The 71,196-nt window shown below is 46.9% G+C and overlaps 1 protein-coding gene and 1 long non-coding RNA gene across 4 annotated transcripts; one reads left to right on the top strand and one right to left on the bottom strand.

The window, feature by feature from the left end:
• Window positions 1–48,234: 48,234 nt before the first annotated feature.
• Window positions 48,235–57,640, bottom strand: ODF1 (outer dense fiber of sperm tails 1). The gene is made up of 2 exons (XM_043601509.1): window positions 57,190–57,640; window positions 48,235–48,806 (listed from the first exon to the last, which is right to left on the bottom strand). The coding sequence occupies exons 1-2, from the start codon at window positions 57,504–57,506 to the stop codon at window positions 48,365–48,367; spliced, it is 759 nt and encodes a 252-aa protein (XP_043457444.1). The 5' UTR covers window positions 57,507–57,640; the 3' UTR covers window positions 48,235–48,364.
• Window positions 57,641–57,737: 97 nt separating this feature from the next.
• Window positions 57,738–68,996, top strand: LOC122495682. 3 transcript variants are annotated; one of them, XR_006300535.1, is made up of 5 exons: window positions 57,738–58,565; window positions 59,626–59,760; window positions 60,955–61,192; window positions 61,981–62,150; window positions 63,043–63,303. It is a non-coding gene; the product is annotated as an uncharacterized LOC122495682 (long non-coding RNA). The 3 variants fall into 3 exon arrangements; XR_006300536.1 differs by lacking the exons at window positions 60,955–61,192; window positions 63,043–63,303 and adding an exon at window positions 68,588–68,996; XR_006300534.1 differs by lacking the exon at window positions 60,955–61,192 and having other exon boundaries at window positions 63,043–63,299.
• The last annotated feature ends 2,200 nt before the right edge of the window (window positions 68,997–71,196 follow it).

Genomic DNA, 71,196 nt, shown 5'->3' with positions numbered 1-71,196 from the left:
AACGATGTGAATGTGTGTAATGTCACTGAATTGTACCCTCAAAAGTGCTTACAATGATACATTCTGTTATGTGTATTTTACCTCCCTTCTCTCAAGAAAAAGTAAATCTGGTAACGTGGACAGCTTGGGACGCACTGTTCTCCTATCACCAGCCCAAGCCAGCTCCTTGTCAGAACACTGTGTGAGGTTTATATGCACACACGTCAGCTGGATGTCAGGCCTGGGAGCCTCAGGGATTATTTTGGAGGAGAGGGGTGAGAACAGGTACTTCCTGTTAGCCTGGAGACTTGGACCACCGGCTACAACTTCCGTTCACAGAAAGCTTCAATTGTTGCAGAAAATTTTGCATATTTTTTTTCCCCCTAGCAGTGTTTTTTCTTTAGCTACTAGAACAACTGTTAATTATCAAAGAGACAGCTTTTTTACTGACAGGAAAAACAGAGTCTCATTCCTGTCTCAGAGGGTCCGGGGGGGTCCTGGTATCAGACAGGATGCAGTGCCTTCTTGGACTCCTGGGGCCTGTCAATCACCTTGTGGTTCAGCCCGCCCACTGCTTCCGGAAAGATCAGTGAACTGGAACAATCCTCCCAGTTCTTCCACCCACATCCGTGTTACAGGAAGGACCAAACTTTGAACCCAACTAGGTAGGTGGTGGGCAGGGAGGGCACCTACTTGAATAAGTTTTAAAGAAACACAGGCGCCATTTCTTGACTCTTTGCTGACCCCTGCGAGAGCGCTTTGGCCACCCCAGAGCTGTTATGTGAGCTTTGATAAACCTTTGAAGCAGCAAAGCTGGCCTGGCCCAGTTATTATTAGTAGGAGAACTTTTGACCCTGGTCTAGATAGCAAAGGGTGTCTGACAGCCCCCAACTGGCTAAGCCTGGAGATAATTAATGCTCCTGTCACCTTTTCATCCCCTGTTGCTCTGTCTGGAATGCTCCTTAGTGCCAGAAACCTAAGATGAGCTTGTGTCAGAGTTGCTCCTGGGTATTAGGGGCACACTCCGACTGGGCTGGGCTGATGAGTTCTGTTTGCCTCCAACCTGCACTGTTCTCAATCTTCCAAGTTCTGGAAACCTGAAGTACGTGGACATTAGGGATTTCCTGTGATTATTGGCAATAGCCAGTATGAAGTCACCCCGATCTTACTGTAAAGGAATATATTCTTTAAAAAAATTTTTTTTTAAATGTTTATTTGTTTTTGAGAGAGAAAGCACGAGTGAGGGAGGCACAGCGAGAGAGGGAGACACAGAATCTGAAGCAGGTCCCAGCCCCTGAGCTGTCAACACAGAGCCCGACGCAGGGCTTGAACTCACGAACCGTGAGCCAGAGTTGGATGCTTAACCGACTGAGCCACCCATGCACCCCTGTAGAGGAATATATTCTTTATCAAAACTAATATGCCAAGTACGACTTTATACATGGTGAGGGTTAGAAAGGAAAGTAATGAAAAGTCAATCTTCCTGGGTTCAAATCCCAGTGTTGTCACTCACTGTGTGACCTTGGGAAAGTTATTTGACCTCTTTAGCCTCATTCTCTGTATCTGTAAAATGGGAATACTAGGTAGGTACCTCACTGAGATATTGTGAGGGGTACGCGAGATGCTCCATATAAAGTGCTTAGCAGTGTCTGCAACAGAATATGCTAGTTATGGTAATTGTTACTTTGACATTCAAGCAGAAGAATGTATTTATGCATGACTTTCATTTGTAATATTTCCTAAGACATTTTCATGCCCAGTCTATATATCTTTTTAGTAATCGGTATGTAGTAAAAAGCGGAGAAAAACATGACCGTCTGAGAATGCAGAACTCTGCGAAGTGCTTTGCAGTATCACAGCTCTCCAAACACCTGGGTGCCCAGCCCACGCGCGTGCTGTTTTGACACCTGGAAGACTGAGCATTTCCAGGCAGATTACGCGTCCCTAAGTTTTAGGGAATCACAGAAGGAGAAGGAATGTCAGAAATGCACTTGATTTTTCACCGTCCAAACGGGCGGTAACTAAACGCACGTACTTGGCACTGAATTGCATGTCTGAGGAGGCAACCAGAGGCGGAGAACTTGAAGTTCTGCAACTTGCCCTCCAAAGAACACAGATCTGACACGGTGCTCCCACCACCACGCCACTTCTGGGAGACCAGGCTGGAGTGTTCTATATTCCTTAACCTGTCTTACATGGGTCATCTTTGAGGGCAAGACAGAATTTTGCTGGGGCTCCAACCCCAGGATGAGACCAAGTCACGTCGTTGTGAACAACAGCCTTCTGTGCCAGTGCCTAGGGCTGGCTTAACAGAACGCAGGGAGGTTTTCGTATTCCGGTTGTACTCAAGGGCCAACGTTTGGGATCTTGGTGTGAGATGGTCACATAATACAGAACTATACAGAGAAGACCATTTCCATTGATGGGACCGAATCATTTCAGCAATTGGCTTGTACTCTGAAATCATGAAGAGCAGTGCTAGTTAACGCTGTTGCTTGGTGACCTGCCCATGGGTCCACGTGGCTACTAGCGACTTTACAGGACTTCTTTTTCTTTCTTTCTTTCTTTCTTTCTTTCTTTCTTTCTTTCTTTCTTTCTTTCTTTCTTTCGGACTTTTTTCTCCTTCTTCCTCCTCTTCATCTGGTAAGGTTAATGCATATTTAGCCATAGGTTAACCTCCTTATCTAAGTGGAAACCAAAGCGTCACCTTGAAAATCTTCCCAAACACTCCTACCTCACATCATTTTCCACAAATGAGCTGTGTAGTTTGTACGACCAGACATAGTAGTTAAATAGAAGGGGATCTTGGACCTCATTTTGATATTTTTGTTGTTTGGAATGCTCTCTAAACATCAAACCAGATGGTCTGATCAATGTCCAATATTACACCTGATAGATTAAGTATTACAAATCCTAATTTAACGTAATTTTGCCAGTATAGTTTCCTATAGCATCCTCAGCTTTCCCTTTGTGGAACTCAATTATTACTATCCGTCTAGATGATGCTACTGACCCCCTCCCCCTTTAGAAGGCCCTTCCTGTACTCTAAATTGCCCTCCTCCCATCAAGAGTAATGATGAATTTGCACTGGACCATACACATCTATCTTATGCTCATGTACGATGACATTCATTTCACAGACTTGGAGTGCAGCAGGCATTTGTCACATTTGCTTGCTCTAAATTCATTAATTTTTTTTTTAATCTGATTTTCCCTGGGAAACCAATTCCCCACTCTGAGTGCATATGTTTGGAGTGGCTAAATCCACGAGCCCCCTCGCAATGTCCCCTCCCCTTTGCAACATGGGCCACCTGCAATCCAACCTCAACTGGCTGTGTAATCTACCCTCAGGCACAGAGATGGCACAGGAGTGAGCACTTGGTCCAGATGGCCCAATGACACTTAGTGTCGGGAGGTTTAATGGAACCCTTGTAAAAAGGATCTCTCTTTCCTGGAGCAGGTGGGGCGGGGTGGGGGGGATGTTTTTGACTGGAATGTGAACCTGGAATAACTCTTAGCCATTTCACCTCTGAATGGGAGGAGCTTATTTAAATGAAATCAGCACAGAGAAAGCAGTCAAAGGACACACGTAGAGAGAGACCAGGTCCTAATGACAGCACTGGAGCCCCTGCAGATTCCCCCAAATTTCTTCTGGACTTTGGTTTTATGTACTAACAATACTTTTTTTTTTTTTTTTTGGCTTAAGTCTATTTGAGTTGGGCTCATTGAATCAGTGAACGAGTGGGTGAATGAATGAATGAATGAATCTGGCCACACACCAACAAAACCAAGAACACCTGCTACCATCCAAGTCAGTTTCTGTGCCATAGCTTTATATCACAGTGAGTCATTCCCATGTGTGACAGGCATTGTTAGTTGCCTGCCGGTCTGCCACTTCTCCTGTCCCCTCCCCCACCCCACCCCCCTACCTGGTTTCTTGTTAACAGGGCAACCAGGATCCAGCCTGCAGGGATAACTCATAATTGATCCCTAGTATGTCTCAACAGAGGACACATTACAAGACTTTTAGGATAGCTGGTCCCCACTCATTAAATGACAGTAACCATTTTTGACCACTAAAAAGGCCCTTCTCACTGTCCACTGTCATCCCCCACATTTTCAAACTCTTGTTGCTTCTTTCTGACAAATACTCGTTTTCCAAAATTTTCTTATTTTTTAATAAGAAATAAGGGGAGTACAATTCTGCCAATGAAAAATAAAATTCCTTCCTGTCCCTGCTCTCTTTCTTTCCACTGTGAATAAAAGGGGGTGAGGATGTGATGCTTGTGAGGCAGCAGCCATATTTAGACCAGAAGTGTATTAGTTTTCTAGAAGTGCTGTAACAAATGACCACAAACTCAGTGACTTAAAACAACAGAAATTTATTTTCTCGTCAGTTTGGAGGCCAGAAGTCTGAAGTCAAGACACCGGCAAGGTTGGTCTCTTCCAGAACCTCTGAGTGAGAATTTGTCATTCTGTGCCTCTGTCTTCACAGCTCCTTCTTGGTATTTTTCCTCCCTTTCTCTTCTAAAGACACTTGTCATAGGATTTAGGGTCCATCCTAATTCAAGATAATCTTGTCTTGAGATTAATTATATCTACAAAGACTCTTGGTCCAAATGAGGTCAACGTCACAGGTTCTGGGTTGATCGCTCTTTTGTGAGGCATCTTGAGATTAATTATGTCTACAAAGACTCTTGGTCCAAATGAGGTCACAGTCACAGGTTCTAGGTGGACATATCTTTTGTGAGGCCACCTTGTTTTCTTTTTCTTTGCTTTTTTCTTTCTTTCTTTCTTTCTTTCTTTCTTTCTTTCTTTCTTTCTGAGAGACAGCATGACAGGGGAGGGGCAGAGAGAAAGGGAGAGAGAGAATCCCAAGCAGGCTCCACACTGTCAGCACAGAGCCCGATGTGGGGCTCAATCTCACAAACCACGATATCATGACTTGAGCTGAAATCAAAAGTTGGACACTTAACCGACTGAGCCACCCAGGCACCCCATGAGGCCACCATTCACTCATGATAATGAGGTAACAAATCTAGGATGGAAAGTCAACACGTGAGAATGCAAGAGAAGAATGTTGGAAATCCAGGGTTCTCAATGATATTATCCACTCACGGATGGTTTTTGAGCCACTCGTTCGAGTCTATGACCTGTCACCTTGTGTCAGCTAATCAAGAAGCCTCAGAACAACCCTTCCTCATACACACACATGTCAGTCAGGTCTCTGGCTCAGGATTTCACTGTAGTTCATTTGCTGCTTTCACCTGATGGTCAGTTTAGTGGAACCTGGCAAATTCAGCAAGAAGACAAGGAAATTCAATTTAATTTAAATCACCACATTTGGTGGATTAGGAACGATGTGAGAAACAGGAAAAATCAGGGCAATGTGTCATTCAGTGTTGATTTATTTTGACCAGGAATGTTTAATTTCAATTATTCATTGTAGACTTTTGTAGGAAAGCGGCTCATGTGTTCCAGGAAGCTGTGTTAAGGGAACACATGAAGCAAACGGCAGCTTGTGAGCTCACAGTCCTCTGCCCAAAACCCTTCCCTGAGGTAAGATCTGGAAGAAGGGAGGGAAGAATTCAGTCCTTCGTGCAGTCAGGCAGCTGGCATTTTTTGTTTTGATTTTTTTTTTTTTAATCACCCAAGTAGCGTGGATATTCTCTTTGTCTTTTTAATTTTTAAATTTAATTTCTTTTTATATGCCTTGGCATATGCAAAAGTTTCTCCAGATGCATAAATGCAATTGTATGCATTGTTTGCTTTTCCATTTATTACTGCCCCCCCCCCCCCCCGCTTCCCTCTCTGGTCTTCCCTTCACCACATGGTCCCTACCCCCTACCTACGCACTCCCGTAGTGCATGATTACAACCAACTACGTGTCCGTCCTTATCATTCCCCGTCTACACACACTGTAAGAAGCCATAGCCAGGCCTGTCCACGGAAAGCTCCCATGTGGACCTGAATGGTAAAGCCCTGGATCATGTAAATGCAGACACAGATGCTGGGCAGCCGTAGGACCTGAGACTCGGGCACCGCAAAGGGGAGTCGCTCGGTGTGGATGAGTCGTGGATGGTGGGCTTGGCCGGCCGGGTTCGCAGAGCACCTGAATTGCTGGGTGACATGTGACATCATCAGATGCTGGCCAGGCCTTTGGGGGGGTGGATGGTAAAGCCCAGGAGGCCTCTGTTTAGGGCAGCCTCCTCTGGCTAGGGCCTTCTGTAGGAGGGACAGAAGGCAATCCCTGGAACCTCCCTCTCTCTGATGTACTCTTTGTGCTGTTCTCGCAACTTTTTACACTCGGTGGAGCTTGTGAGTAGGACTGAGCAATACTAAAGAGCTTCATCTCTGCCGTCTTTGAATCCAGTTCAGGTCTTCTCAGATTCAGGTATAAGGCCTAAATAGGGAGGAGTGTTTATACAGTGAATTTGTATAGGGGCCCCTGGGCGGCTCCAACTTTGACTCAGGTCATGATCTCGCGGTTCATGTCGCGGTTCTCCCGCGAGCCCCACGTCAGGCTCTGTGCTGACAGCTCAGGGCCTGGAGCCGGCTCCAGACTCTGTCTCCCTCTCTCTCTCTCTGCCTTTCCCCTGCTCATGCTCTGGCCCTCAATCTCTCTCTCTTTCAAAAACAAGCGGACATTTGAAAATGTAAATAAATGAAATAAGTTTGTAAGTTGGGGCACCTGGTTAGCTTAGTCGGTTAAGCGTCTGACTCTTGATTTCGGCTCAGGTCACGCCCTCACGATTTGTGAGGTTGAGCCCTACATCAGGCTCTGTGCGGACAGCACAGAGTCTGCTTGTGTTTCTCTCTCTGCCTCTCTCCCACTAGCGCGCGCTCTCTCTCTCCCTCTCAAAATAAACACACTTATCCCACAAAGTATTTTAAAATGAGTTTGTAGATCAAAAATTGGATGTGAATATTTTGTGCATCCTTCTCTATCGTCCTTTTTCTTGCTCAGGGAATTCCCTTCAGTTCAAGTGGCCTGGTGCTCGCGCATTCTTTTCTAGTGGTGTCACCTTCCGGGCCCCGTTCCGATTAATGACCATCCGTGACCCTGCCAGTTTTCCTTTTTCCTTTCTCTCTTTTTACTGTCGCAAACATTCCTGCCATAAACATCCTCGTACACATGTCCTGAGGCACAGGTGCTTTTATTGCTATGGAATGGACTTGCAGGAATGAGACTCCTGCAACAAGGATGAACCTTGAACACATGACACCGTGTGAGAGGAGCCAGTTATAAATACGATTCCACTTACATGAAGTGTTCAGAATAGGCAAATTCAAAGAGACAGATATAGATTGTTGGTGGGTGCCTAGGGGTGGGCGGGAAAAGAGGAGTGATTGGTTGCTAACGGATGCCAGGCAGGGTCGGGGTTCTTTTGGGGGGCGATGAAAAGAATCTGAAATTGGTTGTGGCGGTGGTTTCACAACTCTGAATGTACTCAAAACCGTAGGATCGTATACTTTAAGTGGGTGACTTGTATGGCATATACACCATAGCTCAGGAGAGCTGTTATTAAGAAAATAATGAGAGGGGCGCCTGGGTGGCGCAGTCGGTTAAGCGTCCGACTTCAGCCAGGTCACCATCTCGCGGTCCGTGAGTTCGAGCCCCGCGTCGGGCTCTGGGCTGATGGCTCGGAGCCTGGAGCCTGTTTCCGATTCTGTGTCTCCCTCTCTCTTTGCCCCTCCCCCGTTCATGCTCTGTCTCTCTCTGTCCCAAAAATAAATAAAAAAACATTGAAAAAAAAATAATGAGATTACTGGGCCAACATGTATATGTATTTTTATTTGAATAGATGCCAGCAGACTAGGTCCCAAAGAAGCGATAGCTCTTCCCATTTCCCCCAGCGCTGAATGAGAACACCCTCTTCCCACATCCCACCAGCAGTAGGTCTTATCCTTTTTTTTCCTGATTTCGCCAGTCTGGTGCATTGAAAGTGATTTCTCATGTTTACTTTAATTTGTATTTCCTGGGAAGATTCTCATCATAAAAGTTAACAATAATGCTTGAGTACACAAGTTAAGAAGCACAAGATCCCTTTCACCTCCTAGGTCACCGCCGACGTAACCATTCTCAACAGTTAGTTGGGTTTCCAGGCCCCTTCGAATGCATTTATAAACTAACAGACATACACATATCATTTTATAAATTTTTTCAATGTTTATGTATTCTTGAGAGAGGGAGACAGAGCACGAGCAGGGGACCGGCAGAGAGAGAAGGAGACACAGAATCTGAAGCAGCTCCGAGCTGTCGGCACAGAGCCTGGCATGGGGCTCGAACTCACAAACTGTCAGATCATGACCTGAGCCAAAGTCGGAGACTTAACTGATTGAGCCACTCAGGTACCCCATTACATTATCATTTTATAATTAATAAATAGAATCACACTGGGGCTCCTGGGTGTCTTAGTAGGTTAAGTGTCTGACCCTTGGATTTGGCTTAGGTCACGATCTCACAGTTTGCGAGTTCGAGCCCTGGGGTCAGGCTTAGCACTGGTAGTGCAGAGCCTGCTGGGGATTCTGTCTCTCTTCTCTCTCTCTGCCCCTCCCCTGCTCATGTGCTCTGTTTCTCTTTCTCAAAATAAATAAATGAACTTAAAAAAAAATAGAATCACACTAGAATGTTCTATGACTTTTTTTTTTCATGTAACTGTATGTCTTAGGGATCTTTCCAAATTAGTATATACAGCTCTAGCTCATTCTTCTAAATGGCTAAACGATATGCCATGGTGTGGGTGGACCCTAATTTATTTGACATTGATGGATATTAGATTGTATCCAGTGTTTTGCTTTTTCAAACCGTGTCTCCGTGAACAGCCTCGTGGATATGTTTACTTTACTGAGGTGAGATTCACATGGCATAAAATTAACCATTTTAAAGTGACTATCCGGTGGCATTTAGGGCACCCCCAGCGTTGTACAACCACCCCCTCTAGCTAGGTCCAAAACTTTTCATCACCCCAAAAGGAAATCTCTTACCCATTAAGCAGTCACTCCCCACTCTCCCCTCTCCCGAGCCCCGGGCAACCACCAATCTGCATTCTGTCTCTATGGATTTATTTACTCCAAATATTTCATGTGAATAGAAATCATACACTGCGTGAGCTTCTGTGCCGGACTTTTTTTCACTTCGCATTATAATTTTGACATTTATCGTGATCGTAGTATGTATTAGCACTTCATCCCCTTTTATGGCTCAACAGACCACAATTTGCTTACCCGGTTCACTCACCGATGCCCTGCTGGTACGTCTTTGAGCTCATAAATAACTAATGCTCACTGAACACTTACTATGTGCCTGGGACTGTTCTATTGCTTTAAATGTGTAAACTCATTTAATCCCACAGCAGTCCTGTAAGGTAGGTCCCTTATTCTACCCCATATCCCCAGTCCCAGACATCACTGACCCACTGAATCCACCAACTCTCAATTTGCCTACCTCCTGACTTCTTATGCTACATAATATAGCACTCGCTGCTTACGCCGCTTTGTTTTTTTGGTTTTTTGTTTTTAATTTTTTTTCTTAATGTTTTTATTTATTTTTGAGACAGAGAGAGACAGAGCATGAGCAGGGAAGGGGCAGAGAGAGAGGGAGACCCAGAATCGGAAGCAGACTCGAGGCTCTGAGCCATCAGCACAGAGCCCGATGCGGGGCTCGACCTCACAGACCGTGAGATCATGACCTGAGCCGAAGTCGGACGCCCAACCGACTGAGCCACCCAGGCGCCCCTGCTTATGTCACTTTGAATGAATTAGTCTGTTTCTTGGAGCCAAGAGCGCTCTAATTTGTCTATACTTCCTACCCACCTCCCATCCACCTAGACCCTAAGTTCTATGAGGGCAAAGGCTGTGTCGTTTGAGTCCAGCAGCTCTGGGAACAGTGCCTGGCACATAGGAGTGCTCGACAAATATTTGTTGAATGATGGATTAATCAAGTGTTTTGAAATTGAAGCTAAGGACACGACTGTTTTTGGTATGAGTATTGTTGAGAAAGTCGTCGCCATCATCGTCGTGGGCAATGGAACCCAAAAGACAGGTGGGTGTCCATTTGGTGAGAAATGGCACTCATGCAGAAGGAAAAGTCTAAGCAAGCCCTGGAGCTGTGAGCACGCGGCCCATGGTTCTGGCACCAAGGAGTGGTCTTATGTAAACTGAAGAAATAGAAACGGCAGGAGATGAGGTTGGAAAGGTTGGCTCAGATGCCAGAGTCTAAGGAAGGCCATGCTGAAGAATTTGGGCATTCTCCTCAATGGCTGGGGGTCACTGAAGACTTCTAGGCAGGAAGATGGTGTCTAGATCAGCCGCTTAGAAAGATCCATGTGGATTGGATGCTGGCAAGCCTGGAGACAGGAAGACCAATTAGGAGATGTATTTATCAGGTCCTTTTTTGTTGCAGTTGGCAAAAATCCAATTCAAATGGCTAAAAGTGGAATGTCTGAGCTCCATGACCCCAGGAAGGGCAGATGTATCGTTGGGCTTTAGGAACACCTAGAACCCGGGTCCGGATCGCTGCCAGGCCTCCCCTTGGCTGTCCTGGTCTCAGTCCCAGCTGCACGTTCCATTGGCTGCCTGGGGACAAGTTCCAAATGGCAGAGGCTTGGAGCTTCCCTTTAGCTGAAGAGGAGACTGTTGCCCTGGGCAGGAAGAGAAGCCCATTTTCCACACTGCTGCTACCCACCAAAGGCCACCTCCTGAAGAAATACCATTTGGAACTTTCCGTCTGGCCTTGATTCTGGGTGGAAAGAAGGCCAAGGGAACAGAGATGATAGTGTCACTCTTGGTTGACGGGAGGGCAAAGTGGTTGTCCTCAGCTCACCCCGTGGTGGCTGCTGGCTGCAGGCCTCTGGCAGGCTGGCCGGGGCTGGGGGGGTGAGAAGGGGCGCTCAGCCAAGAGAACTCACGGGGACTAGTGTCTGCCCAGCGTCTGTTAGCACAAGCACATCTGGCTGTGACCTCAGCAATTCCACCCAAGGCCCAGGAAGCCCAGGGGCGGGTGGGACCCACTGCACTCGGCCAGCCCCACAGGGAGGGAGAAAGCCAGAGGCCTTCACCAAACCTGGGCCAAGAGAGGCAAGGCCCCCGGCAGTGTAGGTGAAAGTGAGGTGAAGTGGGGGGAGGGGGGTGGTCATTTTAAAGCATGTACCTAAGCTGCCAGGAAAAGCTTACCCCACCTGGAAGATCCAAGGAGGCTCTTAGTGGGTCGGACCTTTGAGTTATTTTTAACTCTGGATCAGGTTACAGAAAGCATTTAGCCCACAGGCTGAACAGCTCTGGAAGGCAGACCACTGTGCTGGCAGGAGCTGGCAGGAGAGGGCCCAGCAGCTGATTCTTAGGTCACGCTGACAGGGACAGCCGCCAGCACGGGGGCCAGCTCAAGTGCAAAACCACGGAGCCCTGAGCTTCAGCAGCGACCTAGCTCCCTCCGCGGGTCCCCTTTCCCTGCAGGAAGTTTTGCACTTTAGCAAGAAAGTGGTCATGGAGTTAGATTCGCGGCAAGAGGAAGGAGCAGACGCCTGCGACCCTGCATGTAGGGGAGACAGTGTGCCAAGGCACAAAGCTCAGGGCTGTCCCTCAAGGAGAAGGCATCTGGACGCATCTAGGCAGGCTGGGTCTAGGACCAAACAAGAGTTTAGAAGCAAAGGGCCACAAAAGCAGAGAAGCCTGGGTGTTTGGGGTGGGGGGTAGGGGTGGGGTGGGAGCTGGAACTCGAGGCAGGGACATGGGAGGAGGTTGACTGCTGGACCTTGGAGGCTGGGTAGGATTTGCTGGGCACACGGGGTATGGGGCAGGCGGGAAGAGCCACAGAGGAAATAGCCTGAGCCAGAAATAGGAGGGCTCTGGGCCCGCTGGTGAGAGGTTTTGTACCTATGGTTTATAGCTCTGGGAGTCCGGGGAGAATCTCCACAGGGTATACTGTTAACTGCCTCCCCAGGAGCTCTGACTTTCAGCCATAGGCAGGTGGAGTCAAAGAAGGGTTTGAACAGGGGGTATCGTGGTCTGAGTCACACTTTATAAACGCTTCTTGGATGGCTGTGAGTAAGGCCAGGCTGGAAGGGGAGAGCCTGAATGCGGAGAGGCTGGGCAGGAGGCTTGTACGGCAGCTCGGGTGGTGGGAAGAAGGAAGTGGACAGGAACGGACAGGAGCCCTTATCTGGGGATCACTCAGTCATGTGGGAGCACGAGGCACCAGGGCTCGGGGACGGGAGTTGATGATACCAGATTTGGGGCCTGAGTGACCAGGAGTGTGGTGGCTCCTCTAGAGGACAGGGAAGGCAGAGGGAGGTCGTGGGGAGAGCGTGCAGGTGGAGCTGGGTGTGGGGCAGCCCGGGATGCAGTCGGGCTGGGACCTTGCGGGTCACCGTGTGGAGGACAGAGCCACTGCAAGGAGACAGGGTGAGGTGCCCAGGGAGAGAAGACAGAGAAAGAAGCCAGGGATGCTGGCAGAGACTCCTCATTGTTGCCGGGATCCACTGTCCCCAGTTGGAGCCGGGCACATGGCCACCCAGCTTGAGATGATGTTTCTTTCCCAGGTTGACCGCCCCCCTCACCCCACCTTGCTGTGGCCACGTGACCAAGTGAGTGGAAGTGGCATGTGTGCGACGCCTAGGTCATGCCTTTTAAAAAGGAAACTGTTTCCTTTCTGGCATTCTCTTTTCCCACTGTCAACAGGCTGGCGGGGGGAGGGAGGCAGCTCTGATCACCAAAACAATGATACCCCTTGTAGGAATGGTGGGAGAGCAGACAGAAATAACCCGGCTCCCGGATGGTCTGTGGAACACAGACGGCTAGCAAGTGAAAGGGAAACACACTTGTCTCTTGTGGGAGCTGGTGTCGTGGGTTACTCTGTGGGGAAGCCGGAGGGCGAGAGTGTCTTTTTTGCCACAGCAGCTAAGCCTGTATCCTAAGATCCACTAAGTTTCATTCTGTGGAGAAGAAAATGTTGAGAGATGCCAACCCTTGTGATGTACAAGTGGGGGAGAGTGGAGATAAAAAAGAGAAGAGAGGGGCCCCTGGGTGGCTCAGCGGGTTAAGCATCTGACTTGGGCTCAGGTCATGTGCTTCGTGAGTTCGAGCCCCGCATCAGGCTCCGTGCTGACAGCTTGGAGCCTGGAGCCTGCTTTGGATTCCGTGTCTCCCTCTCTCTCTCTGCCCTTCCCCTGTTCGCACTCTGTCTCTCTCTCTCAAAAATGAATAAACATTGTTAAGAAATTGCTTTAAAAAAAAAAAGAGAGAGAGAAGACAAAGTAAACTGTTAACAGGTATCCAAAGGGAGAGAATAAAAAAGCAGAGGGCAAATAGGGTTAGATGCAGCAGAAAAGTCTACAAAAACAAAGGTCATCAAGAGACGCTCTGCAGCGCAGCAGATCGACAGGGGCTGAAGTGAGGCTAGGGGCTTACACCAGAATGGAGGGAAGAGTCACATTTAGGCCATCCCTGTGCAGCCAGCAGACTTTTTGTAAAGGTGTCACTGATTTGGACATTTTTAGTTCTGCATTGGCCTTTTAAACATTGCGTTGGCCTTAAAAACAATCGAGGCGATACACGTGTGCATACTGGTGCTTATCTGCATGAATCATGATTTTGGTGGTATAATATGATGCCAACACAAAACTTTTAAGCATTTAAGTGTTGATATTCATCAAAGCATGCTTATTTTTCTCGTCAGTTGACTTTGTAATAGTGAGAAGTTATATAGGCAGATTTATGCAGTTGATGAACTAAGCTGTACTAGCTAGGAATTTTTTAATCTAATGTTTTCTTTATATTGAGAGAGAAAGAGAGAGAGAGAGCCTGCTTTGGTGGCTCAAACTCACAAACCATGAGATCATGACCTGAATCAAAGTCAGATGCTCGACCGAAGGAGCCACCCAGGTGCCCCATAACTAGGATTTTTTTTTTTTTTTTTTTTTTTTTTTTTTTTACTGCAAGTCAAAGATAAGTCAAACCAATCTTTTTTAAACAGAAAAGTAATTCACTAGCTCACCAAACTGAAAAAGTCAGAAGTAGGCCTGCCTTCAGGCACAGTTCGATCAGGGGCTCCCAGTTTGTTGCTGAGACTTAGTTTCTCTCTTTCTTTCCCTCAGTCCTATAATGGCTTCCTTCATAAAGAATGTGCTCACCAGGGCGCTGGCTGCACTGCTCCTCACATCTACCAAGTCTCTTATGGAGAAGCCCCAGCAATTGCATCAGATAGGCTCTTATTTGCTCCCAGGTACAATGCTGAACCAATCATACTAGTGAGAGGAAAATACAGCTTATTAGCTGTGTGCCTTGGGCAAGTGATTTAAGTTCACTTAGTGTTCTCCTTTCCAAAATGAGAATGGTACTCATCCGATAGGGTTGTCATGTAGCCTAAATAAGTTAACATTTAGAAAGTAGTTAGGAGGGGGATGCCCCGGTGGCCCAGTCTGTTAAGCAACCAACTCTTGATTTTGGCTGAGGTCATGAGATCGAGCCCCACATCGGGCTCTGCCTTGACAGTGTGGAGCCTGCTCGGGATTCTCTCTTTCCCACTCTCTCTGCCCCTCCCCCCCCTCAAAACAAAAAAATAGACTTAAAAAATATATTTTAAAAAAGTACTTAGAAGAGTGCCTCGGTCAGCGTAAGCAGCAAGTATCTGTTGACCAGGCCCGAGTCACAGGTCCCCGTAACTTCCCCCCCTTAGACCATAGTGACTGTGTGGGAAGGATGGCAGGTATAGGACAGAGGGGAGATCGATCCCAGGGACACGAGTGACCCATGTTCCTAAAGGGCTGGAACAGCAGGAATGGAAGACCTCACTGTTGGGTGAGGTGGAAGGCTAGATTTAGGAGGGTAGGAGAGTGTAATCAGGGAGGGGAATTTGGGGGGTGGAGGCTTAAACAGTGCTACAGTTCATGAAAAGGATCCACGAGTGGTTCTGCCTTGGGTTACTGAAGTAAATAAAGCTGGAAGCCTAAGATAATTATAAGTTCAAATTATCCAAAGATTTATCTGTGACAATCCTTGGAGACCTTTTTTTTTTTTTTTTTTTTTTGGTAGGAGACCTGCCCTCATTCCTTTTTCTAGTCTTTTTTTTTTTCTTTGAATCAATTTCATAGGATTTTAGGTCCAAAGCGATCTAAGAGGTCCCCACCAGCCCAACTCCTTCTGGTCTTGAGGGTCAAGGGAGGGTAAAGAGATTTAACCTGAAATCCAAGGGTGGTGGGAGCCCCCACCCCATCTCTGACTGCCCTGCCCCATCCTGTTCCCCTCCTGGGCTTTGTCAAATAGACAGCAGGAGCCACAGCGGCGAAGTGAAGCGTGAGTTTCACCACGAGTGGAATTAGATCGAATGACTCAGGACACTTGGGTGGAAACGGGGCTTCCTCTCTCCCCTCAGGGTGGAGCTGCCTGGACTTTGGCCCGCACGAGTGGCCCCAGCACAGCCTGCGGGTGGGTGTGTTACCCTAGGCCTCCCGCAGACAAGCTGTATTATGAGGCCAGGCTGCAACCTGGAACTTGTAGGACTGGGGAGCAGTCAGGGCAGCCCTTCCTCTCCACGGGGAGGCTGAGCGAAGGGAGAAGGGAGTTTGCCAGCTCAAATATTCCACTCACTATTGCCTTAACGGTCCTCATCTCCTTAAGCCCCATGTCCATGGAGAGTCCTCTGAGAACCTAGATATTCTTCTGTCAAAGCACTGAATCTTTCTTGCATTTTAGTTTAGAAATCCAATCGGGGGGGTACTCCACCCTCCTTCCTACACTGATTCCTACTGGGTTTTTTTTTTTTTTTTTTTTTGTCTCAGTGTTAAAACATGCCTAATATGACAGTGTGAGAGGTGGGAAGTTAAAAGGGCATCACACAGACCCCAACTGAATCCCAGCCACCCCCTTGCCATGTGACTTTTGGGAGAGAGCGTAGACCTCTCTGGACATCAGCTTTCCTTTCTGTAAAACGGGGGTCATGATGACAGTTATCTCACGGGGCTGTGCACGGGGCGGGGGTGGAGGTTAGGAGGAAGGATGTTTGCAAAGTGCCCTGCACAGTTCCTGGGGTATAGTGATTAATATGTCAGGAAAGTGGGTGATTGTCTTGCTTCTGGGAAATCAGTGAGAGATTTGCGTGGAAGGTTCGTTGCAGCCTCATAGCCCGTCTTCACTGGGGGGCTCTCCCCTGAAACACAAGTCTTTGTTTTGAAGTCTCAGGGGTTTAGTCCCCTGGGGGCTCAAACATTGCTGTGTAGCCTTGAAATCACTTCCACGGCAATCTCGTTTGCCCATCCTTAATCCTGTTTTTAAGCAGTTTCCTCAAGCGATTAAAAAAGAACAAATGATGCAGGGCAAGTTGGAAAATACGTGCCACACTGAAAGCTGTCTTGAGGTGTATAGGGTGCCTTTTTTGTAATTATTTTTACTGTTCATTTCATAATAAGCAAAAATTTGAGAGTTGGACCATATTAATATACTAAAATACATTAAAAAAATTTTTTTAACGTTTATTTATTTTTGAGACAGAGAGAGAGAGAGCATGAACAGGGAAGGGCAGAGAGAGAGGGAGACACAGCATCTGAAACAGGCTCCAGGCTCTGAGCTGTCAGCACAAAGCCCGGCGCGGGGCTTGAACTCACGGACCGTGAGATCATGACCTGAGCCGAAGTCGGACGCCCAACCGATCAAGCCACCCAGGCGCCCCCTAAAATACATTTTTATGTGTGTGAATGAAAGTATAATGCCCATAAGCTAGTATCGATATAATGTCCTCAACACAAATACATGTAGAACCGAAAAATAAAAACATTTAGGGGTCTATTTTTCTTGCTTGCTTTTATTTTTAATCTCTCAAACCTGAATTTTATTTTAGCTTTTACCTTGTTTAAACTATTTTTTTATGAATCTGCAGATATTTAAACTTTATGTGATGAAGCTTAAGATGTATGTTTTTTTCTGTAAACAGATTATTAGGGAAACAGGTTTCTTGTACTTCAGTTTTCCTATGGCTACAAACTTAAATCCAGGAGCTGGCTTCCCTGTTCTAAGAACCAGATAGTCTTTCTAGTTACTTTATCTTTGAACTTAAACTATTTCATTTTTTTTTTTTTTTTTTTTTTTTTTTAGTAATCTCTACACCCCACATGGGACTCGAACTCATGACCCTGAGATTAAAAGTCACATGCTCTTCTGAGCCAGCCAGGTGCTCCTCAGACTATTTAACTTTTATACAGATGGCATAAATAGTTCAAAAAGCAGTATCTCTTCTTTAGCATTACATAACTGCAATTAACATGTAATTTATAGCTCTAGGTAAAAAAAGAAATCAATCCCTCCCTCAAATATTAAGAGTCAAGTGTCTAATGTTACAGGCTAAACTTAACACCATTTGACCCTATTATATATATTTTTTGCTGTTTATTGAATTATCTTTCCTTTTTCTACCGAAATGGAATCGGTGCTTTTTTTTTCTTTTTTTCATGTGTCTCCAGAAGACTGAACCACATCTGGATCTGTCTCTTCCTCTTCAGCCTCATTTATAATTTTTTTTAACATTTATTTATTATTGAGAAACAGAGACAGAGCATGAGCAGGGGAGGGGCAGAGAGAGGGGGAGACACACAAACCGGAGCAGGCTCCAGGCTCTGAGATGTCAGCACAGAGCCTGACGTGGGGCTCGAACTCACAAACCGTGAGATCATGACCTGAGCCAAAGTAGGATGCCCAACTGACTGAGCCACCCAGGTGCCCCTGGGATCAGTGCTTTTAAGGCAACTTGAAAAACAGCATGATCTTTTGAGCCGATCCTAAGTTTTAAAATAATTCACCTTTTTTTAAAAAATTTTTTTTTTCAACATTTATTTATTTTTGGGACAGAGAGAGACAGAGCATGAACGGGGGAGGGGCAGAGAGAGAGGGAGACACAGAATCGGAGACAGGCTCCAGGCTCTGAGCCATCAGCCCAGAGCCTGACGCGGGGCTCGAACTCACGGGCCGCGAGATCGTGACCTGGCTGAAGTCGGACGCTTAACCGACTGCGCCACCCAGGCGCCCCAATAATTCACCTTTTTAAAACCTTTCCTTCAAAGTTGAGGACATAACATAGGACTCATAAAGCAATACTTAGAAATACAGATCGAGATTTCATACAGAGATGTTTCATCACAGTGAGATGGTGAAATAAATACAGTTTTCATGTATTGCAGGGAAAAATTGTGAGCCACCCAGATGTTAGGAAAAGGTGATCTATTCCGATAGGCTAAAGTATAGCTATTACAAATAATAGATTATGTATCATCTTTCCTTTTTATTTCATTATTGGCTCCTTTTTATTTATAAATTAACTCAGTACAAAGTGTACTTATTGAGAAGCTTCCAGCACAAACACTACAAAGGAAACCTGATTAAAAAAAATTTTTTTTAAGTTTATTTATTTTGAAAGAGAGAAAATGAAGTAGGGGCAGAGAGAGAGAGAGGAGAGAGAGAATCCAAAGCAGACTCCACACTGTCAGCACAGAGCCTGACACAGGGCTCGAACTCATGAACTGTGAGATCATGTCCTGAGCCAAAATCAAGAGTCGGACACTCAACCGACTGAGCCATCCAGGTGCCCTGGAAAACCTAATTTTTAAGGACTTTACTCACAACCCAACAGTAAGAAAAAGCATAAAATTCAACATATAACCTGATCTCAGTCACAGAGATTTATCGGTGGCAATATCCCATACTAATGTCGGCTGTCTCTGGCTTATGGAATTCTAGGGTATTTTTAATTTTCTCTCTTTCTTTCTTTTACTTTTTAGCATATTCCAGAATCTCTACAATAAACATGTAAACTTTTATAATCAAAATTAATAAAAGGTAAAATTTTTAAAAGAAAAATATCCAGTAGAAATGAAAAGGACGGAAAATACAGAGGCCAAAGAATTTTTTAGACTTTGGGGTGAAAGACCATACCGACTAATGAATGTGTCTCAGGGTATTTCATACCAGCAAACCTCAGCCTGGGGACAGTTTCTGATGTCACTAACAAGCTTTGTTCCACCAGGAAAGGTGCTCATGTGTCAGCCGGGCTGCTGACATGTGGCTCTGCTCTGGGCAAGCCATTTCATCTTCAGGGCCTTCCTTTCCTCTTCTGAAGGTTTAGGTCTCTGCAGTGTCCAAGTCCTAAGATTCCCTTTCCAAAACCATCTATTGAAAAATATTCCATTTTGGCTAAGAGGGTTGATTTCTACTGAACACACTTGCCTTTTTGCCAGGCACTGGGATGAATTGGCCATAGTCAGGCAAGGAACTACACCAATCCCTACTTGAAAGGCGTTTGCCATCCGATGAGAGGGCAAGATATGAACAGACAGTGGGGATGTGTTAAAAGAATGCATGGATTGCTGAGAGCACAGAGATGGGAGTTTAGACCAGTCGACTCTGGGCTTAGAGACATTCTGCCAGAAGAGATGACATTCGAGCTGAGTTGTAGAGAAAAAATAAGGTAGCCAGAACCGGGAAGGTATAAAGGTCTTTCTCCTCACAGCACACCGGGCAATGCTTAGGCAGTGAGAATGATCGATTTAAAATTTGAGGAATTCAAGACCCAACGACTTTCTAGTGGCTACTCAAGAAGGTCAGTGAGTAGTTAGCACCAAGTAGATCACGTCATCCATTGTGATGCCCCTCAACATCTGGGATGATAAAGACACTATTGTTTTTTTCTGGTAATTAATATACAGTGTTGTATTAGTTTCAGGGGTAGCAAATAATAATTCAACAATTCTCTACATTACTCAGTGCTCACCATAATTAAGTGTATTCTTTTTTCATTTAAAAAAAATTTTCTTTTTTAATGTTTCATTTATTCTTGAGAGAGAGAGAGCATGAACAGGGGAGGGGCAGAGCGAGAGAGGGAGACACAGAATCCGAAGCAGGCTCCAGGCTCTGAGCTGTCAGCATAGAGCCCGATGCGGGGCTCCAACTCACGAACCGTGAGATCATGACCTAAGCCGAAGTCAGATGCTTAACCGACTGAGCCACCTAGGCGCCCCCCCAAAATTTCCTTTTTTAATGTTTTATTTATTCTTGAGAGAGAGCGAGAGAGAGCATGAACAGGGGAGGGGCAGAGCGAGAGAGGGAGACACAGAATCCGAAGCAGGCTCCAGGCTCTGAGCTGTCAGCACAGAGCCCGATGCGGGGCTCGAACCCACAAGCCGTGAGATCATGACCTGAGCCGAAGTTGGACGCTTTACCTAACTGAGCCACCCAGGCGCCCCTTAGGTGTATTCTTAATCTCCTTTATTTCAACCATCCCACCACCTGCCTTTGCTCTGGCAACCACCGGTTTGTTCTCTGCATTTAAGAGTCTGTATTTTTATCTCTTCTTTGTTCATTTGGTTTGTTTCTTAAATTTTACACATAAGTGAAGTCGCATGGTATTTATCTTTCTCTGACTGACTTATTTCACTTAGCGTAATACCCTCTAGGCATCCATGTTGTTGCAAATGGCAAGATCTCATTTTTCTATGGTTGAGTAATATTACAGTGTGTATATATATATATATACACACACATATATATATGTGTGTATATATATATATACACACACATATATATATGTGTATATATATATACACACACACATATATATGTGTGTGTATATATGTATATACACATATATATGTGTATATATATACACACACACATATATATGTGTGTATACATATATACATATATATGTGTATATATATATATACACACACACATATATATATGTGTGTGTGTATATATATACACACACATATATATATGTGTGTGTGTATATATATATACACACATGTGTGTGTGTATATATATATATACACACACACATATATATATGTGTATGTATATATATATATATATATGTATTTACGTGTGCTTCCATATCTTGGCTATGGTAAATAATGCTGCAGTAAACATAGGGGTACCTCTATCTTTTTGAGTTAGTGTGTTCATTTTCTTGGGTAGATACCCAGCAGAGGAATTACTGGATCATATGGTAATTCTATTTTTAATTTTTTTGAGGACACTCCATACTGTCTTCCACAGTGGCTGCACCAATTTGTGTTCCCACCAACCGCGTATGAGCCTACATCCTCCCCAATACTTGTTATCTCTTATCGTTTTGATTCTAACCATTCTGACAGGTGTGAGGTGGTAGCTCATTGGGGTTTTGATTTGCATTTTCCTGATGATGAGTGATGTGGAGCATCTTTTCATGTGTCTGTTGGCCGCCTGGATGTCTTCTTTGGAAAAACAGTCTACTCAGTTCCTCTGTCCATTTTTAAATCTGATTATTTGGCGTTCTCTTTGGTGTTGAGTTGTAGGAGTGCTTTATATATTTGGGATATTAGCCCCCGATTGGATATTGTCATTCACAACTATCTTCTCCCATTCAGTAGGTTGCCTTGTTGTTTTGTTGACGGTTTCCTTTGCCGTGCAAAAGCTTTTTATTTTACTGAGCTTCAATTGTTTATTTTTGCTTTTGTTTCCCTTGCCTGAGGAGACGGATGTAGAAAAGTGTTTCTATGGCTGATGTCAAAGACATTACTTCAGGAGACGCCTGTTATTAACAGAAAAAATAAAATCTGATTTCAAGGGTAGTCCGTAACTTTTCCCACAGAGGCATTTGAGCATTTTTTTAAATGTTTATTCATTTTTAAGACAGAGAGAGAGACACGGAATGTGAGTGGGAGAGGGGCAGAGAGAGAGGGAGACATAGTATCTGAAAACAGGCTAAAGGCTCCCACCTGTCAGCCCCAAGCCCGAGGCAGGGGGGAGCTCACAAAAGTGAGATCTTGACCTGAGCCAAAGTCAGACATTTAACTGACTGAACCACCCAGACACATCCCACAGAGGCATTTAAAAAAATTTTTTTTTCTTAATGTTTTTATTTATTTTTGAGACAGAAAGAGACAGAGCATGAGCAGGGAAGGGGCAGAGAGAGAGGGAGACACAGAATCTGAAGCAGGCTCCAGGCTCTGAGCCATCAGCACAGAGCCCGATGCGGGGCTCGAACTCACAGACTGTGAGATCATGACCTGAGCTGAACGCTCAACCGAGTGAGCCACCCAGGCACCCCCACAGAGGCATTTTAAAATTGCTACCAAGAGACCACCTCCCTTGGAGTCTTTGCCTCTCTGACATCACCGCCCCCCCCTTACCCTTGTCACCGCCCCTGCCGCTGCCACCACTGCCACCATCTGCAAGACAGCATAACCTGCCTTTTGCGAAATTAGACCTCTCAGAGCACAACTTGCCTGAATTGGGCCAGCGAGCTGCTGTGAGCGTGGTGCATGTCCTTGGACACATGCCTAAGGCCCTTGCCCTTTACCCCACTGATAAGATATAGAAAGAGCAGTAATAAAAGCTGGATATTATAACCAGGCCAAGGCACTCCCCACTGGGCCTGTGTCCTGCTTGGAGGGACCAGAGAAGAATTAGTTATGCAGCACCCGCAGCGGGCCCCGGGCAGGTTGAAGGGTTTACCTTGGAGCGCTCCTGTGTGTGTTTCCTATGAATTTCCCTGCTCTCACTGCTCTAGCCCATTCCAAAATAGATACAAAGATTGTGCACAGCCTGAGACCTGAGTGAGTGTTGCAAGCTTGCGAGGGAGCTTCTCAGCTCTCAAAGCACGGTTCAGACTAGGGCTGTGGGAAAAGAGAGGAAACAGGGAGGGAAGGGAAGGGATGGAGTGGGTGATGCTCTTGAGACAGCGCAGGTAAGAAGGACCACTGCCTCCAGGCAAGTGGAAAGAAGGAGATGGTCTCAGATGAACTAACTGCCCTCGATTGTGGTTCCCTCAAGGATCCGTTGTGACTGGACAATTCTAATACTCAGGTTAATGCTAGCTGCTGCTACCCATCAACTGAAGAATTTTCAGTGAACACGACGGTTTATTTCTGGCTCTTGTGACTGTTCCTTGCCGGTCATTTCGAACAGGGGCAGCGTTGCCGGGACAGACACCCGTGTCTGCTGGCTGCAGGGAGCTTTGGCCACAGAGTGTAGGAGGCCTTTGGAAGGAAGGAACGAGGAGGACGAGACTGAAAAGCTGTCATCTAATCCTTCCAGAAAGCCCTGTGTGGTATATACCATGCCTCCCCTCGGACTCTTAATGCTCCTGGGTGGAGTGAACACAGACATTGGTTGGTGTTCAGATCCCGGGTCTGTCATTTGCTGGCTGTGCCACTGTGGGCAATTTACTCAATCTCTCTGAACCTTGGCTCCCTCATTTGAGAAACAAGATGCTGACACCTCATGTGGTGGTTGTGGGGATGAAATGACATTTCGAACACTTACGTCAATCTGTGTTCTTCCTCTCACCGGGCCCCTTGACTGGTTCTTGAGTGGCCCTTGCTGCTTAAAGGAATCCAGAGAAATGGGGTTAGTGTGACTGCCGTCTGGAAACAAATAAAGCAGAATTTCCTGCCTCTCTCCTCACCCCCAAATAAAGCCAGGATTTCTTTCATTATCTGGGAGTGAGATGCCTTTCTGAGCAGGATTCAAAATACAGAAACTGTGAAGGAAAGAAATGGTCAGTATGACTACATTAAGATAAGAAAAAATATCTCCCAGGGGAATAAAATAGACATAGTGAAAGAGAGGTGGCAAACTGTGGAAACATTTGTGACCATATCCTGAAGAACTAATTTCCTTAATAAATAAATAGTTCCTATAAATCCATAAGAAAAAAACTAACAACCAAATGGAAATGATAAAAGGCTACAAACGGTTCCCAGAGAAGAAATGCAAATGGCTTTTAAAAGTTGAAAAGGTGCCCAACCTCAATTTTAATAATAAAAACGTAAAGTAAAACTACAATGAGATGCCAACTTAAAACCTTTCAGGGGGGCCTGGGTAGCTCCGCTAAGCATCTGGCTCCTGATTTCAGCTCAGCTCATGATCTGACGATTTGTGAGTTTGAGCCCCACGTCAGGCTCTGCACTGACAGCATGGAGCCTGCTTGGGATTCTCTCCCCCCCCCCCCCCGCCCCTCCTGCATGCGCTTTCTCTCTCTCATAAAATAAATAAATAAGCTTAAAACGCACACACGCACGCACGCGCACACACAGAGCCTTTCAGGTTGGCAAAGATCAAAAAAATTTGGTAACCCTAATCAAAAAAAATTCGGTAACCCTATTAGTGAAGGCATAAGGAAAGAGACCTTTACATATATTGCTGATCGAAGTGGAACCTGATTCCCTCTTTTACGGAGACTAAGTTGGTGATTTGGTCAACATTTAAATTTCGTATTTGCTTTGATTTAGCAATGCTACTTTATGAATTTCATCTTGTAGATACACAGACACAAACTCCTTAAAGATCGGAAGCAACCTAAATATCCATAAATAGAAAAGTTGTTAATTAGAGTGTGATAATGGCATATAAGTGAGTACAGAGTTAACCCTGTATGTGATAATATGCAGATTTTTCCCAAAGTGGAAAAAGATGCAAACAGTGTGTATTTGCAGCGTGCCCTCTTTCATGTTTAAAAAATTTTTTTTTCCAACGTTTATTTTTATTTTTGGGACAGAAAGAGACAGAGCATGAACGGGGGAGGGGCAGAGAGAGAGGGAGACACAGAATCGGAAACAGGCTCCAGGCTCTGAGCCATCAGCCCAGAGCCCATCGCTGGGCTCGAACTCACAGACTGCGAGATCGTGACCTGGCTGATGTCGGACGCTTAACCGACTGCGCCACCCAGGCGCCCCTCATTCATGTTTTTAAAGAGTAAGTAGTATTATCCTCATTCTACAGGTGAAGAAAGTGAGGCTCAGAGGAGTTAGGTAGCTTGCCCACAGTTATCACATAGTCTGTAATCAGACAACAGAGTCTGGGCCAGGCCCGGGGCTATCTGATCTCTCTGGTAGTGAAGTCCAGGTTTTTCACACCATGCTTTAGGGCCCCTAACCTAGTAACCAAGGGACTTTCCTACCCTGTTTTCTACTTCTTCCCTTCATATAGTTCCACAAACAAAGCTGCACTTTTGTGCATTCCTCCACGCACGTCTCTACTTTCCCACGCATCTCTGTGTCCGTGTTCATGCTGCTTAGAGTCCTGGATGAGCCAGATCAAATGCTCCCTCCTCCGGGAAGCCTTCATTGATTCTCCCAGACAAAATTCATCTTTGCCACTTCTAAAGCCTTGAGCACTTCCTCCCTTTGGGCAATCTTGGAGGGTAGGTTCTGGGGAGAATACAAGAAAGGAAGGGAGGAAAGAACAAATAGTTATCGTGGGCCTGCTCTGTGCCAGGCATGACGCCAGTGTTTTCACACGGGTCTTCGCATCTAGTATGTTGCGTATTTATGATTGGCCCATAACGTCACTGAGGGTAGGATCTGGGTCTGATTGACCAAGGGCCTAGCACTCTCCATTCCTTCAATGCAAATAATTTTTGAGATTCCGCTACATGTCAGGTGCTGTGTTTGGTGCCGGGGAAACCAAAATGAATAGGATGAACAGGGCAGAGTGGCAGCGGTCCAGCTGCCTGACTCGTGGGGGAGGCACTAAGTCATATTTGGACATCATCATAAAAGTGGGGGGAAGAGGCTTGTTGGCTGGATGGATGCATGCGTCTGATTGCGTCTGTCTGATGCCTGCCTTCACGTCCGAGCTTGCACGGTCCATCGTGAATCCAGTCCTGTGACTGCCCTTTTCATGCACACGACTGGGGTTACAAAGTTCTCCCTCTCCCACTGTCTAGAACTACACTGTCCCATACTGTGGCCTCTTCCTTCCTCTCACAGCACACAACCACAAGGCCTGAGTGGCTTCCACTCCGGCTCCCCTTGCAGGGCTGGGCCCTCCTGCCATCCCCAGGGCAGGGACCTTCCGGGTGCTGCCCTGAGTCAGGAGAGCTCCTGCGGCTGCCGGTGGCCAGGCCTGTTTTCCTGCCTGGGAGCGGGGAGTGGGGCAGAAGAGCCTGGCCTCCCTGGGGCAGGAATCTTCCGCTGTCCCTCCCCTGCACAGCCTGGAGACCTTCTCAGGCTCTCCTCCCAGTGGACGCGTGCCCCGCACCCCTGCTGACCCAGCTCCTCTGCGGTTTCAACCTGACAAGGAGGCCAGAGCCAGCCACTAGAGGGGAGTGAACACCCTCTTTTTAATCCTGAATAAAGTGGGTGAGAAGGACAGCTCCCAGGGTGCTCCCCAGCCCCGCAGAAGCGAAAATAAAACAGACAACATTTAAGAAAGAAATGAAGGCAAACAACATTTTCACATTTTCCATGAATTTCCAAGTAGATACGAATCGAAAGAAATCCCTCAGGAAGTCAAATAAGAAACCTCCCAAAGCAAGATGTTTCGTGTCCACTCATTACTGTGGGATCTGCATTCACAAATTCCTCTAAGAACGCATCTGCAAAGCCCTGACCATCTAACAGCATTGCAGGAGAACACGGTTTTTTTTTTTTTTTTTTTTTCCCTCCAGGAGGTATTTTACAAGAGAAAGACCAATATGTACATTTCTCTCACTCGGTTGTAATTCTGTCTCTTTTATTCTATTTGTCACACTAAATTTAGAAATGAGATGAAAATTCAATACCTGCCTCAGCTTAGTTCTTGACAATTAGCTGTGTTCTCTCTTTTCTACCTTCCACAGGGAAAGCAGAGTCACTTTGCTGTCAGGCCACAGTTTAGTTTCCACAGACTGATGCCACCTAGTGGCGACACCAAAGCCTGGACAAGGCTATCACCTTTCCACCTTTCACCTTTCACCTTTCACCTTTCACCTTTCACCCAGCAAGGTGGGGTTTAATTCTCAATAAAACTCAAAAATTCCCCAAACAGCGTTTCTGTCTTTCAGGTTATAATATGCATTACCATGTATTATTCTTATTTTTATCTCCAATGTGTTTGCATATCTTTAGAAAGAAGTAAGTTCCCTTCCTTACGAGGCTGTTCCATTTTTTTCTCAACAGAGAAAACAAAACAGAAAAATTCTTCTTGTGTAAATCCGAAGAGCTAGATTGCACCGTATCACTTTCAAAACAGCCCTGAAAGGTACATGTTACTCTCCCTATTTTGTGGCTGAAGAGACGGGAAGTGTCCTTGGAAGTGTCTCAGTCAATGTCACATAACCACACCCCCCCCCCCCCCCCATGAAGTCCCGATTTGGAACCGATTGCCTTGTTCTCCCCTCTGATGAATTCCTGGAGGACAGGAAATGTGTTGGGTCGTCGTCTCTGAAACCCTCTGGCGCCTGGCCCCGGGGCTCGCACATCCTAGCCCCTCAGGGCACATGCAGTAAGAACAGGGTATGGAATATATGGAATAAGGGAGTAATAAAAATAATCAACAGGCCCAAGATGGAGTCCCTTGTGCTAACGCCATGTCGCCACACTGGGACTTTATACCCAACCTAATTGCGGTTTCAACCCTTCCCAGGAATGTCATCTTAACTGGTCAGTCTGGAATTTCCTGGTTGGCATGGGTAAGGGAATTCACCTAAGAAGACAGGCCTTTTCGTCCCCCAAAGGGAGGTGATATTGCCCGAAATAATTCTTTCTTTCTTTTTTTTTTTTAAATGACTTCCTTGTCTTGCCTTTAAAAACATTTTCCTTTTTGTAGCCCTTTGGAGCTTCTTTCTATTTGCTAGGTGGGATGCTGCCCGATTCATGAATGATTCAGTAAAGCCAATCATTATCTTTAACATTTACTCAGTTGAGTTTTCATTGTTTAATAGGAGAGAGATCCAGAAATCACCAGACCCCTGGGACCTGAGGGATAGATTGTACTTTAGGGAGCTTGCAGGGGTTGGGGGGGTGGAATGCATAGTCTGCTGGCCTCTCATTCTTGCCCTTTCCTGGCTGATTCATTTTTCAATCCTCAGCTCCAGCCCAGGCCACAGAGAATGGAGGCCACGAGGTGATGACTGCATGGGGGCAGGGAGGCAGAGAGAAATCCAGGGACGTGCCTGGACGTGTCTGGGCACATCTCCGCCAACGCCAGCCCTGCTGTACCTGGAGCCATGGGGGTTTCTTTCTTCTTCTTTTTTTAATGTTTAATTATTGAGAGAGAGAGAGAGTGAGAGAGTGGCAGAGAGAGAGGGAGAGAGAGAGAATCCCAAGCAGGCTCTGTGCTGTCAGCAACAGAGCCTGATGTGGGGCTCTGTCTCACGAACTGTGAGACAATGACCTGAGCCGCAATCATGAGTCAGACACTCAACTGACTGAGTCACCCAGGCATCCGCCATGGGGCTTTCTTCTTATCTTCAGCCAAGACTAAGGTGAGGCTGAAGATAAAAAAGTAGGTGAGGACCTACTTTGTGCCTCTGATTCTTATTTAGTGCTCTCAAAGCATAGCAGGGCCATATCCTTGCTACCATAAGAAAAAGAAGCCTCAGAGGAACTAGTTACTTGTCCAAGGAATAAAAAAAAAAAAAAAACCTTCTTTACCCTCCTATGTATACGTATTTCCCAATTGAAATGTGCTTTTAAAAAGTGAATGTATGGCAAGGACGTGGAGAAAATGTGGATGCTCTGAGGAGAAATTTTACTGTGAACTGTGGCTGAAGGGGGCAGGAGTGGACCAAGGGTTTATGTTGCTTTGTTAAAGAAGATGTGTATGTTGGTGTGTGGCTGGGGAGGATCTAACAGGCAGAAAGGAACTGATGATATCAGAGAAGGAGGGAAGGTTTGGGGCTGCAACCTTGGCAGTCAGAGAGAGGGGACAGGACCAAGGTCCCTGGGAAGGTCTGATGGCAGGGGCTACTGCATCCACTTTGCTCCCAGCTTATGGCACCAGCTAGACTCAGCGCAGGGGGGAAACCCTTTATTCTTTCCCCATCTCTAGGTATGTCATACCCACAGCGGGTACCTTCTCCAGCCTTCTGCTGGTAAGCAGCACAGGCATCACCCGTCAGACATGGAGAACTTAGGCTCACCTCACCTGTTGAATCAGAATCTACATGTTAACAAGAGGTCCAGGTGATGTGATCAGGAGTCCAGTTTAAGGAGCTCTGGCTTACATCTCCCTCAGCCCCCCAACCTCCAGCAGCATCCCTCTTTGCTGGGTCACCTTCCCCTCCAGACAGATCCTTCACCAGTGTCCCTTTTCAGGCATCCAAGTGTAGCCCCCTTCCACCCATCTGCACCTGGCCCCTGGAAACATGTGTAGGAGAGGGGGGGAAAAACCTTTTTCCTCTGCCCCTCTTAGGTTCTTTGGCTAGGGCCCCACCAATTAGACTGACAAAAGACAGAACAATAAGAGAAAACAAACAGAAGTGTATTAACGTGTACATTTGCATGGGGAGCATTCAGCCATGAGTAACTCAAAGGGGTGGTTAGAACTTGGGCTTATATAGCGTGACAAAAGAACAAGAAAGTTGTAGAGAAGTGACAAGACAAAGGGAAAAAAAACCTTTGAGCTCCTCAGGCTGGCAGGTTGTGGGAAAGCAAATATATGGGGAAATGAATGGATAAGGGCTACTTTTAGCAAGGTTTTGGCGCTTGTAAGAGTCTAGAACTGACTCCAGTGATAAACTTCTGTCCTTCCTGGTAGAGAGGGTGGGGGGTCTACCTTTACAAACGTCCTGCTTTTAGGCAAATAGGGGGAAGGCAGAGACCTTTTCTTGTATCTGCTTCTTCTCGGTGGCCTTTAGCTCAAAATAATCCTTATATCAAAGTGGAAGGTTAGGGGTGTCCTTTTCTGCTTCTCTTCACCGGCTCGCCTCTTTCCCTCTCAGATCTGAAGCCGGATAGAGGCACCCTCAGGCAGAAGGGTGTTCCCAAGGTGGGGTCAGGTACCAGCCACTCTTCCCCCTAAATCCAGGGGACACATGTCACACTCTTCAGTTCTCTCAAAGCTTCAGTAGAGAAGGAAAAAGTTTTCCTTGACTCTCTTAGGGTACCAGCTAGGTCTAGTAATTAAACTGACAAAGATATTAACAGGAGAAAAGCATACAGATTTATTTGCTGTAAGTTTTACATGACATGGGAGCCTTCATAAGGAAATGAAGATCTGTGTATTTTTGTGCTGTGTCTGACGAGGAGTGGTATAGATGAAATTGTGTAGGAATTCGATAGACTGAGGGGTATGGAGTAAGCAGAGTGAGCTGGGAGAAGACCTGCTTGTTGGGGTTCTTCTTGGCATTGAAGGGGAGCAGATTTTGCCACCCCAAGGAATGCTTCTTTAGCATATTGATTATTTTAAGCTGGTTCTTTTTCTTTTTTTTTTTTTAATTTTTTTTTCAACCTTTTTTATTTATTTTTGGGACAGAGAGAGACACAGAGCATGAACGGGGGAGGGGCAGAGAGAGAGGGAGACACAGAATCGGAAACAGGCTCCAGGCTCCGAGCCATCAGCCCAGAGCCCGACGCGGGGCTCGAACTCACGGACCGCGAGATCGTGACCTGGCTGAAGTCGGACGCTTAACCGACTGCGCCACCCAGGCGCCCCAAGCTGGTTCTTTTTAAGAAGCTGCAGACACAGAAGAAGCTTTGAAAATGGAGAAGTTCCCCTTCTGCAAAAGACATTTACATTTACAAAGGAAAGCTCCATTAGCAAGGGTGTCTCCCCATCTGTAACTTGAAGAGGAGGATGAACAAATCTTTAGAAACTCTTATGATGAAGAAGGCAGTAATTTAAATCTGCATAATAACCTAATCCTTATTTATTGTGCTTCCTTGTTTCTTGTGATTCCTGGTAATCTCCCATAACTGACTCCCCACCCCAACACCTGCTTTGTCCTTAGCTTGAGATGGTACTTAAAAGTGATGGCTTCAGCCATTTTGGAGAGTTATACCTCCTTTTCCTGGATCTGTCCCGTGTATACCGGAGGTATATCAGTTATTAAACTTTTGTTTGTTTTCTTCATGGTACTCTGTCTTATGTCAATTTCATTGTTAGACCGGCCAAAGAATTTAGAAGGGAAGAAAGGAAAACTTTTCTGCTCCTACAGTGTCCTGTTGTCTTCCGATATAAGGATGTTCCTTTCCTCCAGGTATAGGGAGGCCACCTCTCACAGGAGGGTTTTATGACCCATTCCGAGAAGGGCAGGGAAAGGTCAAAGTGAACATCCTGCTTCTGTTGTTTTCTCAGACTCCTCCAGTTTAAAATAGTCAATATGCTGTTTAAAAATTTTTTTTAAACATTTATTTATTTATTTATTTATTTATTTATTTATTTAAGAGAGACAGAGAGATAGAGCACAAGCGGGGGAGGGGCAGAGAGAAGAAGAAGACACTGAATCGGAAGCAGGCTCCAGGCTCCAAGCTGTCAGCACAGAGCCCGACGTGGGGCTCGAACTCATGAACCTTGAGATCATGACCTGAGCCGAAGTTCTACCCTGAACCCCCTGAGCCACCCAGGCGCCCCATATTCAATATGCTGTTGTAAAAAGTTAACCTTAAGAATAAAAATGCCGGGGCGCCTGGGTGGCCCAGTCGGTTGAGCGTCCGACTTCAGCTCAGGTCACGATCTCGCGGTCCGTGAGTTCGAGCCCCGCGTCGGGCTTGGGCTGATGGCTCGGAGCCTGGAGCCTGCTTCCGATTCTGTGTCTCCCTCTCTCTCTGCCTTTCCCCCGTCATGCTCTGTCTCTCTCTGTCTCAAAAATAAATAAACGTAAAAAAAAGAAATTTTAAAAAAAGAATAAAAATGCCAGTTATGTTACCAGCAAAAATGAGTTTAGTTGGGAATAGCAGAGAGCTGCAATCCAGGACAAGCAAGCTAAGGCAAAACCACGGGCAAGTGCAGGGAACAAAGGAGATGAAGGCTCTGTGATGGAGGAAAGGAGAAATTGGCAAGGCTGGTGTAAACAAAGTCCACTGGAGTAAAATGGGAGTTTGATGTACGGTGGCTTTTTGTTGTGACAGTGTCTCATTGGCTGGGCTATTGCTGGGGAGGAGGAAAGCCTACCTTCCTCCTGCGGGAGAGTAAAGTGGTGTCCAGATGGTCATGGCCTTCTGTAGGGTCTGTGATGAACAGTGAGGAGTGATGGGGTGTGAGAGCTCCCCCTGCTGGCTGCCCTACTCCATTGTAAATGAGGTTTCCTTTTATTAATTTTCACACACACACACACACACACACACACACAAATTCAACGGGGTAAATCGAAAGATCTAATTGGCTGTATTCTACAGTTTATGAATTGGGGAGCATCCCCATCTAGCAAACAGAAAGGAGCTCTGAAGAGCTGTACCAGATGGAAGGTTTTTTTTAAGGCAGAGGTGAGGTGGGGCAAAGACCTCGGTGTAAACAACAACAAAAGGATTCTTTTGGGCCAGGTCACCTCCCTTCAGCAGACCAAAGGGTCTTATTAGGTAGATGACCTCACTGGTGCTGACCAGGAAATTCCAGACTGACTGGTTAAGATTACATTCCAGGGAAAGGTTGAAACTGTAACTAGGTTAGGAATTAAGCTGTGCTTTGGTGGCATGGGCCTAGCACAAGCGACTCCATTTTGGACCTGTGGTTTTCTTTTGAACAATGCCAAGGTGCTGTATTTTGGGGTAGCATGTCCTGACATCTGTCACTTCCCACACCAGTTGAGGCGAGGTGGATATGTTCCTTTGCTTCCAGCGATGGGGGTTGGGGAGGATGGTAACAGCTCGGCACACTGACATACATCTCTCTTTACGGAAAGCCTCACTAGTGCCTGCTTCCATGCCCAGTGAAACCCCCCAGTCTTCTTGGAGATGCTTGGAGGGGGGGTCATGGACAGAGAGACAGTTTCACAGTCTCTTAGAAAGTCCCACCTAGGCATTTGTATTTGTTATCTATTGCTGTGTTCCAAATTGCCCCAAATTTTAGCATCGAAAACAACAAATACTTATCATCTCACAGTTTCTGTGTGTTAAGGATTGAGCTGCGTGGCTCCAGAATTCATAGGTTGAAACTCTAACCCCTAGTGCTTTAGAACGTGATTAGATCTGGAGGTCGTGCCTTTAAAGAGGTAGTTAAGATTAAATGAGGTCATAAGGTGGGCCACGATCCAATATGACTAGTGTCCTTGTAAGAAGTGGGATAGGTACCAGGGATTGTTGCCTACAGAGGAAAGGCCCCGTGAGGACACAGAGAGAAGGTGGCCATCTGCAAGCCAAGGAGGGAGGCCTCAGGAGAAACCGAACCTGCCAACGCTTTGACTTTGACTTCCAGCCTCCAGAGCTGTGAGAAAACAAATGTCTGTTGTTTGAGCCACCCGGTCTGTGGGACTTTGTCATGGCAGCCTCAGCAAACTGATACACTGTGAGTCAGCAAAGCACAGCTCAGCTGGGGGCCTTAGGCTTAGGCTCTCTCCCAAGGCTGCAATCAAGATGTCCGTTTCAGGTTGCGGTCATTTCAAGGCTTGACTGGGAGCATCCACTTTCAAGCTCATTTTCATGGCTGCTGGCAGGCCTCCGGTCCTCACTGACTTGGCCAGAGATGTGAGTTCTTTGCCAGGTGGGCCTCCTCATAGGGCAGTTCAGAACACGGCAGCTGGATTAACTCAGAATGAGCAAGGGAGCCCAACAGAAGCCATAGTCTTTTAATAACTAATCACATAAGGACATGTGCCACTTTTACAGTATTCTGTTTATTAGGAGTGAATCGCCAGGCCTAGGTCACCCTCGAGAGGAGGCAACGAGGCAAATGCACGAATACTAGGAGACGAGGACCATGGGGAGCTATCTTAGGGGCTGCTTTCCATTATCAACTGGCACTCCACTTCGGGATTGAGGGGTACTTAGCACCTGTGGCACTGTTTTCTGTCTTTGTCTTCAGTCAAGATGTAGACAACAAAGAAAGGACCATGTGACAGCCCGTTACACCAGTGTCAAGAGAGAAGCGTGGGTACATACATTTCCTGGTGGATTTGGTAGTAGGAAGATAAGGAAATGTCTGAATGGTTCTATTTTTCAGAGAAGTATGAAGTATGGTCATTAGCTGGAACTGAGGCTATGGAAGGCAGACAAACTTGGCTATTGGTACAGCAAAGACTCATGCTCCCTCACCTTCCCCTTCCATATTATAGAGTAGACAAGCTAGGAACTACACGTCCCAGACTCCCCCACATCCAGATGGGGCCATGTGACTAGTTGCCAATTGACTATAAGTTTGTGGCATTTTCTGGCTAAGGAAGTTACGCATTTCCCCGTTTTCCCTCTCATATGCACAAGCTGTTGGGTGGGTATGGAGATCTTTAAGGCTGTAGGAGAAAGGAGCCACAAGATGAAAGGCACCTGGGTTTCTGAAAGCCATCTTTCAACCAAAGAAAACCTGGCTCAGACTTGTCCGCAGGACACCGGACAAGGGTGACCCACTCAGATATCTCCATAGCCAGAAATGGGCCGAGGAAGAGCAGAGCTGCGGGCCAAAGGACTTCTTGACCCTGTATGCCCCAGGACCCGAGTACAACCGTAAGAGAAGAGTGCCCCCCAAAATGACTGAAAACGACTTCCAGCACCCACATGAAAAATTATGACATTGCAGTGACTTGTGCTCCGTCAATACGGGTATGCCAGAAACATCACACGTTTTTACTTTGTTAAATTAAATTTAGTTTCTAAGCCTCCACCCTGCCAAAGTGGTGGAAGGTCAGGTGCAGGCGTTATTGGTGCTCCAACCCTCTCCCCAATGTCGCAGAGCGTGCGGGAGGCCAGCGTGGTGTCCCCAAACAAGGCAAGGCCTATGGTCTTTGATTCAGCGCTGATATTCGTAAAGGGAGTACCCAAAGTCCTCAGTAGCCCTGCTGTGTTCTCTGGGCACAGTTCTAAGAATAGGACCAGGTCCGTTAACTACCTAGGAAGGCACCAACCTCAGGAATCTTGCCGCATCTTCAAGTTTCCTGTCATTATTACACGTCTTTGTCCTCTGCTTTCCACGGTCCTTGATCTTGTCATCACAAAAAAACAAGCTGAGTGAAAGTTTCAGGCAAGTCCTAGAAAAAATTTAAATAGAAGTGCCACCGCTCCCTGAATGATGGCATGACCGTAGTCCAAGCATAGACATTAGGCCAGTTCACAAACATTTGTGGACAAAACTGAGTTTGCCAGTGGTGGCTACGAGAATGCATCACTCATATGCAACTGCGGGTAGTGCAACTGACCAAAGGCCTCAGCCGCCGCTGCAAAATCTTTCGCGTTTCACGCCAAGGCCACGCCTCCCCACCATGCTTCCCATTGCTAGGGGGCGTGCCCATTGCTAGAGGGCGTGGCCTCCTCTGCCTTGTGACTGCTTGGGAACTCCCTGACAGCCATATCATATCAATCCTTCTTTAGATTGCAAGGCAATGTAAGTCAATTCTCCCCCAGAGTGCCTTCCCCCTTTCCGTTGCTCAGTGCCAGACCCACATTATGGTTCGAAGCCCGGCTCCCCCACTCTCTTCTGGCTCCCTCCAAGTTTGCTCTCTCTGATGCCTCCCCTAATAAATTTCTCCTATCTTTTATCATCTCACATCTGCTCCTGGGAGGACTCAGACGAACCTGTTCTCCCCATTCCTTTTTATAAGTATGTCATGTATTTAGATAGCAAATATTAGTTAAATGTACTTCCTCATTTGAGCTGTGAAATGCAACATATAAGGACAAATGTTTTAAGTATAACTGTTAAGACTTCTTCCGACCTTCAAGAGTTAAGTCGTTTCAACTGCACTTGAACATTGATTTTTGCTGAATTTGGCAACTGCTACTATTCATTCTGAGCTTTTTAAAATCTCAAGTGGCTGTTGAGTTCCCTCATGACCTTTAACTCTCCCTAGAAACTCTGAACTACTTAAAAACAAAAGTCGATGGCATTGAAAATACATAAAAGCAATGCAACATCATTCAGAGTAGTGTCGAAGAGACAGGAAGGGGGTTTCTTATAATGCCACCCATCCAAACACAATAGCTGCCATTTTAGGGGTCCGTGTCTCCCCTACTACCCTCCCTTCTCTCCAGAGCCTCCTCCTGTCTAGACGGTTGTTCACCGAACTGCCTGTGTTCAGCATGAACCTCGGGTTCTTAGACCTGGAGGCACATCAGAATCATCTCTGGAGCTTTTAAAAATGGCCAGGGCCCAGGCCTGAGCTGGATCTCATTAACCTGAATCTATTCTTCTTCCATTTGGGGGTCCGGGTGCAGAATTGAATTGGTCAGACTTTACCATATATACCACTTTACCAGCACTGAGTTATTCAAAGAGTCCTGCTTTTTATTTTCTTGGACCTCTTGGTCCCTGATCCCTACTCTCACCCGAGGTACCCCATGGACTTTATATACGTTCTTAAGTACGCATCTATGTTTGCAAATGGATCATGTTCTGAGTCTTTGTGTTTTTAACGTACATTCATAAATTGTATGCTTTCTTACCTTTTGCTCTCAGTACTATGTTTTGAGGTTCTGTGCTGATGGACGTATGAATGTCTATTCATGGCTTCTCATTTCTTCACGGTATCCCTCGCACTTGACTGTCCGTCGCCTAGGGATGGACGCCTGTGTTGCCTTCAGCTGGCCTCTGGCCCTGGCAGTTCTGCAGTGAGCGTCCTCATGCACGTCCCCTCGTGAGCCTGGGTGAGAACTCCCCTTGGGAGGAGTGTTCTAAGCATCTGTGACTAATTCTGATCTCATGCACAGCCAGGGGTGAGGACCACTGCCATTCCTCAACAAACTCTGTGATCTTTGAAGGCCTTCTTCACACATCTCTTCTATGGGACTGACCCCTCCCTAGCTGAAATCTGAGATACTTTGGCTACTTCGTTTTTACCCCATAAAAATCTTCCTTTGGGAACTCAGAATACTAAAGTAAAAATGACGGGTCATATCTTAAATGTGACCCTGTGTTTATTTCCTATTGTTGCTCTAACAAAGTACCACAAATTTGTGGTGGTTTAAAACAGCACAAATTTATCTGCTTACAATTCTGGAGGTCAGAAGTCCTAAAATTAAGACGTCCGCAGGACTGTGTTCTCTCTGCAGACTTTGGGGGAGAATTCATTTCCTTGCCTCTTCCACTTCTCAGAGGCCACCTGCATTCCTTGGCTCGTGGCCCCTTGGCTTGCATCACTACAACCCTTGCTCTGTCCTACTCTGGATGGGACCCTCCTGCCTCCTTTTTCGAGGGACCCTTGTGATTACATTGTGTTCACCTGGATAACCCAGGATACTCTCCCCATTTCAAAATCTTTACTCACACTTGCAAATATGACTTAAAACTCTTTGTCATGTAAAGTGACATATCCACAGGTTCCAGGGATTAATACCGGGTGTCTTGGGTGGGTGGGGAAACCACTCTGCCTACTACGTGACCATAAACTTTCCCATTTAAACATCATTAAATTTCTTAAAATGTAACACACGCTTGTTCTGTGTTACAAACGATACAGAGCTGCGTAAGGAAACAGATGATGGCTTGGCCCTCCCTTTCCTGATAATTCCTGTGGGGAAACAGCCTTGCGTCCACGCCTAACCTCACACATGCAGATCTGCATGTTGTGCTGCGTGGTACAGAACCAGGACCATAAACATTAACCTGCAACGTTTTCCTCTTCATGTGTCACGGAATCCCTCCAGGCCAACCCAGAGGGACCTCACCCATCATTTCTTTTAACTAGCCACATAAATATTCCACAGGATGGGTAGACCAATTGATTCAGCTATTCTCTCGTTGAGAGATATTCAGATGGTGTTCTGATAGCCCCACCTTCAAACCCAGCTTCAAAATGTGCCCTTTTGTTTGTTTGCACCACTGCTCTTATTTCCAGAAGATTCCCCAAAGTAGAATGGGGCCTCCATAGATAAGCAGATTCTTAGGGGACAATGTCAGGTTATTTTCCCAAAGTTTTAGTCATTTACACTCTTACCATCAAGAAATGAGTGTGTCCACTTTCCTGCAAAACTGCCTCTCAGCCACAGTTAAATAGTATTGTTCTCTATAGCGTATGCTAATTGGATGTGCGAACAAAGAGTGTGCCATTGTTATTTTGATTCATATTTCCACGAAGACCACAGGCGTCGTGGGGTTTTTTCCGTGTTTATTGACTACTTGCATTTTCTCTTCCACAAATTGCCTGCTTATATTCTTGCTTATCGTTTAAAAAAATTTTTTTTTATTTTATTATTTTTGAACGCATTTTGTATTTAAGAAGAGTTTTAGATTTACAGAAAAAAATTGTGAAGCTCGGGTAGAGTCCAAGCGCATTTCCCCTACTAATAACATCTTAGGTTACTATGGTACATTTGTTACAATGAATGAACGAATATCGATACGTCTTTATTAAAGTGAATACTTTATCCAGATTTCCTTAGTTTTTACCTAATGTACTTTTTCTGTTCCAGAATACCACTTTACGGCTGGTTGCTGTATCTCCTCAGGCTCCCCTCGGCTTTGACAGCTTCTCAGACTTGCCTTGTTTTTGTTGACCTTGACAATTTTGGGGAGTACTGGTCAGGCATTGTTTTTTCAGAATGTCCCTGTACTGAGATTTGCCTGAGCCTTTTCTCGTGACGAGACGGGTGTTAGAGCATATACCATCAACGTGACTCATCACTGTTGGTGTTGACTTTGATCACCTGGCTGAGGTTGTATTTGTCAGATTCCTCCGCTCCAGTTACTCTTCCCGCCTGCCTTTTCCGTGCTGTATACTCTTTGGAAGGAGGTCATGTAGACACCTCACACCTAAGGAGTAGGGAGTTATGCTCTGCCTCTTTGAGGACAGAGTCTTTGTGAATAATTTGGAATTCTTCTGCGGGAGAGATTTGTTTCCTCTCCCTTATTTAATTATTTAAGCATTCATTTCTATCCTTGTAGATGCACGGATATTTACTTTACACTTTGGGCTTAATGCAATACTACTTTAGATATTCTGGTTGTTCCAGCTTTGACCACTGGGACCTCTTTCAGTTGGCTCCCATGTCCCTTCGACATACCCCCACCAATGTGATTTTGGTTGCTTTGTTTTTATGAGTACTTCCTTGCTTTGTGCTACTACAGGATCCTCCAGGTTCCTCTTGTATATTCCTTCCCTTATCCTAGAATCAGCTATTTCTCCAAGCAGTCTTGGTTTCTTTATTGGAGAATGGTTTTACAAACCAAGGCCTGGGCATAAGATATGCCCATTACTAGTTGAGTGTTGCTGCTTCTACGTCCTCTCCGCTGGCAAAGCAAAGGAAATATATGTGCGCCATAGAAACTAATGTTTATACACATATCTATAAGTATTTCCATATGAACATGGGTTCATTCCTATGTCTGCAACTCTAGTCCATGGCCACTCCAACAGTGAGAAGCCTGGCTCCTGCCATCCCCCAATATTTACTTAACTGTTCATTTCCAGCAGACAGGTCTCACTGTATCAGAATTGTTAACCTCCATCCCCTGATGGGAAACTTCATCAACAAGAGTAAAGTTTTATGTACAGTTCTTTTTGCCTTCAGCCTTATAATTCCACTCATTTCCAAAGCTACTCAGGTCACCACCTTCTTCTCCCACCTACTTCAGTAAGATGTTTTAATACATTTATAATGCAGATTATTTTGCCACGGTCTATGCTCTATCCTGGTATCCCTTGACCTCCTAAATGGTTTTTTAAAATTTGTATATACTGGTTCACTCTTTGTGCTTTAAAATTCTGTGGGTTTTAACAAATTGTGTAGTGTCCTGTGCCTATAGTCTCAGTGTCGTACAGAAGAGCCAGGCTTCTCACTGTTGGAGTGGCCATGGACTAGAGTTGCAGACATAGGAATGAACTCGTGTTCATATGGAAATGCTTATCGATATGTATATAAACATTAGTTTCTATGGCACACATATATTTCCTTGCTTTGTCAGCTGAGAGGACATAGAAGCAGCAACACTCAACTAGCAATGGGCTTATCTTATGCTCAGGCCTTGGTTTGTTGAAGTCCCTTGCTTCATTTATCCAAGCCTCCACCCCCTCCTGCCAAACCCCCAGCGATCACCGTTTCTACTGTCTCTTCTAGTTTGGCTTTCCCAGATCTCCTATCACTGGAATCATACAGTAGATAGGCATTCATTGAGAAATACGTAGTTAAGTTTTACCTGTGTCTTTTTGTGACTTGATACTTTAAAAAATATTACCACCCTATTCTGTGGATGTACCACAGTTTATTTATCCACTCAGCGTCCTATTGAAGGACATCTTTGCTGTTTCCAGTCTGGGGAGATTATGAATAAAGCTGCCATGAGCCTTCTTCTTGCCCATTTTTAAGTTGCTTGTCTTCTGTTTTCCACATTGTCTATTAAGGATATATACTTTGTCAAGTTACAACTATTTTTCTCTGGTCTGTTATTTTTCTTTTGACTTGATTTTTGCCTCAATATTGTAAAATGTAATTGACTACATCTGTATTTTCTGTTATGGCTACTGGATATCCCATCTTTTGTTTGTTTGTTTCTTCGTTTTTGAGGTATTGTCAGGTTATAAATATATTTTTAAAACTTACAGTTGACATACAATATTATGTCCGTTTATGCATTATGAAAAGCTCACCATGGGTGTAGTCACCATCTGTCACCTTACAAAGTTATTACAATACTGTTGACTATATTCTCTATGCTGGACTGTCCACCCCATGACTTACTTATTTTATAACTGGAAGTCTGCAGCTCTCAATCTCTTCCACCTGTTTGGCCCATTTCCCCCTACCTCTCTCACCTCTGGCAACTACCAATTTGTTCTCTGTATTTATTCATCCGTTTCTATTTTGTTTGGGTTGTTCATTTGTTTTGTTTTGTTTTTTAGAGTCTACATATAAGTGAAATCATTTGCTATTTGTCTTCCTCTGCCTTATTTCACTTAGCATAACACCCTCTAGTTCTATCCATGTGGTCGCAAATGGCAAGATCTCATTCTTTTTGATTGCTGAGTAATACTCCGTTGTGTATATATATATATATATATACCACATCTTCTTTATCCAATCATCTGTCGATGGGCACTTGGATTGCTTCTATATCTTGGCTATTGTAAATAATGCTGCAATACACATAGGGGTGCAGGTATCTTTTCAAATTAGTGTTTTCGTTTTCTTTGGGTAAATACCTAGAAGCGAAGTTGCTGGATCGCACTGTATTTCAACTTTTAATCTTTTGAGGAAATTCTGTACTGTTTTTCACCGTCGCCGTACCAATTGCATTCTCACCAACAGTGTGCAAGGCTTCCCCTTTCTCCATATCCTTGCCAACACATATTTCTTGGTTTTTTCTGACACTAGCCATCCTGACAGGTGTGAAGTGGTATCTCATTGTGGTTTTCATTTGTATTTCCCTGATTAGCAATGCTGAGCATCTTTTCGTGTGTCTGTTGGCCATTGGCAGGTCTTCTCTGGGAAAAGGTCTGTTCAGTTCCTCTGCCCGGTTTTTAATCAAATTGTCTGGGTGGTTGTTTTTTTGTTTTGTTTTGTTTTTTTTTTTTGGAAGGGGATGTTGAGTTGTATAAGTTCTTTATCTGTTTTGGATATTAATTCCTTATCGGATATATCATTTGCAAATATCTTCTCTCATTCGGTAGGTTGACTTGTTGTTTTGTTGATGGTTTCCTTCACTGTGCACTGGGAACCCCATCTTGCTCTGATGGTTTTCCTTCTCCCAAGGTTAAAAAACATCCTCCTGAATTTCTCTTCTGTTACATATTATGGAAGAGTGTATAGGTTTAAGCAAAAGGGGTAGAAATGCTGAAGGATAACAGCGGATCTGGGGACAGCGACTGTGGGGCTGAGAAGCGTTTTGCCCCTGAATTTTGAGTGGTCTATCATGTGGGCTTTCTAGGACCTGCTCTCAGCGAGAGTTTTCATGGGGTCTCTTCAGACACTGTAGTTCTAGGAGCAAGGAGCTATGTGGCCGCCTTTGGAGAATCAAAACCAGACCTCAGGGTTGTTTCTCTGAGCTCGTCCATCCCATTCCTGTATCCCTTCATTTGTATGCTTTATATTTGTCTCCCACCTAGACTATGAGCGCCATGAAGTGGAGATCCAGGTCTGGCCTGTTGATCCCTGATCCTTTAATGCCTGGCATGAGGCCCTGTGTAGCAGGAAGGCAGGTAAGGAGGAAAGGTAAAAGGAAAGAGCCTTGGCTATTTTCCATTAACCCTGAAGTTTCATATTAAGGTCTTCTCTGTTTTGTTGTCACCCCTCAGGGGCTAACCTCATCAAAGCACATCACCAGGGCTCCCTCACCTTCCACTGTGGTTGGTCAATGGGATGCGCTCTCAGGGAGGAAAGAGTGGGCGAGAGTATCTATTCCTCTCACTCCCCACCTGCTGGGCAGTCCTTCTGGCAGCAGGTGCACCCTTCTGTAGCCACACCCTTCAAGCAGCTCCTCGCCCAGGGTCCCAGATGTCATCTGGACACCGGTGATCCCATTTCTTCCCCTGCCTCTGCAGGTCAGGTTGAGAGCAGCTTCTCTCTGTTGGTAGTTACCGTGGGCATCAACATCCCTTATTACTTAAGGCTTTAAAAAATTCCAGCTGAGTGTAGGCTCAGTTTCCTGCCGGGACTCTGACAGATCCCTCAAGGGCAGAAAATAGGGAAAGAAGCAAAAGAGCTTGGAAAGATACGGGGGCCCCTCAGAAGAGCAATTCATTTGTCTACTGAGGGAGTGAGGACTTAGAAAGGGCATGCGTGAGGCCTGCCCCCCGACGGGCCACCTGAGTCACCCCAGCTGCCCTGTGGCTAGTGGAGCTGCCCTCTGTGTGTCCCTCAGTGCTTGATTCTGTCTGAATAGGAATCCTTGATAAGGTGTAATTATAACTTTTCACTTTATGTGTCTCCCACGCTGGACTGAAAACTCATCAAAGGCAAAGATTTGGGTGTGGGCCATTTCTGCATCCTGCTTGCTTCTCTCAGGCTGCTGGGCACAGAGCGCGTCTTTGTGAGGGTTCACGTGAAGAAGGAACGAAGGCTCCTCCCACAGCTGAACCCCATGGGCCCACTCTTCCAGAACCCACCCCTTCGTAGGAGGTGGATCCGCCTCAGAAGGCCCTGGCCAGGTCCTGAAGGCTAAAAATATTGGATCCTGATAATACCGGAAGGTGACTAAGCTGCTGACTCAAGAAAACCAACTTCCTCTTCCAAAATAGTTGCCTACTCTATCATCGAGTTGTTTTGCCCAGATACATGCTGGTCTCAGGCATTCCTGCCTCCTTTGAAAGCTTCTTCAAGGGCTGCCAGTTTGGCTCAAACACCTTTTTTGCTACTGTGCCTTTTCACTCTGTTGCTGTTATCTGAATAACCTGTCCCAGCCCCTTAACACCTCAGTCAGCAGACCCCGACTCCCACACGGGCAATACGCCTGGACCGCAATATTCCATCCCCAAACCAGGACTCGGTCACCGGGCCCTGGAAAATCTGGGATACAGACTATATTTATATAATTTATAGAAACTATATTTATAGAAATAACAGTAAGCCTTGATCCATTTTCAATTTAAATGGTTTTAATAACCACAAACATAGGGGAAAGAAACTAGTGAACAAAACTTATTTGTGTTTGACTCTAGTAGTTATTTTCACAGGCATGGTGACTGTATTCCTATAATCTTTTAATGCAGTATTAATTTCAAATGTTCCATGAGTAAAAATATTTTTAAATGTTGAATATTATGTTTTAATATTGTTGTATTGCTTTCAATAAAAGCAATTGTTTACACATATGATGACATTTCGTATACCGCTGTTTAAGATTTTTCACCTGAAATCACTGACCAGGTGACCACGTCAGCTAAGCTCAACCCTGCAGTCATCCCATCCCAGGTGCCAGAGAGTGAGCGAAGAAGCCTCCAGAAGATTCCTGCCATGCTCTGTCTGAATTTCTTACCTATGAATTTATGAGTGTCAAAAATAAATTGACAAACCAGGGTAAAACTCTTTTCAGATCATTTTCTTTAGTGTGTGAAAATACAGTTATACAGTTCAAATTTCAGTTGAAGGGAAGGGGTATCTTCCCCCAGAACCTTCCAGGCTAGTAATTCCAGATACTCTAATGCTTGGTGGTCCCAGTTCTACTAAGGGAAGACGTTATTCCAGCTGTGCAGGGTTATGTGCATGCCTGTAGGGGAGCTCTCTACTATGCCAAGAGAAAGACGACCCCACTGGAAAAGGTTCTAACTGGTAGACCAGTTGCCTCAGAACAGTGAATTCTGGATTTCCAACATCTCTTCTTGCATCCTGGCTCTAGGAGTCCTCCGTTACTGACACGTTCTCTGAAGCACACCCATGGCCCTCGAATCATGGGCCTCCTCACCTGTCAAAGCCAGGTTTATTGACCTTTGGGTGACTAAAAGTGGTACCAGAACTTGGGAGTGGTTAGGGAGAAGAGTACGTAAAATTGTCAAATTTTAGCCATTCATCAAGATCCAGTGGCCTAAGCAGTGATGTAGTTAGTTTTTGTTTTATAATTTTAGAAACAGCCCCCAATACTTCCTGTACAGCTCCAGACTGGAAAGAAGTGCTTCTGGGTCAGCGTGGAAAGCAGGTGCTCCCTGAGGGCAACTTCTGAGTTCATCTTCTACCCGTGATCACAAATCATGCAACTCCTCCGAGAGTCTGTTGAGAATGCTACGGTACATGCCCACAACCCTACAAACTTCGCTTGATTTCACCTAGGTCACCCAGCAAGACCCTCCCTCCCTTACTTTTCTTACAAACCCACAGTTTCTTCTGGCTCGGGTATCAGTTTTCCCTTAACTTTCAGCATAATGTCCTCAGCCGGAAGGCTTTATCGGGGTGTCCCAACCTCTTCCAGCGTGTGACACTCCTAGGTTTGTATGGGAGAGAGGGAGACACAGAAAGAGAAACAGACACAGAGAGAGACAGAGACAGAAGGAATTTTTGTGCAGGGAAGTTGGGATTCCAGATGGTCCAATGGTTGGTGGTCCCCATCCTACTAAGGGCGGAAGTGACTCCCAACAGAGCGGGGTTGTGCGCATGCCTCTGGGGCCTGTGCGTGTGTGCCTGTTTCCATTAGTTCTGGGGACATGAACAATTTGTAAATAAGATGACTTTACAATGACTGAAGAACAGTCAACTGAAGATCTTTAATGTCACTTTATACAATCCTTTCCTACACAAGTTTTAAAAGAGAACGTTCAGGGGGCGCCTGGGTGGCGCAGTCGGTGAAGCGTCCGACTTCAGGCAGGTCACGATCTCACGGTCCGTGAGTTCGAGCCCCGCGTCGGGCTCTGGGCTGATGGCTCGGAGCCTGGAGCCTGTTTCCGATTCTGTGTCTCCCTCTCTCTCTGCCCCTCGCCCGTTCATGCTCTGTCTCTCTCTGTCCCAAAAATAAAATAAACGTTGAAAAAAAAAATTTAAAAGAGAACGTTCAGTACATGGGAGCCAGGGGGTATGGATTCCCCTCAATCCTGTCCCTGAGAAGCTTTTTCGGAAGAATACTATTAAACAGCTCCCTAGCTCTAGAATGTGTTCGGCGTCCACTAAGAAATGCAACAATCTTCATCTCCAACCTGAGTTCTACAATGTTTACCAAGCACGTGTATTAGAAGGTGGTGTATTCATTTGTACGTCCGTTCGCCAGAACATGCTGGACAGCGAAGTAGCCCAGAGGCTCCCTCATCTTTCAGTTACCCCCTGGGCCAGTGTCTCACCTCTGCTCACTCCAGAGTCTCCCCCTTTCCCATCTCCCACCCTGGTGGATGAAGGACGGTGTTTCAGTTAGACTCTGAGCTGCAAGTGTACCAAAGGCCGCAGCAGAGCTATCTAAGCCCCAGCGGCCCGTCTGACCAGTGAAAGACAGTTCTGAGAACAGCCAATGTTCCTTCTTTCTCCTCGCTCGTCTCTGCTTTTTTCCTCATTCTCCGGAGCCTGGTTAGTTCACGGAACGAACCCTGCTTTATGCCTTTCCTCAAGGATGCAGGCAAGACCCACACCCAAGCTCTGCCTCCTCTGCCTGGCTTCACCCTCCCCCACCCCTTCCCCTTGAACGGAAGGCACTTGACACCTACACGGCACAATTTAGTTCTTGATTCCACGCTGCCAGGTGTCATGACAATTAGATCACGGGTGTTGGTCTTGTCTTTGCTAGGAGAAGCTCCCGGACAGGTACTGCTCATTGATGATATCTCCTGACACTGTGCTTTGCTCATAGCAGGTACTCACCAAACACTTGCCTTTATATAGAGACTTTCATCGTGAGGGCGGGCGAGCGGAGTCGGGCTACCAACCCACTACAGGCCAGGCTGTGGGCTGAGGGGTGGCCTCCTGCTTCCCTGAAGCATCCCGAGAGGCACCGATGTCCACCGTGCATTCCACGGAAATGCCCAAGACCCGGAAGGCCCCTCTGGCTTCTCCTAGCCCTTGTAAACTCAGTTTTTTGGCACTTCTTCCCCAACCCCTCCACGCTATCCCTCCTTGAACTCAATTCGAGGCATTTGTGAAAGGGGTATTTTCTTCTCCCCATCCCTGCCGCAGAGCACAGTACGGGCATTTAAAATCATAAAGTCTGGCTGGCAGGTGGGATGAATGAATGAACTGCTGGACTAACAGAGGGTGAGTAGGTAAGCGGGGAAATGAAGGAACGTACCACTGCCGAGAGCACCCTGGGTGGCGCCTTCCAGAGGACAGGGATTCCTGTTTGTTTAGGACCCGTGCGGGGATTCCATGGACTCTACCGGTGAAATGTTTTCAAAATCATTTTCAGGGGCGCCTGGGTGGCGCAGTCGGTTAAGCGTCCGACTTCAGCCAGATCACGATCTCGCGGTCTGTGAGTTCGAGCCCCGCGTCAGGCTCTGGGCTGATGGCTCGGAGCCTGGAGCCTGTTTCCAATTCTGTGTCTCCCTCTCTCCCTGCCCCTCCCCCGTTCATGCTCTGTCTCTCTCTGTCCCAAAAATAAAAAAAAATAAATAAATAAACGTTGAAAAAAAAAATAAATAAACGTTCAAAATCATTTTCAAAAATTTGTGACTGAGAAACAAGAATATTTATAAATCAAATCATGGCAAGACACTTGTCAGTGTAACTCTACGATTCGGTCCACACAAACATACTTATTTATACCTAGTTCCTGGGTAATCAGTTTTCGAGATGTTCAATGTTTTTTCTTCACCACCTGTATTAGAGGGCCATTACTTCCCTCAATTGAAAGCAAAATAGGTCTGCTATCACCATCAATATTCTTTAACCTTGCACTTGAAGGAAGCTTTTAAAGAAAAAAGGCTGGGAGAGCTTTAAGATCCCATGCAGAGTTTCTTAACCTTAGTTGCATGTTTGAATTACCTGGGGAGGCTTTTAAAAGTCTTGAGGCTCAGGCCGTACCTTAAATCTACTACCTTACAGTCTCTGGAGATGGGACACAAGCATCAGCTTTTTTTTTTTTTTCTTTTTTAAAAAAGGTCTCTTTTTTCTTTTTTTTTAAATCTTTCTTTCTTTCTTTTCTTTCCTTCCTCCCTTCCTCCCTCCCTTCCTCCCTTCCTTCCTTCCTTCTTCCTTTTTCTTCCTTCCTGTGTTTGTTTGGCATCCATATTTTTAAAGCTCCCCCAAGTGATTCCCATGTGCGGCCAAAGGCTGAGAACCACTGTTCAACCCACCCACAGCTGAGACCATTGAACGACTCACCGTGCACACGTGAGGGTTTGTTGTGTTCCCTGCAGGAGTCCGCTCTGCAACCCGCCCGGGTCTCAGTCTGATCCCTCCCCAAGGGCTCCTTCCTCCTTCGCACTTATTTCTGTCTTGGCAATCACGGATGGCTCATGGGCATGTCCATGAGGATCCGACTCAGGTGAATTAGGCTATCACTCTGTGCTAGCTAGCACTTTGGGAAAGCTGTATTTCTCCACTCATGAACTTTGAACTGAACTTCTGTGCCTACAAGAAGTTTCAGGGATTGAGAAGAGCAGATAGTTGAAATCAATCACAGGGAGGTTGCACACCATCCTGAACCCGAGCTGGCCGTTCTCCCCAATCAGTTATGTTGAGAAACGAAAGCTGCCTAGGGACACCCCACCCTCGGTCCGTGGACACGCTTCCCCTCAGTCCCGCGCGTTGGCACTCCCATCTTTGCCCCAGTAAAACCCCGGCCCATTTCGCGGGCCGAGCCACGCTCCGCGGTGCTCCCCACTGCGGCAGCTTTAACAGTGCTTGCCTTCTACCTACCGAGTCTCCGTGTCTGCTTTCCCAGCTTGGTTTGTGGGCTAGGCCATTTCACTGGGTCTTTTGGAAAAACAGTGTGGGGATGCCCACCCAGAAACTCTCTCTTCCTGGGATTTGGCGGTAGCTGGTGCGGAGGAGGACTCAGAGAGGGCAGACCTCCCCAGCTCGTCTCTCGTGCCCCACAGCCAGTCCTAAGCCCACCCACCAGGCAGGGTTCCCGCAGCGATTGAACCAAGAGACCTGCACACAGCGCGGGTGGATTGCAGTTATGTATTCAGTTTCCTACCGACTTAACTAACATGGGCCGCGGGAAGAGGGGAAAGAAACACTGGAAGAGCTGCCTGACTGGAGTAGGTGCCTTTCACTAAGTCATGCGTTCCTATGCTTTACAAAAGCATCTTCCTACAGGAAAAGCGACTCCCGCAGGGATAGCAGGGGCTGCAAGGGTCACAGGGGTTGCAGGGGTTGCAGGGGTTGCAGGGGCTGCAGGGGCTGCAGGGGCTGCAGGGGTTGCAAGGGTTGCAGGGAGAGGTGCAGGGGTAGCAGGGAGACTCGATCTTGACGCAACTGCCGAGCCCGTAGGAGTACGTCACGTCTTTCTCGTCCACGCAGGGCGGCAGGCTGAACTCTTTGCAGATGTTCATGTAGCTGTACTTTTTCGATCCGAGGCAGTCGTACCTGTTCTCCCGCTCTGCCGACACGCACACCTTTCCGTCCTTCACCCGAACTTTGACTTGATCCGGTTCAAAGCCGCACACGTTTACCGATCCTAAAATGTTACTGCTACAGCAAGAGGAGGCCAGAATTCTATTTGTTGTTCTTCTCAGTCTGGAAGTTAGAAAAAAGGAGAGGGTGGGAGGAAGAAGCTCAGATCTCAGACACAGCTTGAGAAGCAATATTTTGATCTGTTTTTCATTATTATTATATATATATATATTTTTTTTAAGTAGTACACCCTCTTTTTTTTTTTAATTTTTTTTTTCAACGTTTATTTATTTTTGGGACAGAGAGACACAGAGCATGAACGGGGGAGGGGCAGAGAGAGAGGGAGACACAGAATCGGAAACAGGCTCCAGGCTCTGAGCCATCAGCCCAGAGCCCGAGGCGGGGCTCGAACTCGCGGACCGCGACATTGTGACCTGGCTGAAGTCGGACGCTTAACCGACTGCGCCACCCAGGCACCCCTATATATATATATATATATATATATATATTTAAGTTAGCCCTGGGCCCCTCGTGGGTTTTGAACTCAGATCAAAGGTCAAGGGTCACATAGTCTACCACCTGAGCCAGCCAGGCGCCTGATCTCTCTCTCTCTTTTTTTTTTAAATAGTAAAAGGAACACTAGTCATTCTGAAAAGTCAAACTTTTCCCCAAGTGTATAAAGGAAACACTGAGAGTCCACCCGTGTAAATCGCATTCTGCCACAGGTAAACCTCTGTTAACAACAGATGGTTGCTTGAAGTTCCAGATCTTTCTCTTGCATTTAAATCCCAGATCCTCCTTTTATTAATTGTGGAAACTTGCCTTAGTTTCCTCATCTGTAAAATGGAAATAATAACAGTACCTGTGCTTAGTGCGTTAGAAATCTTGCTTAATGATTACTGTGATCGTTATTATTACTACTATTATATGTAGACTCTTAAGAGTTTTTTTAAGGGGATGCAACTAATAAGATATCATTTAAAATCATTATAAAGATGTCTTTCAGCCTCAGAACCCAGCCCTGCTACCCACAAGATTGGAGCCACCCTGGGCTGTCACACAGACCCAGCCTGAAAGTTCCATCAACAAAATGACAAGGCAAAAGTGCCCTGACTCTGCCCTGCCCACCGGGGCCTGTCTCTTCCTGCCACTGTGAGACGGCTCCAAGTGCTGGATGGCTGGCACCCTCTGGAACAGTGAGCTTGGAGGGGTCGTGAACCGGATCCGGGTCCCATCAGCGTGCAGGGGCTAATTGTGTACCTCCCTGGCCCCCTCCTACCCCCTGACCTCCTGTTGACCCTTGAAATCCATGTGATGGGGTATTTATACTATGGAAATGGGAAAACTCTACAAATGAGGGCTTTTTATCTCCTGTCTCCCACCCCCACGTGGCTAGCTGTTAAATACCACTGTCTGCGGCCCCTGGAGCGGCAAACACGGGTCCCCGGGGTCCCTATAGAGCTGCCTTGTTGCTGCTCAACAGTCCTGTGTGAATCCTTCATAATAACAAAATAACAACAGCAGCTCAGGCTAATTGAACACCCGTGGTGTGTCGAGAACTAGTAACACAAAGTGCCTAAGGGCACAGGCTCTGGAGCCAGAGCATTTAGGTTCAAGCGTTGGTTCTGCCGCGTGGACAAATTACTTCGCTTCTCTGTGCCTCAGTTTCCTCATCTGTCAAATTGGGACAAGAGTAGTAACCTACTTCTAGGGTTTGGGAGGTTTAAATCAGTTAATGAACGAAAAGGATTTATTGTAGTGCTTGGCACACAGGTTGGGCAGCCCGGCATTAGCCTTATGTGCTCTGGCTTTCCCTAGGGTCCATTTTCTTTCTACTTGGAGATCCTTCCAAAGACAACCTAATGTTCTGAAATGGTCTTCTTTTTATCCTTTAACATAAGAAAAAAATTTTTTTTTAAACTCCGTGTTCTAAGAGACACTCCTGGCACATCTTGCAACACTTGGCCTCCAAAGGAAGGTTTTCGAGCACGTGATTTCTAGAACTTCTTCCAGTTTGACAAGTCTGAACTTTGCAATTGGATGATTGGTTTGAGATACCTTTTTAGTTCTTGCCTTTTAGGCTGAATTTTGTTTATACCCTGCTTTTTGTTAAAGAAGTTATATGAGTTCACTGTAGAAAACTTAGAAAATATACAGATAAGCAAAAAAAAAAAAAAAAAAATGGAATAGGTCACAAAATACCCGTGATCGTACAGAGCATCTCACAGTTTGGTGCTCAATTTTCCTCTGTGTGTGTATTTCTACATACATATGTAGATTCTTGTGTGTGTTCTTATGAAGTCATGCTCTGCATACTGATCTGAATCTGTATTTTTCACATGGTTGGCTTAACAAGCGTGGGCCCTTGCACCAAAGGTTCCGAAGCAAGGCTCTTAGAGGCTAATTTGCAAAATGACGCAATGGACTGGTGTCCTGGAAGACACCAAGGCCAACAGAAACAACTTGCACAAGGCACCCAGAGGACTGTGAGGGTCACTGAGCTGCATTTCCGCCTCCGGCCCCAAGGAACCTGGGGAGGATGGGGTACAGATGTCTTTCATGCCCTGGGTGTGCCAGGGTACCCACGGGCCATACTAAGGAGAAAGGAAGAGAATTGGACTTAAAAAAAAAAAAAAAAAAAAAAAAAAGGTCTTTATCTCTGTGGAAAAAACAAAACAGGAGAAAACGCACTCTACTCTCCCTGTATGGGCAGAGAGGAGCTCACCAAGATGTCCCGCGCCCTCTCTGGATGGGCCAGGACCGGGAAGCCTGAACAGCCAAAGGCAAGAGTGAAACACAGAGCAGAATGGGTGCCCCTGGATCTCTCCGGAACCTCCCATGGTGTGGACGTGGAATGAGAAACCTCAAACCCTGGCACGAAGGACCACGAAGGTCCTCACAAAACAGGACCAAGGATCCCAGGCAGGGGTGCCAGGACCCCTCACTACTGCTAAACTGATTCTGCTGAAGGCCTCCTGCCCTCCCAGATATGGATCTGGGAGCCAGTTCTACAAGCCAAAGTGGGCTTCCAGATCCTTCTCCTCCTGTCATCAGTCTGAAGTCTTGGAGTGCAATTGCATGTTGTTATTGTTGTTGTTGTTGTTCAGATTCCCCCTCTTTCTCTGGCAGGGTCACTCTGGCCCCTTTGCCCCTGCGGCAGCTGCACAGAGGTCTCACAAATCTGAGTCTTTGGGAAATTGCCTAAAAATTCTAGGCCAAGGGAGGTGTCTCCTTCCTTTTGCTTCTTGGTCGGGGCTTATCTGTGGGGTGGGGTGGCTTTAGGAGAAATTGCAGGAGCCACATTTTACTTGTCAGATTTAACTGACTCCTGTCTGGCCAGGTACCTATCACCCCACAAGGGATTTTCCATGGCTCTGTAGTGTTCTGGGCAAAGGTTGGGGGGGGGGGGAGGTTGCCTCCTATAGTTGTTATTGTGAGGCTGGAGCTTGGCCACAGCAAACATAGGGAAATCAGCCCCCTGGCTCGTTGCAGAATCCTCTCAGGGAAGCTGAGGGAAAGCGAGTGGACAGATGGGGGTCCATGACTGCCACTCGGGAATACGCATCTTCTCCCTACTCGAGCTGCAGTTCACCTGAGTGTATCATCACCAAGCTCCCGCATGTGCAACACGCTGCCCTCAGCAACGGTGAGCGGTACGGTCAGCCATTTTCACAAAGCCATAAGTGAGCTTCAGCCTGGTGCTGAATGAAATAATGAAGGTGTCAAAAAGAGGCCTATCTCCACCCAGGACCAAAGGGAGGTAGGCCTTGGAGTACTGTGCTTTTTCTCCTAAGTTTAGACCCCTTCCAAAGACCCACCAAACTCTATTCCTCCTTTCCAACTCATCTTTCCCTTTCTCTTCTTCCTTCTGTCTCTTCGCCTTTCCTGCCTTGTCTCTCTTCTGACTTTTGGATGATATTGAAGAACAGTGTCACTCCGCGGGGGCAGGGTAGCAAATACAGGGGCATCAGAGGCCCCAGCAGTGCTTGTTGGAACACAGGTGCTGGTCCCCACCCCCCAGAGTTTCCAACTCAGCGGCTTGAGGGAGGAGCCAAGAATTCACATTTCTAAGCAGTTCCACCTGATGCTGGTCCCGAGCCCATTCTTTGAGAACCACCGACGGGCTGGTTAAGCACAGGAATCCCAGACTCAGGCAAATCCGGCTTTCCCAGCTCCTAGTGGTCAAGAACACTGCTCCTGAATCTGTTTCATCATCTCTAGAACAGCCAAGACATCACAAGGATCAGGTGAAGACGAAAGGCGGCACATAATTTTCGCTCGATAAAGGGTGAGTGTCTTTATCAGGCTGGACCGGGCTCCACCTTCCTCAGACTTCCCTGAAACCTGAGGCTTTAAGTGACCCAGCCTCAAGTCCTGTGTCATTAACCAATAAGGTGAAACCAGATAATAGACAAGCCTTTGGCCTAGAGGGACAGCCATTCCTGCCCCTACCCCCTGGGGTGACTGGGCTCGGAGACCTGTGGGTATGAAGGAATTATGGGGAGGGGTAACAAGGGGCCACACTCTCTTCCCCCTCTGCAGGGACTCTGGGGGAGAGACTGCTCTGCCCTGGCCTATGGGTCAGAGCATGGGGAGGTAGAAAGAGTTCCCTGACGGCTGGGCCCACAAAGCACTCACCAAGAGGCTGTCATTAGCCTCACCAAATAAGAGCGAGTCGGTGAAAACCTTGGTCTTAGAACAGGAAGGCGTAAACAAAGAAAGAAATGAGAGGGCCAGTTTTTGAAGTTTGCAGAAGATGGTGCCCCTCATGTGGGGATTTTCAAGAGAGATTGAGACCCATCACAGATAGTTGGATGAGTGGAGGAAATCAGGCTGAGTTTCTGGGTATTAAGCAGCAAAGGGTGCGAGCCTGAGCCCAATGAGCCCCTCCAGCTCAGCTGCAAATCCAGCATTTGTCTGCAAGTCACCGGGGGTCGGAGCTGAGAAGGGGGCTCCATCCATTAGATGGTCAACCCCTAAGGGCAGGGCTGAGGAAGGGCTGGTGTGCATTTGTCTGTGCCCCTTCGGTATGGAGGAAAGGGAAGCCCACGAAGTGTGGTAGTGAATCGGGCGCAAACTTAAGACAGGCTAGTGGCATGGCTTCTTACAAAGGGAACCAGAGTCAGGCACCGTAGTCCCTCTAAATCCAGAAGAGGAAGGAAGAGTCAGGGAAATTGCTAGTGCTTGCGATGCAAAGGGTAGTTGGAGGAGGAAAAGAGAATATCAAAGAAGGTTAAAAAAAAAAAAATGGAAGTACTTACTTGAGTCTCTACTAAGGAAGATACTGCCAAGGTGCTAGGTAAACAATGGAAATGGATTGGACCTTCTATACCTGGTCTAAAAACACACACGCACAACACACACTCATCAATCAACACGCGGGAATGCTCAGGAAACTTATGGGAGAAATGAGCCTTCTTAACCAGTTGTTAAAAGAGCAGGTTGACTCTCAGACAGAAAGACAATTCCAATGGAGTAATGGCAGCTGTAGACCGGGGAATCTTTCCTATTGGACAAAGAACCTTCAGGACAATGCAGCCTGGCGTCAGAAAGGGCATGTCATACCTAACCAAACTGTTAGCGTTCTTTAAAGGGATAGAAGATCATGTGAATATGACTTCTAAACCCACAAAGCCTTGGGCAAGTTTTCACAGCAAAGACTGTTTAAAAAAAGTGAATCAACATGATATTTCTGGATCTACTTAGTCATGGATTGGGAGCTAGCTGAGAAATAAGGAAAAAGAGGCATTTCACTGGAAGAAAAAAATATTAATAGTAGGAGTCCTCTGGGATTGGGGCTGGATCAGGCTTTAACATTTTCATCCATGGTCAGGAAAATTGAATATTTAGGTTTGCAGGTAACAACACAAAGCCTTTCTGGATAGTGAAATGTCAAGCTATCAGAAATAGAGCATAGGAGGGTTTCACAAGGTGGTATGAATGGGAGGAAAGTGGCTGGGAGGAGACACAGCAGGCAAGACTGAGGTCATTTCCAGAAAGGACTCAGCGTTATCAGTTCAAAGACCAGGGAATTAATATAAAGACATCACCAGCTTCCCATACTGCCTCAGGCACAGGAAAAAAGTCAGCAAAATCCAGACATTGTCAGGAGAAGTATCACAACGCATAGAAAGCATCATCTCTTATATAAACCACACTGCCGAGAAGTAAGTTGGAGGTTGTGTCTATTGCATGCCAAGAAGTAGGGGCTCCTAGAGCTGGTGGAGGGCACCTAGGGGGTGGACAACAGAGAGGCACCCTTATCTGAAGAGTCTGGGGAGGAGGGCCAGTCAGGAGACAAAGGCTGGAAGAACTTGGATCAAGGGTATTCAAGGATTCAGAGGCACAAAGACAGTAGATACAGGCCTGCTCACAAGTAACCCTTCATGTAGACCAATTAAAGAAGGAATTCCTAACTCCCAGTGTGCAAAACTTATGTAACTTGATACTCTGAGCAGTAAAAATAAAAACTATTTCAGGGGCACAGAGGTGGCTCAGTCGGTTAAGCATCCAACTCCTGATTTCAGCACAGGTCATGATCTCACAGTTCGTGTGTTCGAGCCCTGAGTTGGGCTCTACGCTGGCAGTGTGGAGCCTGCTTTGGGTTCTTTCTCTCTCTCACTCCCTCTCTCTCTCTCTCTGCCCCACCCCTGCTCTCTCTCTCTCTCTCTCTCTCTCTCAAAATAAATAAACATTAAAATAAAATCTTTTTTTTTTAATTTTTTTTTTTAACGTTTATTTATTTTTGAGACAGAGAGAGACAGAGCGTGAACAGGGGAGGGGCAGAGAGAGAGGGAGACACAGAATCCAAAGCAGGCTCCAGGCTCTGAGCTGTCAGCACAGAGCCCGACGCAGGGCTCGAACTCACAGACCGTGAGATCATGACCCGAGCCGAAGTCAGACGCTTAACCGACCGAGCCACCCAGGCGCCCCTAAAATAAAATCTTAAAAAACAACAACAACAACAAACTGTTTCAAATTGAGTGTAGATTTGCTTAAGCGCAATAGCCCCATCCCAGACTATTGTCAGAGGTCCATTCCTGATCTTGGTGACTGATGACTTGGACAATAGTTGCCCTATTGTCCTTTCTTCTGGAACATCCTGGTCACTGTTATCAAGTATCTGTCTCTGTCTCAGACTCTATCTCTCCATCTGTCCATCCATGTATCCATCCACCTACCTATCTATCTAATCTATTAATCTATCACCTGCCTCCTTAGCACAGAAGGCAGCACGTCAGTCTCAAAACCTATTAATTGATTGTTGGGATAGGAACAATGTTGTTTAAGGATAGAAACTTGCAGCAAGTAGTAAATAAGTCTCAGAGATCCAGTGCACAGTATAGTAAGTATAGACAACAATGTTGCATTATAATCATCAAACTTGCTAAGAGACTAGAATGTAAATATTCCAACCACTAAAAGGCAGTGATAATTATGGAACACGGGAGAGGTGCTGATTGTCACTACAATGGCAATCATTAGAATATAGAAATGTATCAGCCACGCTATAAATTTGCACAATGTTACGTGCCAAGTATATTTCAATCAAAAAATCGATCATCCATTTGTGCCCATCTTTTTTAAAAATAGTAGCATATTAAGTAGTTTTTCTTGCCTTTTTCATGTAATACATCAACACATACAATACTTCGTCAGCCTGCTTTACATCTACTTAGCATCCTAGTGTACAGACGTACCATAGTTTATTTAACCAGAGGACAGTACTTTCAACAATTGTTTTCGTCAGTTGTACCAGACCGGATGGCATGCAGCGGAAAGTTAGAAAACCTTCTCCAGGCCATAAAAGGAAATGTAATCAAACAAAATTGTAAAAAGTGGCTTTAAACATTACCCAATTCAATTAAAACCCTCTCGACTCTGTTCTGAAAGCTGTGACTCTCAGGTCTGTAGTTCAGGAGCACAACTTTTGCTACTGCCAGAGAGGGCGCCGAGGTAATAGGCCCAGCTCCGGATGGGTTTTGAGTAGGCCTGGGGTTGGGGCATGGGAGAAGGGTTCTCCTACAAAACCGAGGGAACGCCTCTGTTGTTCAATTTTCTCCCCTGCTCTTAGAGCCGCTGGCGAACATTAAGGATTTGATCAATTATTATTGCTTCTCCTGTAGTCATTTCTGTAAGCCCAAATCTACTCAAATCACTTTACTCATAACCAGAAAAAATGTTTAGTTTGCTCCTTCCAATAGCTTTTTAATGACACCTCCTATTTCTTTCGCTCATTAAAGCCGCATTATTTATCATGTCGGCACTCCTACCATAAACCAACACAACCTTGGCAATCGACATCATTCCGTTGTCTTTTGAGAATCTCACGGTTCCTGTCCTGGGCCCATTTACTCTTCTGTTCTTAAATCTTTGCTAAATCACCAGAGTTATTATCTTGAGCCCTTTTCGTATTTGTCCGAGTACCAGCTGTGGCATCCCCTCCCCCATTTCGGCTCAGAAGGTTAATACACCGGCTATGAAAAATCTTAAAACGTGCTTTTACTTGGCAAGCTCTCTCTTTTCATCTTCTATGGCTCTGATGGCTTTCCTCTCCAAACTTCTGAGAGACGGTCGCAGGCAGTAGAGCTTGACGTCACACAGGCAACACGGATAGAGGTCGCACAGGCCACAGGAGCGCGCTCGCTTCGAGTAGCACAGGCAGTACGGGTAGGGGTGCAGGTCGCAGCAGCAGTATGGGTGCATGTACAAGTCGCAGAGGCATCGCGTGCATTCGTCGATGCATCTCAACTGCCTTAGTTCTCGGTCCACCTTCTTTATGTCCCTTCTAACACTGTCCAAAAGGCAACTCAGTGCAGCCATTACAGTCACACCTTATTGTTTTGTGAGTACCTTTGGGAAATGGCACTCAGGGGGGAAAAAAATTGTTCTAAGCTCTTCTCAGAAGTTTCTTTTAAAAATAAATGAGGCCCACACGATTCACTTACTTTAAAGCTTGTGTTCTATGACCTCACCACCCTCCAAAGTATGTCATAGTCTTCTGGTTACCGTGTGAACTGCACACAGTCACGGTCTCCAGAGGCCCTCCTTAGAGTTACAGAGCTACTCGCAGAACCATCCTAATGTTGAGATTTCATTTACCTTGAAGTTGGATGGGTCCCCTCAAGCAGTCATGGCCCTTTGGGGTTCATGGGGGTAACCGTCAATGTCCTTGGCTTGTGTCTGTCCCTAGGCCTGGCTACGGCTGCAAAGGTCTTGGTGTGGGTGATGGAAGGAGCTGCCTGGCTCCTTTCTCTATGCCCTTCCAGCTCCAGCCTTGACTTGACATCTAGCCTTGCCCCTTATACTCTAGGATTTGTTCTGACCCCTACATTTCTACATGTAAAAAGCTTGCTTTCTTCACAGAGCTTTCCTGCGGTTCTTCTTACCAAGTCATCTCAGGTCAGCCTTTGTCCTTGACCTTCTTAGCCCCAAGTCTCTGAGTCCTGCCCATTCTTTGCTATCTGGTATCCTTGCTGCCTCAGAACCTCAGTTCTCCAGTGCCTGGGGTCCTGCTCTTAAGCTCCCATCTCCTAGTGCCCAGGCTCCTGTCTGTCACCGCCTCCCAGCAACTTCACCTCGGTCTGTGTCCAAGCCTCTAGATGCCTTGTCCCCAAGGGATTCCCAAGTGTTGACCCCTGATACTCTTGTAGCCAACTGCCTGAAGTTGCTTGAAGTCAACTGCCTGAAACCCTCATTTGGGCCAGTTTCCTGTGCTCTCAGCTGGATCAACATGCTGGACCTTGGGCTCAGCCTCAGCCTTGGTTCAGGTACTTCTCCTCTGGGCCATTCCCCTCAACCTGCTCTCCAGCTCTTAAATCCCCCTGTTAAGACGTAGGGTACTTGAGGACAAGCGGTTGGATGTGGCAACCAGAGAAGGAGGTAAGAGCCAGGTTTGAAGGGACTTGTGGGCCGGCTAAGGAGTTTGAACACTGAGCACAGTGAAGAAGGACTAATTTTCTTTTCCGCTGAGAGAAATTGAAAGGAAAGTCTGATAGCTGCAGAGAGTCCCCAGCATTGTAAGGGGACAACAGCAGAGGTGACTCCTGATGGAGAGCAAGGACTGCCGAAGTCTGGACTGGGGATCGTGGCTGTAGGATGGCGAGAAGGAACCCAGTGGGGTCACCTTCCCCTCCCGTCCACTCAGGCGCATCCGGTATACTCTCCGCATGGCAGCCAGAGTGATTTTCATGTGTAAATCTGTCATCCGCCCCCATCCCACCCACCCTTTTCTGTCCTCCTAGAGCAAGGGCCAAAATCCTTATAAGATGCTGAATAATAGGGCCTTTGCCTACCTCCCCATCTCCACCCCCATCATTATTCCTGTGATTCATTATGCTTCAGCCACAGTGGCCTTTCTCAAGGTCTCACTCATTCCGCCTCATTCAGGACTTGTGCATATACTCTTCTCTCTGCTTAGAAATTAAACTCCCCACCCCATGCCCTTGATCTAGTTAACTCCGGAGGCATTCTTGAAATGTCTTCTTAAAGGTCCCTTCCTCAGAGAAGCCCTCCTGGCCCCCCAACTAAGCACTTAATAACTCTGCGTACTCCTTTCATGACATCGTTTCTCCGTTTCCCCGACTAGACTGTGAGCTCTGTGAAGGCAGGGACCTCGTCTACTTTTGCTCACCATGAGATACCTAATGCAACGCCTAGGGCTCAAGACTTACTCACTAAGCGAACAAAGGAGCGAATTAAACAGAACTTCGTGAACAGAGTGAGCACGGAGCGGGGGAGGAATCCGTCATGATTCCTAGGTTTCTAGCTTGGCAGGATTGTTGCCATTGACTGAGGAAGAAAAGTTGGGGGGATAGGCTGAATACGAGGTACTGACAACTTTAAGGTGGCAATGTGGAATAGCCTGCAGATAAGTGGGTCTGAAACTCCAAAGAAAGCTTGGCCAGGGATAGAAATTCAGGAGTCACAATTCCATACACAGTTGGAACCCTGGAGTGGCCAAGATCACTCAGCAGAAGAAATAGATTGAGAAAAGAAGAGGGCTCAGGTAGAATCACTCACGGAACAATAACAAGAAATGGAGGAAGTGATGGAGTTCATGATGACTCATAGAGAGGTGAGAGCCTCCTACACTGAAGTCCCTTGTGTATGACTAGACCAAGCCTAGTATTCCCCAGTATTCCCCAGTGTTCTCCAGCTATGAGCCAGGGGGCCCCTCTGTGTGCAGATGAGATGTCTTAGTAAAGAAAATAAGTTTCCCTGGAGGTATTAGAATGGGAGGCTGGCCCCTGACTCACATGGGATATGTCAAAGCAAAAATGAATCGTCCTCTTCTATAGACAAATGCTAAAGTCTTTCAAGAGTGATTCCACCCAATTCCGAAGAGTGAACTCTGTTAATAGAAATATGGCCCGCTTTTTTCCTGAGGGCTCACTGCAGGAATTACACAGACTTCTCTAGCTCCAAGTGATAGACTTCTGAACTCTTATATCATGATGAATTCTATCCCTTAGCAAATGTCAGCAAAGGTTAAAACAAGCAAGCTTTTGGTTTTCGATTCTTAAATACACAGGTTCAGGAATTTAAGTACACACACCTGAATATACATGGCACATTATGAAGCTGGTTACAGCTTTATTTTCGCTAGGGTTCTCCTGTGATCCTATTCTGCCAGTGATTTTACTCTTCATCATAAAGCATATTTTTGACATCATTTCAAGTGACTTAGCAAAGGTTAACGGCTCCTTTAAAGATCAGATGGAACCGGGTTCTATTCAGGTCAGAAGGAGTAGAAACTCACCGGATTCTACAGAAACCCACAGAAGTGATCTACAGTCAGTCTCCTGAAGCACAAGCACAAGGAGCTTCCATGGGCTCTAACATGGAGGTGGGGGCCCTTTCCCACATAGCAGTATGTCTGTGGAGGCTCCCATCTACCCTGGCTCATGTCCAGATAGAACCTGGACCATGGGACTTTTATAGGCTGCGTATATACATGAGTAAACTTCCTCGTTAAGATTTGAGGAGTGGATATGGTATTCGTGATCGCCATCCTGCTTTGCCTGGGACTGAATAGTTTCCTGGATGTGGGCCTTGAATGTCAAAACTGGGCCAGGGGATGCAGGCTGGAGAAGAAGGTGGGACTACAAAGTGCCTGTGGTGGTCCATCCACAGCACGCTGGCCTCAGCAAGGTGCAGTCCTGTGTTTCTGCTTTAAAGGCTACTACGGAGCCTCATCCCGAGCGCTGAGTTGTCTGTGACAGCGGTAGGCTCTGACTCCTCTTTCCCCCACCCTCTCATGTGCCCACAGCTCCCTTCCCCTCCCCCTCCCCTTGAATTCTGCAAGACAAATGGTTAGCTCCAATCTGGATTGTTCTTGATGACGACAGAGACCAAAACATTTCCTTGAGCTTCACGCTGGAATCATTCACACGGAAGAGGACATTTCCTTGGACGCCTGCCAGACACAGAAGGGCTTGCTTCCACCGCAGACAGTGTCCTGATTAGTTTGAGGGGGTCGCGAATGTTTATTCTCCATCTACCACCACGTAAGTGCCTAACTCCTAACAGATGCTTACTTGAACAGTAACGATAGTTTACGTTTAATGAGTACGCGAGTCTGTCTGTGTCAGGCTAATCGTCACCAAAACGCTATGAAGTAGGGACTATCCCCATTTTACAGATGAGACTGAGGCACAGAGCTCACCCCCAAGTGGCAAAGCTAGGGTTCCACCCAGGCGGCCGGCTTCCAGTCTCTGTGTCTTCAAAGACCAGTGACCCTTAAGACAATTTCTCTTCTCTCTTCACCTTAAAGATGAAAGAGAAATTCAATTTGAACATCAGGACTTGGGGGTTTCCTGCTTCTGTCATTAGCCATACGCCTGTAGCTTGATTGCTGCACATTTTGTCCTTCAAACGGGGTAATGTGCTTTGCTGCACTGCTTCGACCTGGGTCCCACCGACAGTCACCCTGCCATGGGTGTGACGGCTTCCTGAGTGCCTCCTCAGGGACGCGGATGCAGTCCTCAGGAGGACTTGTTTCCTGAGGAAACAAGTTTCCCCTCTCTCCCAAAAGAACACCTCTTACCAAGAATTCCTTCCCTCACGCAGCATGGAGGGCTTACTTTGTAAAGAAGCAAGAACTTTCTCTGTCAACTCATGCCAAGGAGGATGCATGCAGAACAAATAATTCCCACAAAGGAGATGCCACCTGTTTCCGCCATGGTTCTCCACAAGGCAGTGGCTTTTCTGCCTCTAGCTGGGGTTGCTTTTAACCGAAGAACATGAAAAGGAAATCCCTCTTTTGACCTAATGTTCGTCTGACTTGGCTTTGCAGGGAAAGCTCCGGGGAGCTGAAATATATTCAGATTCCTGACTCTTTCTCAACGCCCTGCAGAAACCCAGCAAAGACAGGACAAGGTACGACCCTCGATGCCAGAGCTGGAGAGACGCCAAGACCCAGGGTCCCTCTGAGCTGAGGGACAGGAAGCCCAAGGAGGAGGTTAGGTGGGTCTTATTCATCAATATGTACATATTATTACAGACTATGTAATCACTTAAAAATAGTAATAGCAAAGCCATTACATGTTAATACAAGTAATGCGTTTTTATGGGAGCTTTGTTTTCCATAACAACAAAAAAATGAAAATGGTGGCAATATTTTGCATTTTTACAAATCTTTCCAATGTTCGGCTTTATAGAGGATGGCTAAAATATCTCCTGCTGCCTTTCAGCCTGTTGTGATATGTCCTCTTTTGTCACCGTACGTTTGCGTTAAGTAGAAAAGAGAATCTGGCTTTGCACAAATGTGTAGTTGAAAAAGGAAGAACACTTCACACCCCCGAAAGGGTCTTAGGATCACATGTTGAGAATCGCTGCTTTACTTATAGTTCTGGAAGTTATTCAGTACCTTGGCACTTCAAAGTCACAATAACTACACTTTCCCTAAAGCATTTAAGTCAGCCTCACATTGTGGAACTTTATGATAGAGCTTTTGAGGCCTCTACCTACCTGTTGGTCCCCTCCTCAAAGAACTGAATCCCAGGGCGCCTGGGTGGCTCAGTTGGTTAAGCGTCCGACTCTTGGTTTCGGCTCAGGCCATGATCTCGTGGTTGGTGGGTTCAGTCCCAGCATTCGGCTCTGTGCTGACAGCATGGAGCCTGCTTGGGATTCTCTCTCGCTCCCTCTCTTTCTCTGCCCCCCTAGTCCCCTGCTTGTGCTTGCTCTCTGTCTCTCAAAATAAAAGAACTAAAGCCCACTCCCACCCATCAGGGGGAACATCTGGGGAGACCCTGGTAAGAATCCTTCTAAGACACGACCTGCTTCCCATCCTAGGTCTAAATTTCTGCACCGAGTGAGGTCCCCAACCATAGCTACTCAGCCGGGTTCTTTCTTCCAGGACTTGAGCATCTGGGGACACGGACTAAGGGAATTTGAACTAAGAAATCGAGGCTGACAGTGTGGGTCAACCTCCTTAGCTGTGGAGTCCATGACTTCTAGGTCCTCCTTCAAATCTCCAATGGTGAGACTCCTGTTTTAATGCGTTGCTAACTTACTATCCCATTTATTTGTTCTTCTAGCAAACTTCCAAAGGTCAATGGCAACCCTGCTTCGGGTGAGCCCCACTTCTCTCTCCCTCTCTCTCTCTCAGTCCCTCATGGGATTCTCTCTCTCTCCCTCTCTCTCTCTGCCCCTTGCTCATTTGAGCTCTCTCTCTCTCTCTCTCCCAAAAAAAGGAAAAAGCAGCTCTCTCCGTTAGCTGTTCTGTAAGATAGGGTTCTAAGCAGCAATGATAACTCCGCATCCCGGGCAATATTTGAGGTGTTGGTCACGTGTTTCTGCATTCTGTCCCCACCGCCAACCCCTTGGGGTGGCTGTTGTCACTGTTTCACAGATGAGGGATCTGCAGCACCCAAAAGTGAAGGCACTTTCCACGACTGCCCAGCTGGCAAGTCCCAGAGGAGAAGGGTGTGCCTGGGGCCATCCCTGCGGCCCCAGGCACGACCACCACAGGCCTTCAGGGCTGCCTGCCCCTCCACCAGCCCCCCTAACACTTCCAGTGGGAGACGGCGTTCTTGGAAGCGGGCACAAGGATCTCCCTTAGGGAAGAAACTCTCTCTGTTCAAGAAGGGGAGGGGGAGAGGGGTCAGAGGAGTGAACCCTGAGGGATCGGGAGCCAGGGCAGAGGGACCGTTCACTCCTTGTGCCTTAGAAACCAACAAACAGGACCTGCAGGGTCCAAGACATGAGCGGGAAGGGGGAGGAGAGGGAGGAAGGTGAGGTGCAGGCCAACATGGCCAATAGAAAATTCCTCGGGCAGGAGGGTCTTTTATTTAACATACTCTTTATTGAAGAATAACATCCCTACTGAAAAGTGACAAATCAGGAGCATCCGGCCGGGTGAATTTCACAAGTAAACATACCCACAGAACGCATACTTACATCAAGAAAAAGGGCGTTCTGAGCATGCCTGAAGTCCCTGTCCTGCCTCTTTCTTGGCGTTAGCCTCCCCGCCTGCTCTCTGGTTTTGCCAGACACTCATTTTGCCTGCTTTTGAACTTCAGGTGAATGGAAATATACAAAAATCTGCCTCTCACATCTCACTTCTCTGAGTCAACGTTCCAGTGGTCTCATCTCCGTTGGGACCTGCAGTTGTGTTTTGTTCCTTTTCATCGCCGTGTGGTAACCTGGGACCTAAATGCGTCGCGCAAACGCGTGCTTCCTCCATGGATGGGCACGTGTAGGTGGACATGTAGGCGTTCTCCATCTGGGGCTGTTGTTGGGACTAAGGCCATGTGTGGTCTTTCTCATACACACCTGAGCCAACACTCATAGCGTTTTTGTGGGATGGAATCGCTGGCTCAGGGTATAAAGTATGCACGTGTTCAACTCGACCAGACGCTGCTGAACGGTTTTGCCAAGTGTGTGTACCCGTATGCAGTCAGTAGCGGGCTATTTTTTTTTTTTTTTAATGTTTATCTTTGAGAGAGAGAGAGAGAGAAGAGGGCAGGAGAGGGGCGGAGAGAGGGGAAGAGAGAATCCCAAACAGGCTCTGCACTGTCAGCACAGAGCCCGGTGCGGGGCTTGAGCCCCCAAACTGTGAGATCATGGCCTGAGCTGAAATCAAGAGTTGGATGCTTAACCGACTGAGTCAGGCACCCCGGGAGTGGGTTATTTTTAGGACTAGAGAATGTCCAGTCTCTGGACTCATTTGTGCTAGTGGGATAGAAACTTCCACCCCCTCCTCAATGTTCAGTAATATCAAGCACATCTCACAGATCACTTATGTGAATGGAGGGTTTTTTTTTTTTTGACAAAAATCAAAGCATCAGCTGAGGTTCGTGGCAGGGCCACACTGATGGAGAACAGAAAATAGCACGTGGGAGTGGGCGAGGGACCGATGAGCTGTGGGTGACACCAGAAGCCCAAGCCCCGGGATGACCATGAGAATGCCAGTCCTCTGTAGGGATCTTGGAGGGCACCGTGGGCACGTGCAGAAGGACCCAGCCTCTAAGTAGCCAGGGCCAGAGGGACCTCAGCCGACTTTTGGATCGCACACAGAAAAGGAGGGAAAAAGTCTGCTTACTTCGACATGAAGCAGGAGACGGCTTTGTTGCGCCAAAGGCTCCGGGACACAGAGCCAAGCTCCGTCGCCTTCCACCCTTCCCCAGCAATGGCCCCAGATGTGCCCAGAGCAGGAGGCCTCGAGGAGGTCCCAGCAGTGCTAACAGAGGCATCCAAGAGCAGTGCGATTCCAGGAAGCTGCCAGAGGCAGCACCCGTGCTGGGAGTCCCAGGAGATGGCACCCTTAGCTAGGATGTCAGAACTGCCCTGGGAAAGGTGACGAGAAACCTGCAGGTGGCTTCTAGGCTAGAGGACCAGGAACGTCCACAGAATGAGCTGGAGCAGTAGACTCGCAGTGGGGCGGAGAGGGCCATTGTGAGCTTCTGGGAACAGTTGTGCAGAGCTCCCCGAAATAACTAGGAAAGGCCCAGCAGAAGGCTGGGGGTGCCCAACCATGGGTGGGCGCCACCCAAAGAAGTGTGGTTTGTTACTGTTTAAGTTACTCCTCCAGGGGTGCATCTGGGTGGCCAGAGAGCCAGGGTATCGTCAGAATACTAATAATGCCTGAGTTTATGTTTCTCTTTTTAAATTTTATTTACTCCTAGTTTTGGAAACAAGTGTTTATCTCTTACATAAACAAAACCGGAGTGTTGTTTTCCTGATGTTTCTCAAAGATCTGTCCCCAAGCCCCAGCTTTTCACAGGGTCCTAGTTAGCCCCCCCCCCCCCACAGCAGTACAGTTCACGCCAGAAGCAGAGAAATGGGGGGGAGGGGTGGGGGATGGTTGCAGGTGGGGGTGGGGGTGGGGGGATGGTCGTGGGTTGGGGGGGTGGGGGGATGATTGCGGGTGGGGGGTGGGGGAATGGTCAGGGTGGGGGGTGGGGGGATGGTGAGGGTGGGGGGGTGAGGGGATGGTTCTATCATCTCCTGGAGTTGGCTCGTCTCTCTGATCTTAATTCGGGAAACTCCACTTTCTCAACTCAGTCCCTCAGTCTCTAACTTTCTTGTTTTTTTTTTTTTCAACAATATACTGAAGGTTTTTTGTTTGTGGTTTTTTTTTTCTACTGTTTATTTATTTTTGAGGGAAGGGAGGGGCAGAGAGTAAGGGGGACAGAGGATCCCAAGCAGGCTCTGCACCGACAGCAGCAGTGAGCCAGATATGGGGCTCGAACTCACGAACTTGAACCCATGAGATCATGACCTGAGTGGAAGGAAGTTGGATGCTTAACCAATTGGGCTACCTAGGTGCCTCCCGAAGGTTTTATTTATTTAGTTTTTACACTCATGGGGGACTGAAGTCCCTGAACAATCCTCCTAGCCACCCCTGCTCCCCCTCCCTCTAGCCTATGAGTTCCTCCTCGCCTCTCGCCCCCTCCCTACCGAACAAGGACTCCGGGGCTCATCTGAGCTGGGTGAGGGGGTGACAGGGCACATTCCCAAAGTGAAGGGGAGCAGTGACCGCAGACATCAACACACACCTCGCTCCTTCTTCCTACGTGCCTTGGCCAAGCAGCTTGCTCTGTGTCACCCATGCTCAAGCCCCTCTGCTTAGCTAACACTACTCAGGCTTCAGATCGCAGTTCAAACACCACTTCCCCTGGGCGTCCGCCTCCTCTCTCCTCCTGTGTCTTGTCCTGCCTCAAGCATGCATCACAGTGGTGACAGTGTGCTCCCATGTCCAGAGCCTAAGCCTGCCTCGTGCACCTCTGTGCACGTAGCACCCGGCACAGTGCCTGTCACACCACAGACGACAGAGAGGATCGTTTGGGTGAAGGGACTGACAGAACACGCAAGAGGCTGCAGCTGATGGCAGAGAAGCAGAGGCGGGGAGGAAGCGCCAGGCAGGCAGGGGTGTCTGTTAGACCCACACCCCCCCCCACCCTGCTCCGCCCCCCGGACCTGTCTCCTCCCCTTTGGCTGTGGACTGCTCAGCCGATAGCCAGCACCGCCAAAGGATGAGACCAGCCTCCCCGACTTTGAGCCCAGGCATATCCTTGTGGGAGGGCTCTAAGGTTCCCACACCGCTGGCACCTTCAAGGGGACGACTGAAGGAGACTTCGTCCAGTTCTATTGCCACAGCCCCGTCCTGCAGGACTTTCTTGCTCCTCCCACCATTCCCTCTTCTCTCTCGTGGGATATATACATGCATATGCATGTTTGAACCGTTCGTTGGTCGAGATGGGGATAGTGGGTGATTTGAATGGATGTACGATAATGTGACTGAAACACTGAACTGGTACCTACAGCTTACTTGAACCACCTCCCGCACCTCCCACACACACAGCGCTCTTGTATTATCACCCCTAAGAAGATTATTTTTACTGTGAGTAACAGAAAGCCCAGTAAAAGTGAAAACGAGGCTAGAAAATAAAAGGGATTTGTTAACTTAGATAATTAACACATATAATCTGTATGTGTGTACAGGAGGGCTGCAGGCATGGTGTGATCAAGGCTTCACCTCTCTGGGCTTCTTCCCTCTCTGCCCTCCTCAGAGGGTTGGCCTCCTGCTCAAGCCTTCTTCCCCTATGCTCACAAGATGGCTAATAATAGTAACCAAGGATACACGTTTCCTGAGTTACGCCTGGATGAGAAAGAGTGTCTGCACTGTAGCTCTCAGTGAGTCCCGGGCTTCGTTCTGATGGCACCAACTGATGTCACATGCCTAGTCCTTATTGCTGTAAAAAGTCTTTACTCTTATGACAGTGCTCAGCACGTCCTGTGTAAATACTCGGTCTGGAAATTTCAAAGTCTGCGCTTCTCTGGGATTCCATCTTTAAGAACAAGGCTGATAGCTGCTGCCCTTTTTTCTCTATTTCACCAAGTTGTAAATGATGCAGGACCTGGCACCAGGGTCTCAGGGCTCCCGGGGAGCAGACGAGTGTTTCCTGACACTTACGTTGCTAGTAGGACCACGGCCAAAGTGAAGGTTCCTTTGATTCACAAAATTATTACCCCCTTCCCATGGCCGACCATGCCAGCAGGCTTGAAATCCCTGTACCTACACTGCCCTGAAAATAAAACGCGTCCTCCCCAAGTGTCTGTCATACAGTGTAATGGGCTGAATTTTGTCACCCCTGGAATTCATATGTTGAAGTCCTTTCTCCCAATATGACTATTTGAAGTTGGGACCTATAAGGAGATCATTAAGGTCAAATGAGGCTGTATAAACGGGCCCTAATTCAATATGACGGGTGTCCTTGTAAGGGGGAGGAAAAGACATGAGGGAGGTGCACAGGGGAAAGGCCACGTGAGGTCTCAGTGACAAGGCGGCCATCTGCAATCCCAGGAGGGAGGCCTCAGAAGAAACCAACCCTGCAGATACCTTGAACTTAAACTTCTAGTTTCCAGAACCGTGAGAAAGTAAATTTGTGTTGTTTCAGCTGCCTGGTCCGCGATCTTTTGTTACGGCAGCCAACCAGACCGACGCACTTGGTTATGATCCGACTTCTCAACAGGATAACTTGCCGGCAGCGGTAGACCTGTGAGGACTGCTTCTCCAGCGACAATTGGCCCGATTGGTAGGATTTGCCAGGCACTGTGGTGTAAATGTCCTTACCGTGGCCCATTTTAAGGTGGCGGTGTGCTATCGCTGATGATCTACCAAGTCGAGAAGAGATGTATGCCATTAAATTTCACCAGCAGTCCCACCAGCTAGTGGCCCAATGTTTGTCAGCCAATCCCAGGAGCAAATATTTATAGTAGCTCATTGTATAGCAGGATCTCATTTGCTTATTTTTGTTTTGTTTTAATTTTTTAAAATGTTTATTTATATTTGAGAGAGAGAGAGAGAGAGAGAGAGACGGTGTGCAAATGGGGGGGGGGGGCAGAGAGAGAGGGACACACAGAATCTGAGGCAGGCTCTGAGCTGTCAGCACAGAGCCTGACGCGGGGCTCAAACTCACAAGCCGTGAGATCATGACCTGAGCCAAAGGCATGACCTGAGCCTTAACAGACTGAGCCACCCAGGCTCTGTTTTTGTTTTTGTTTTTAATGGTATTTTACTAGCTTTGCCTTATTCCCACCCCTAGGCTAGGATTCTCAGAACCGGAAGTAGCTTGAAAATAAAGCCATCCATGTTTCCTGCTGTCTCTCTACTCCTCATCTTGTGCACGAAATCTGGTTGGCACACTTATGGAACCAGTTCCCCTTGAGGGTCGAAAGTGGCAAGGATGTTTCCCATCTAACGTGAGATCTGCATTTTCGTCTCTTCCTTGTTTCTTCACCCGTGCAAAAGAGGCAGTTCCCAGAAACCTCTGCTTTCTTTCCATTTCCCCAACACGTTAGCCTACCTGGGAAAATATGTGCCAATTTTATATCCATCATGGGTTTCACATCTCTCCCCAGAGCGGCTCTTTAAAGTACTTCAAATTCACACCTGAGCATCGGGGTTACTTAGACACAAATCTGAATGATTAATTGGATATTTTGCACTCCACTTCAATTCAGGTTGTACAGAATGTGTTCTACCAACCTCTCCCGCCCCTGCCTATGGCTGCAGCTAATGTTGAAGAATCTCCCTATCCATATACCACGGCTGCAGGCAACATCTCCATTTCCTTTAGTGTGAACTCTGAGTCTTTACCGAGTGATTACTAGCGGAGGTCAAAAAGAAAACCCTAGCCACTTCCGGGACCTGAAATGCTTAGTTCCCGTTTCTTCTGTATGTCCCCACTTCCCTAGGAAACTGGGCTCCGCCGTAGGCAGGCTGCTGACTTTTTGTTCAGGAAGCATGTGCTTGGGCATCAAGCATCAGCTCCTGGCGGGGAACAGGCTGGTGTTCACACCGCTGGGTGCAGAGCTCGCCCTGATGGCGCGGTCGGTGTGCCCTCGGGCCCAGTTACTCCGCCTGTTCTGGTCCCAGGGGGTTCCAGTATGGCACATTTCGGTGATGGTCCTGCAGATACTGCTGGATTTTTTTTTTTTTTTTTTTTTTTTTTTTGCAGGAAGATCTCCTTTGAATCTGGGGACTGGCTGAGGTGTGCTGAAACAGGCTTGTGCCAGTGGAGAGACCTAATCTGTGCCTCTCCTCTCACCTTCATGCTCAGTGATATTGTGTCGGTAGTTGGTACGGCCATGGGGGCAGTATTTACCCGAGGGAAACCAGCAACCAGTAGAAATCAAGACTAATTCTTTTTTTTCCCCCAGAGCGCCCACTGACAGCACGTCACTGGAAATACCCCTTTAAAAAAATCTCTCAGAGGAACCAGCAGCCTGTGCAATTAGAATCTTCTCCATGCCACTCCCCACCTCTCTGGAAGCTCCGGTGCTAAGTGGGCGCAAAACAAATGTGAATTACACAATCTCTCTGGAAGGGCCCGTTTTCTTTTCAGTTCTCATCGATCGCCATCCCCTTATCAGGATTTCTGGTAGACTTCACTGACTGCAGAATCACAGTTCCCCTGCCATGTTCTTTTCATTACGTTGCCTTCTCTGTGGGTTTATTCCTAATAACCCTCGGAGCCAACAAGCAGGGCTGTCTGCTCGCAGGGGTTCCAGAGCCCTAGGGAGGATTGCTATGAATATGGATTTCGAGGCCCAGCCTCCAAGACAGTCTATCCGTGGCTCTGGGTTGGGGCCCAGGAATCTGTACGTTGAATAAACTCCCCGGGTGGGTCTGGTGGAGGCAGCCGAGGCCCAGAAACCTGGGTGGGGCAGACTTTTGGAAACCGCTGCATAAGTGTCTGCGGATATGCGGGGCTCCTGCGAGGCAGCTTGTGTGTTTGTTCAGAGCCAGCTGGGGATTTCCTGGTTGACAGGCAACGTCTGAGGGCTTCTGCTCGGACATCCTTCAGCCCGGAAGACATGGGGAGTCTCGGTGACCTTCCTGATGACCCAGGGACACAAAGGCTGGCTCGGAGGTCCAAGAGGGGGTGAACCGATTACCTGCCTCTTGAGCAGCTCAATTCCACATCATTTTCTAATTTGTCATTTCCAGACGAAGCCCAGAGGCTGCCAGGGGAGCTCGGCTGCGCCCAGTCGAAGGTCAGGC

This window comes from Prionailurus bengalensis, chromosome F2 (assembly GCF_016509475.1).
Source record: "Prionailurus bengalensis isolate Pbe53 chromosome F2, Fcat_Pben_1.1_paternal_pri, whole genome shotgun sequence".
NCBI lineage: Eukaryota > Metazoa > Chordata > Mammalia > Carnivora > Felidae > Prionailurus > Prionailurus bengalensis.
This window is presented reverse-complemented; position numbering and strand designations above follow the sequence as displayed.

Bases quoted from the DNA above. Each gene is read 5' to 3' on its own strand.
- ODF1 (XM_043601509.1), bottom strand. From the start codon at position 57,506: ATGGCTGCACTGAGTTGCCTTTTGGACAGTGTTAGAAGGGACATAAAG. The intron at 48,807-57,189 runs GTAAAAGCACGT...TCTAACTTCCAG, and splicing joins GAAAAGAGAGAGCTTGCCAA to ACTGAGAAGAACAACAAATA.